The sequence below is a fragment of the Dipteris shenzhenensis genome, chromosome 2, assembly GCF_047967505.1.
Source record: "Dipteris shenzhenensis isolate YYH24624 ecotype China chromosome 2, Dip_SZ_1.0, whole genome shotgun sequence".
In the NCBI taxonomy this organism is placed as follows: Eukaryota; Viridiplantae; Streptophyta; class Polypodiopsida; order Gleicheniales; family Dipteridaceae; genus Dipteris; species Dipteris shenzhenensis.
The window spans coordinates 12097740-12169828 of NC_141597.1; the positions used below are offsets into that span (position 1 = coordinate 12097740).

The window sequence follows — 72089 nt, forward strand, 5'->3', positions numbered from 1 at the left end:
ACAGGATCTCGTACGCAAGAGAAAAAATAGATAGTATGGAGAATCAAAAAATTTGATTACTGTAGAACTGATACAATGGATGGCGTTGCCTCCCAGCCGTGCGCTCCTGTGAAAGAAGCTTCGATGGCATGCTGGAAATAGTAGAAGACAACTAGGGTTGCTATAGCCAGTTATGAAATGGGCTTCACGGGCTTGCTCTTATATAGCCACCACAAGTAGTCGGTTAGAGCCAATTGGGTGATCGACCCAGTCCGCCCAAAATGATCGACTGGGGGTCAGTCCCGAAATAGGCCACCGACCACATGATAGAATTGGCGCACAAAATAGAGCAACTAACCTTAGGTCTCCGTTCAGCCCAGAGCCATCTGGGATCATCATCTCAGGCTCCAAAGGGCCCCGTTACCTGAGAGTGGGCTACTGTAGGAAATGCTCCGTTTACCCTCAGTGCGATCAGTCATGGGATGCCTTCTCACACTTGCATGTAGCCTAGTTGGCGGTGTGCCAACTCTATCTAAAGCCGTCCAGCCATCAGGCAAAAGATGGCCCCCATCTGGTGTCCAAACCAGGACCTACCGGATAATCAAACTACTCAAATGCCTTCTCCTCATATGGGGGGCTTACAAGTAGAGTTAGCTAGTTCCCGCGTAGTTACACGAGAGTGGAGCATTGATATCTAACACCCCCCCTCAATGTCCACCTGCAAGTGAACTTACTTTTTCGGCCCAATGCCAAGTCGATGAAGATGCCTCTCCAACAAGTCTCTTCCAAGAGCCTTCGTGAAGATGTCCGCAGCATTCTCTGTAGTCAAACAGTATACCAAGTCGACCTCTCCATCCATGATGAGCTCGCGTACAAAGTGATATTGAATCTCAATGTGTTTTGTGCGAGCGTGGAACACAGGGTTCTTTGCAATTGCCAAGAAGAAAAGAGTAACCACCATTGACGGGATATTACAAGCAATTCATAAGAAAATGAAGCAAATTCGTTATGTTAGTTCACAATAAGATAAAAATAATCATTAGTTGCACTTCCTGTGCACATACCAAACTAATAGAGCTTCAAATATTATTCTAAAAAGAAGGAAACCAAAAGACATTTATTAGTATATAGCAAGATCTAAATCTCATTGTAGTTCCCACTTCCATGCACAATACCTTATTTTATAGAATAGACAAGTTTAAGACAAAATCAATGCATAAACTGAAAAGTGGTTGTATATTCTTGTAATACTAACCAAGTACTTTATTTCTAAAAAGAAAATATTAAACCACCACTGGCACACAATTCTCTTGCATCCAATTGTCACATGAATACTGCATAGGCTTGTTCTGCACTGCACCCATGTCCCCTAAAATCCTCCTCAACCACACTGCCTCACAAGAAGCAAAGCATGCTGATTTGTACTCGGCCTCGGTAGAAGAAAGAGCAACTATGGGTTGCTTCTTACTGACCCATGACATAGCTCCAGATCTAAGTGAGAAACAATAACCTGTCATTGATCTCTTGCTGTCCACATCTCTAGCCTAATCCAAGTCACAGAATCCGGTCAAGATGTTGCCCTTGGTATAGGTGATGCCATAATCAAGTGTGCCTTTGATGTATTTCAGTACCCACATCCCTGCCCTCCAATGGTTCTCCTGGGGCTTATTGGAAAACCTGCTTAGTACACCAATCACAAAGCTGATGTCCAACCGCGTGTTGCACAAGTAAATCAAGCTGCCCACAAGCCTTCTGTACTTCGCTTCGTGCACTAGTGGTGATGAATCCTCGTTTGAGAGCTTCACGTTAACCTCCATAGGGGTACCAATTGTCTTGCACTCAGCCATGTTAAATGCCTTCAGTATCTCTCCAGCATACTTCAGTTGTGAAATGAAGATCTATTTCGGCTCTTGCCAAACTTCAATCCCCAAACAGAAATGCATCAGTTGTCATTTCAAACTCTCTTCCTAGCAAATGCTTTGTCTACAAGATCTTCTCTTCATGGTTCCCTGTTATGACAAGGTCGTCCACATAAAGGACCACGATCATACACTTGCCTCCTTCTCTGAAGATATACAAATTCGCATCAGATGGTTGTTTTGCAAAAAGTAGGCATCAAATCACTGGTACCACGCTCGTGGAGCCTGTTTCAACCCGTAAAGTGCCTTCTTCAGTTTACAGACTTTACCTTTTGAACCGGGGATCTCAAAACCTGGTGGTTGTTCCACGTATACCTCCTCCTTGAGATCTCCATTCAGAAAGGCGGATTTTACATCCATTTGAAACACGAGCCAACTTCCCTGGGCAGCTAAAGCCAAAACACTGCGAATTGTGGTTAGTCGAGCTGTGGGAGCAAAAGTATCCCGATAATCAAAACCATGTACCTGTGTGAATCCTTTTGCCACGAGCCGAGCCTTCTACTTATCCAATGTGCCGTCGGACTTGTGCTTGGTCTTGTACACCCATTTGGTTCCGATTACCTTGCGTTTTGGTGGTCGATCTACAAGGTCCCAAGTGTTGTTCTTCATTATGGAGCCATACTCTGACTGCATAGCCTCCATCCACCTATCATCACCCTGTGCCTCTTCAAGACACGTGGGTTCTTCAACACGGATCACCTTTGTCATTAACGCGTAGTTGACCAAGTGTTCTTGTGCCCTACTTTGCTCCTCTAATCTCTTGGACCAGCGGTGTTCGGATGGTTCCTCCTCAATTGCTGGAGGTTCTCAGCCATCCAAAAGCTACTTTACCCACTTCGGGAATGGCCGTTGCCGTTGTGGTTCTGCAGGCTCTTCTTCCTCTTCTTTATCTTGAATCCTCCCAAGCACCGTTGGGAGAGTTCGGTCTGCTGTTGGTGGTTGTACTAGATGAATATCCTAGTCCTGGTTGTCTGGGAAGGAAGCATCCTCCTCCAATTGATGCGGCTGTTCTGAGAAGACCACATCGCGACTTACAATTACCTGCTTGGTAACAGGGTTATAGAGATGGTAACCCTTCGCCTCTTCACCGTAGCCCAAGAAGATACACTTCCGACTCTTCGGTTTCCATTTGGTCCTATTAGGATCAGGGACATGCACAAAACAGTCCTATCCAAAAACTCTGAAATGTGCAGCTGAAGGTTTCTTACCTGAAAAGGCCTGCAGTGGAGTCATCCCATTCACAGCCTTCGTGTAGCTACGATTCAGAATGTAAACTGCAGTGTTACATGCTTCAGCCCAGAAAGTCTTTGGCAAATCTTTCCCTTTCATCATACTCCTGCCCATTTCGCAGATGATGCGCATCTTGTGCTATGCTACTCCATTTTGCTGTGATGTATGTGGCGAGGGTTTCTGCCTCTTGATTCTGTGACTTTTGTAGTAACTTTCGAATTCGGTTGATGTGAACTCTCCACCTCTGTCTGATCTCAACTTCTTCACCTTCCTCCCCGATTCTTTCTCGACCATTACATGCCATTCCTTGAACTTACTAAAAGCCTCATCTTTAGTCTTCAGGAAGTATATCCATATCCTTCTACTGTAGTGATTGATCACCATCATGAAGTAGTAGGAACCACCCAAAGCTTCCGTCTCCATCTTTCTGTAGAGGTCTGTGTGAACGAGCTCTAGAGGAGCCTTTGCCCTGCTGGCTTCTTTAGGAAAGGGCTGCCGATGCTGCTTGTCTATCATGCAAGCTTCACATACATCGGGTAGATCTGCAATTTTTGGTAGTTCTGCAATCATTCCACTTTTATGCATCTCCTTTAAAGAACCAAGGTTTAGATGACCAAACCTCTCATGCCATAGCTTAGTGTTCTTCACATCCGCTTGAGCACTGAAAGCTGAGAGTTCGTAGATGTTGTTGCGCCGTGTACCTTTACCAATGACCTTCCCTTAAAGATCCAAAATCTGTGCGCCATTCTTATCGAAGTGAACTTTGAGGGCCCGATTCGTGATCGCAAAAACAGACAACAAGTTCCTCTTGATATCTGGCACATAAAGAACATCGGACAACTGTTTTACAACTCCATCTGACTTGAGAGCAATCGTACCTTTTCCTTTTGCTGGACATTTTGCATCATTGCTGTGGCGCAATGCACCACTGTCAATAATCCACGATCATCCGCAGGTACATGAACTACCTCCATGCAAATCTCCTTAATTGCTACGAACAGCTCTACTGGTACTGCCTGCGCGCTATTGCTGGACTCTTTCTTTACTTCGTTCTTCTCATCTGCAATCTTCTTCCGGTACTCATTCTGATTGTGCCCTGCCTTGTTGCAATAGAAGCACTTGATCTTCTTCTTTCTCTTTTTATCATCAGAAGAAAATGGTTTACCAGAGTCCTTACCCTTACCTTTCTTTGATCCAACGTAGAAAGCCGAATCTTCTCTAGTCCTCGTCTTTTGACGCATCTCCTCCTCCAAAAGCATTGCACTGAAATCCTCAAAGTTGAGGGGCGAATTTCTGTTTTGCATATTCAGTGCTGTAACAAGACCATCGTACTTTGGTGGGAGAATTCGTATGCACCTTCGTGCTAGATTCTTGCTAGTGATGGTGATGCCAATCGCAGTCATCTGATCGCGCAGATTCTTCACCCTGGTGATGAACTTCTCTGCCGCTTTAGACTCAAACAGTTTCTTGTTCGCGAGTTGAGTCTCCAAATTCTGAATCCGCATCTGATTCGTGGTCTCGTACTGATTTTTCAAGACCGTCCATGCCTCCTCTGCTGTGGTGACATGTTGAATTAACGCCATGACAGAATCACTTACACTGCAGACAATAGAACACCGCGCATCTGCATTTCTTCTTGTCCACGCGAGAATCTCATCCGCAGTTGGTACTATCTGTTGTGTTGCATTGGCCGGATTCGGTCTCGGGATCGGCTTCATGTCCACCCCAGTAGTAGTATCCCAAAGCTCGTATGCGCTTAGGATGGTCTTCATCTTGAATTTCCAGAGTGGATAGCTAGTGCCGTCCAACTTTCCGCTTTTGCTGAACGGTGGGATTCGCAGTCTTGCGAGCTGGGCCATCTCTCAGAATCTGCTCGCAAACAGAAACACACTACCAAATCTTCTTGCTAGAGTCCAAGCTCTGATACCATGTAAGAAAACAATACAACGTCTATGCTCAACAGATAATAGGATCTCGTACGCAAGAGAGAAAAACATATAGTATGGAGAATCAAAAAATTTGAATACTGTAGAACTGATACAATAGATGGCGTTGCCTCCCAGCTGTGCGCTCCTGTGAAAGAAGCTTCGATGGCGTGATGGAAATAGTAGAAGACAGAGGCTAGATGCTAAGGAACTAGGGTTGCTGTAGCCAGTGATGAAATGGGCTTCACAGGCTTGTCTTATATAGCCACCACAAGTAGTCGGTTAGAGCTAATTAGGTGATCGACCCAGTCCGCCCAAAACGGTCGACTGGGGGTCGGTCCCGAAATAGGCCACCGACCACATGATAGAACCGGTGCGTAAAATAGAGCAACTAACCTACGGTCTCCGTTCGGCCCAGAGCCATTCGGGATCATCATCTGTGGCTCCAAACGGGCCCCGCAACCCGAGAGTGGGCTACCTCGGGAAATGCTCCGTCTACCCTCAGATGTGATCAATCATGGGATGCCTTCCCGCACTTGCATGTAGCCTAGTTGGCGGTGTGCCAACTCTATCTGAAGCCGTCCAGCCATCAAGCCACACATGGTCCCCATTTGGTGTCCAAACCAGGACCTACCGAATAACTCAGCTACTCAAATGCCTTCTCCTCATATTGGGGGCTTGCAAGTAGAGTTAGCTGGTTCCCGCGTGGTTACACGAGAGTGGAGCATTGATATCTAACAGAACTCCCACAAACAAATTCCATGTTATTTCATACCTTCTAGATTGCTTTCGCAACCTTGAAGGGCCTTTCTTCTTTCTTTTCCTTGTTTGATCTCTTATGCTAAGCTAGGGAACCAAGCGTGAGATAAGAGAAACTGGCAAACTGTGAGCTTAAGTACAGGAAAAGAGCCACATAATTGTCCTAATCCCTTCATATTCGTACGAATACATATTTGTATGAATAAAAGTTATTCGTACGAATATGAATGGATGATGTGTTGATTTATGAAAAAAACGTGACGTGTCATCGCTTTTTTGCATGATTTTTTCCTCCCTTTGAAACATTCGTCTAAATTTTCCGCATTTTTCGAATCACGAATTCAAATTTTTATACTTAGTTGTCATGTTACTCTGTTTCATGATGTTGTCAAGGCTTTGAGCTCAACTTCGAGCTATTTTGCTAAGAAGAACCTACTTGTCCAACAACATGTTTACGCAGTTATTGTGAAGATTAGCCCTTTTGGGCTATGTCATGTTCTTGTGTAGAGCTTTTCTTGCTCTTGCCTACCTAACCCAAGAAGAGGCTGCTATCTTCTCTTAAGATTTTCATATTAATATAAATTTTGATTTCGCACAAAAAAAAAAGAGGCAACAAGATAATAAGGCCGGGGGCTCACACCACCTGCCTGCCCAAGCTCCAAAATTGGTGGGTAGGTGTGTTAATCTACTTGGCCCAATAAGAAAGATGGGCCTGGACTCTTACAATATAAAATCATGTCCGCTATATGAAGGTTGCCTACCGAGTGGGTGGCTGGAAAAGTTTACCCGTGCGTCGGGCTAAGCGGTGGTTGAACCTGTGCAGACTACTCTCACCCACCTTGGGCACATGGAGGCCTTTTGGCAAGGTTGAGGCATAAAAGGCAATCAGAGACCTATTTTGTACCTGACTGATGCAAACGGATTGCAGGGTCAGGTAAGGTCTGGCATGGGGGGGTAATGGAGAACGAGGCAATCGGATTTCAGTTTGAACATGTGCCCCAACTGCGGCGGCAGCATGCATGTGCCCGAGATGGAGATAAGTGGAGCCTTGAGGGATTGAAATCGGAAACCTCTCATGTGGGCGATGTACGTACAATCAAGCGTTGATGTTTGACCTTTGATGGCCACAAAAGAAGCAAGTAAACAGCAAAGTCATTCTCCCCATTCCCAACTTACTATTATTTCAGCTCCGAACCCGCATCCAAGATGATGACGATGGGCGTTGTTCACCGTCCATTCCTCCACCAATCCAATTGGCTTGCCGTCTCTCCACCTCCTTCCTTGACTTTGTCTCGCCCTCCAAAGCCTTTCCAGTTGCACCCTCATTTCAGCACCCCTCCAGTTTCCGCTTCCCTCACTCCATTGCCTTGTCATTTGCCCAAAGCATTAGTGAGTGCGTCTCTCGCCTCTAGAACCCTGTCTTGAAAATATTTCCTTTCTGAAATGAGCGCCCTCGTAAGTTTAATTCTAGACTCGTAACAGTTTACGCAATTAATGCGTCTATTGAGGAACAAATTCGTATGTGTTGTTACATTCATCTGGTTTCCTCCCGGTCGTCTTGTTAAGGCTCCTCTCATCAAGCATTGAGACAATTACAAAATAATAAATTCGTATTTGCGACTTTCAAACGCTTTCCTCTGCTGAGATAACGAACGAACTCAGTGTTTACGAATCTTTTGGAATGAAATCGTTGAGGACGGTTGTGGAATGGAGATAGTAATGGACACTGAGACTGAGATAGAGTATGTTTCAGGGTTAATAACAGTGTTATCAAAGAAAAAGTCTTTCTTGGATGTCCATATAGGCCAAATTACATGAGCTCTGACTTCTGCCTAGTAGCCTTTGCATGGATCACCCAAAAGTATGGCATTGGCATTCCATTTTGGAGGCTCCCTTGTGAGAACGTGAACAAATTTCCACAAATGGCCGGGGAACAGACAACAAATAAACGAAAGACATTTTCAACATTTGCATGACATATTCTTTTGATGACAAGCTCTTTGTCCCTTGTGATCTCAAGCTAGGGATGTGAATAATGACCAAGCATGGGAGAGTTCTTTCTTAGATAGAAAGTCCATATTGATCCCCACAAGTCACTGCACTTCTAAGTACAAGGTTTAGGATGACATAAGAGTAGAGGGCTGAGGGTAGGATTTCCACCTTGGTTCTTTATAGGTCTTACTTGGCTCCTATTAGTTGATGATAGCCTTTAAGATCTAAAGGCGGTGAGCATTTGAGTAGAAGCTTGGATATTTATGACTCCAGGACCATTTATCAAAGAGATTTTGCTACTGCAAAAACTAGTTCGCCCTGGAGGACTATTTCAACCCTATAAAGTATACACACCATTTCACCTGAACTTATCCATCCTATTGCTCTTGAGTCCACGTAGACCTCTTCCTCAGATCCCCATTCAGAAATCTAGACTTGACTACTGAAAAATGGACCATCCATGATGAGCAGCCAAAGCGATGGTTGTCCTTATGGTTGCCATGTGTGCTGTTGTGGCAAAGTTCTCATCGATAGGAGACCTTCTGCTTGAGTGTATCCCTTGTACTTATCCAAACTGCCATCAAATTTGTAGTTTGCCTTATACACCCGCTTGGTACCTGATACCTTCTGCTTGAGAGGTCTTTCCACAAAGTCCTAGTTGTGGTTCTTCAGAATAACTTGAATCTCTACCTCCATAGCAGCCCGCCATTTCGGTACATCTTTTATATCCTTATAAGACTCGCGCTTCTCAATCTAAGCCGCTATAGCAAAGTTTACAGTGGGGTCCTGCTGCACTCCACGGGATCTTCTCACCTCCGAACTTGTCTTTGGAAACTGTCACTTGGGTATCCTGCAAGGTCTTTAGATACGAGCGTGGAAGTCTTTTCTCATTTGCTGGAGTCTTCTGTTAGAAAACAAAGGTGGAGGCTAGAAAACAAAGGTGGAGGTTGCTTGCTAGAGCTTCAGTTTGCTGCGTAGTGATGCCTCACAAATATGCTTCGTGCTGCTCTAGTGGACAGCCAAGGGTAGCTTGATTCTTGATTCCTTTGATTCTGCAGTGTATTTCTCTACCCTTTAGATGATCTGCAGGTTGGACTGCTGCCTTTTACGTGGCCTTCTTTGTTTCTCCACACTGATGCGCAATCTCTGGCTCACCAATTGTAGATGGTGGCCTATGGCCAATTGTGAGGCACAGATGATGGATATAGATGACCATGGCTTGGGCCCTTTATATAGGGCTGGAGGGCCCTCAAAACCAACTGGCTAGTCTACAGACTAACTTGACCCTGTACTGCCACCGAATTGTTGTGCCTTGCTGCCACGTGGCACTGCTGCATGCTCCTGACCTGCCCCGACCTGTTTATCAGCTCCAACCTGCACCTGTTTGCTGCACAGGTCAGATCTGCTTGCAGCCCCCTCACTTGGCCCTGACAGCCCTTGTTGGTTGTCGTAGCAAGGTCTCCTCTGCTCCAAGCTGGTGCTGCCTCTGTCGCAGTGCCCTAACAGCTTTTCTTGCTGCCTGCCTCTGTCCACATGGCATTGCTCCTAGGCTTATGGTCTACCTGTTGGAGGTTGGCATCTCATAGTGCGAGAGGGCTGTATTGTGGTTGTGCCCGCCCGGAAAGCATAGGAATAACTTGGTCATGTAGAGGCCTGGGTAGGCTGGCTTTGCAGACTGGTAGGGCTGAGTTGGGAGCCCAAATGTACAAAAGGGGTAGGGGGCAGCTTAGATAAAGGGGGATTGAGGAGAGGAAGGGAGACAGAGGAAGGGAGAGAAGAAAGGAGAAGGGGTAGGAGAGAGAGAGAGAGAGAGAGAGAGATTGCCAAGAGAGAGGGTTGGCTGCAAGCAAAAGGAAGGAGGAGGGATAGTAAATAGATTAGATGTCACATCAAAAGTACACAATGAGTGGTGGATGGGGACTTATATAGTCCCTCCACATTGCCCACCTAAAGGGCCACTAAAGTAGCCCTTTCCTCCATTACAGCCATCCCTTTCCATAGAATTTCGCCCTCAAAATTACATGTACCGCTGCTACACAAGGGTGCCGGGACATCCAAGTGATGCTGATCAGCCTGGTAAAAGATAGGGGTACCCTTGGACAATTTTCTTTGGTTGTCATGACTGATCATCCTCTTACATGTACCGGCTGCTACGCAAGGCTGCTGGGACATCCAAGTGATGCTCATCAGCCGGGTAAAAGATAGGGGTACTCTTGGACAATACTCTCTGGCTGCCATGACTGTTCATCCCCTGGAAGCCCTTTCATCTCATGAGGTACTCAATGTATACCCTGTTGCGGAGTACTCGATCTCTGAAACCCACAATGCGCTCAGGAACATAGAGGATATGACCCTCCTTATCCATTGGTGGCAGCTCTGGAAGTATGTGCACATGTGGTTTCAGCAAAGACACATGAAACACATTGTGAATCTTGGAGGTGCTTGGTAGCTCCAATTGATATGCTACCTCCCCAATTTTGCGGATGATCTTGTAAGAGCCATAATACCGATAAGCAAGCTTTGTGTTGGTATTACCCCTCAATGAAGCATAACGATTTTTATGGAGACGTAGATGCACATAATCTCCTTCTTTGAAGACCACATATCTCCTGCATTCATCGGCATATTTCTTCTGCTTGGCTTGGGCATCCTACATTTGTTGTTAGCCAATTGCAGAAGGGCCTCCATCATTTCCAAGTCATCTCGTACTTGCTGATTTTTCAGATTTTTCATAGCAGTGTTGGCGATTGGGGAAGGCATCCCCACTTTACACCCATACATTGCCTCAAATGGGATCATGCCAATGGAGAGATGCTTGATATTGTTGTTGCAAAAAGTGCCGACCACTTATTTATTAAGTATTCCTACACCCATTTGTTCACCCTTTCTGACTGTCCATTAGTCTCAGGATGGTATGCAGTGCTAGGTATGAGTAAAGTACCCAATGCTGTAAATAATTCTTGCCAAAAGTGACCCATAATTTTTGCATTCCTGTCACTGACAATTTCTTGGGGAAAGCCATGGTGCTTAAACACATGATCAATGAACTGCCAAGCAACCTATGATGCTGAATGTCGGGTTTTAATGGGCATGAGATGGGCTTGTTTTGTCAATCTATCCACCATGACATAAATGCTGTCCCATCTCTTCTTTGTAGTAGAAGGCAAGCCTATGATGAAATCCATTGCTTTATGTTTCCATTTGCCCTCTGGAATGGTTAAGGGTTGCAATACACCAGCTGGTAGTTTGCCGTCCACTTTATTCTCTTGGCAAGGCAAGCATTCTGCACATACATGACCACATCTCGCCACATGCCTTACAAGAGGAAGCTCTGTCTAACCCTCTCATAATTGGTGACACCTATTTTTCCAGCCATAGGAGAGGAATGCATTTCTTGCAAGACCAGCTGATAACCACAACAACCCATTATGCAATTTAAAGTCAGGGTGACCTTTTTTTTCTAAAGAAGATTACTTCATTAAGTATGAATGAAAACCGCAAGAGCAAGCTCTAATGCAGGAGTACATCATGCCATAAAAAACCAGCTAAAAAAGAGCTAACAAAAATCCAAGGTGGAGGCTGAAAATGCCACCTCAACTCTGAAGGAGACTCAGAGAAGAAAGGAGATCCTCTCCAAACTCTGAAAAAGGTATCTCTCCTGGTTGTAGCTGCTCTGGAGGATCCTTGCATGCTCGCCCAGATGGCCATCAGTGTGTGTATAGTATTAGTCCATATACTGGCCATAGACTGGGAAGGGTGAACCTGGGAACCCTCCATCGCCTCCGTACATCTGGCCCTTCAAATATGCCAAGCTGCAATGCTAGCTAGAATCTCCCATGATGTGTCTATAGAGGCATGAGTAACTTTGAAAGGAGTGAAGGGAACATCCTGGAGAGAACATGACTCCACAGAGTGTTGTCGTATAATGAAGGCTGAATCTGAGTCATGTCCCTCGAAAAACACCTGAGGGCTAGTAAGAGATAACCATGCCATTGATCCCCAAGTCATGAAGAAGGGTGCTCTATGAAATACGCTAAATATCCTAGCAACACCCTTGCAGATCATCCTTGCCTGTCTGCACTCCCAAAGGCAATACTAAACTGACTCAACTGCTGCGTGGCATTGAGGACAAGTAGGGTCGGCCTCGAACTTGGATCTCCACAGGTTCACTACAATCCCTCCATGAATAGAAAGCCAACAGAAGAGAGTGATCTTTCTATTCCTAAGGGATTTCCAGAGCCTCCTCCAAAAGTTTTTATGCACCTCTGCAGAATTATGAAAACTATCCCAATGAGGAGCTTTGGAGGGCCTCCAACCCTCTACTGCTAAGCTGAAATCTCCTGGCATTTCTGACTGTGTAACGATAGAAGGGAATGCTCTTCTCTTGGTGTCCTCCATCAATCCATTCCCACTTCCCTGGGTCCCACTGCAAGAACCTAATGGGGAACCACCATATAACCAGAGTCTCCAAGACCCAAGTGCCAGGAGAATAGGGTAAGGATCAAGATACCACTGTGAGTCCGTGACCCACTCCATGTAACTTGCAATCCTAACAGGCTGGAAGGCAACCTCAAAAAGATGTCATTTGAAGATTTGAGAAGTCTGCCTCCCGACTGAACATCAAAGACAAGGGTCTCCTCATGTGCATCCCGCAAGGCAATAACCTGTAAAGGAATACCCATCCCCTTGAAAGATTCCAACCAAGTGGACTCTGTGATCGGCATATCATCTGTATCTATCCACTCTGCTGGTATGGCTGCCTCTATTTGCTGCATATCCTGACTGCACTCCCTCCGAGGTGGCCAACTGATAAGAGTCTCTGATCCTTTGGAAACTTCCTAAAAGCTTTCCAGGCACCAACTATGGAAGCAGGTCCCCTCTCCCATCTAGACCATTGCATACAATGTGACACTCCTAGTGATTTGCCATGCTCATCTAATATAGAGTCATTCCACATGACTGGCTGCCTGTCTACTTCTTCACTAGAGGAGGGTGGAACTCTCCGAAGATTACCTCTGAAGCTGCCCCAAGCTATCAGAATGGCAACCATGAGAGGGGAACATGGAGATCTAATATGGGCTGAAGTAAAGATCCATATCGAGCTGCCCATCCGATCTCCCCCCTAAGATGGTGTACAAAACTGAATGCCGTGTAAGAAAAAATCTTTCCAAGGCTCCTGTCCAGGCATCAATCCTCTCACTACAAACTTGCAGAGCAAGGCCATACACTGCAAGTTCGTATCAATAATATTGAGACCTTCTTCCCCTGTGGGGAGAATGAGGGTCTCCCAAGCCACCCAAGCTACAACATCTGAGGTGCCTCTAACCCACTCCACAGGAAGTGATAGGTCTCATGAGCTGATATATACAACCTCTAGATCTGCACCAACATGAGCAAACGAACCAGGTAGGAGCCAATAATACATGGTTCACAACCACTACTTGGATGCAAGGTCAAGTCTGGCAGAACTCCAAAAAATGAGTTCCTCTTGATGCTCTCCAACACGGGAGCAAACTGCTGTGCTGGAGAGATGCCCACAACAACCTGGCATCCTAGGTACCTGATGGAAACACCCCTTTGAATTCAAGTGAATCCTATGTCATTCCCCCAGTTTGGAGTGTTCTCATCACTAATCCAAAAGCCATTGGATTTGTTCCAATTAATATGAGCCTTTGTTGCAGTGCAAAACAAATCCAAGGCTGTCTTGAACGAGGTGAGTGTCTATGTTGTGGCATCCAAAAAAATAGCTGTGCCATCTACCAACTCACTATCCAAGAGCTCATCCTCCTACCTCAATGGAAGCCTCAGCCCTATAATATTAGCTTGAGCTCTGAGGTAATAGCTCATAGCTTCGGCCACAAATAAAAAGAGAGAGGGGGCTAAAGGGCATCCCTGACGGACTGATTTGGTAATCTGAAACTTGTCTCCCCCGACTCCACCAATAAGAACCTGGCTATGGGCTGATTTGTAGAGAGCTGACACCCCTTGATCCATGCATCTGTGAATTCAAAGCGAACGAATGTACCCTCTAGAAAGATCAGTCTACTCTGTAATAGGCTTTCTCAAAGTCCAGGAGTAGAATGACAAGCCTATGGCCATTATGCACGGCCTAGTCAGAAGCTTCCAGAATGAGAAGATGTTATTGAAGATGCTCCGGTCATGCACAAAGCCCGTCTGTGTATCATGTATAAGATCTGAAAGAAAGGGTTGCAACCGTAGGCTGATTGCTTTTGCTAAGATTTTGTACAAAGCACCCGACAAAGTGATCGGTCTCCATTGAGACACTAAATTCCTGCAACCCCCTTTTGGGATAAGATGAATAAGGCCCTCCGTAAGTGAGTTTTGCATTTCACTCGAGTCCCAAACACCTTGCAGGGTTGAGGTAATATGATCCCCAATCTGATCTTAAAATGAAATAAAAAAAGGGGAGGTAAGTCCATCTGAGCCAGAGCACTTGTTCTTGTGAAGGCCAGAGAGAGCAGTCCTGAACTCTATGTTGGTGAAGGGTGCATCAAGTGAGACTATCATATCTCCAGTCACCAACATAGATAAGTGCTGCCAAATAACAACTCGAGCATCTGTGTGTCAGGCTCTGTTGTAAGAAGGGAGGCATAGAAATCTGTGGCTACCTGCAAGACGGCATCTGGATGTGTCTGTAAAACTCCGTCTGAGTAAACAAGCTGTGAAATGCTCTTCGTACTATGTCTGGGGCCAAGACAGGTATGTGTATTCTCCTGTTCGACCAAGAGTACAGGAGTGACTGTGGCATAACATGAAAGGCATCATCCAACCAAGTGTCCCTGCCACTGTACTGAAAGAGAAAGGCATCCCAGGCTGCCCTCTCCAAAGAATGAATTCCACCCTGTCTGCCTCCCTTTTTGTCTGAAGGCAACTCAACCATGTTGAAGTCACGACCAATGATCCAAGAATCTGCAATGGGGGCCCAACAGAGTAACTCCTTCCAAAAGGAGATCCGCTCCCCTATGTTGTTGGGAGCATAAAGATTGAGAAGACCAATCTTACGCCCTCCAATCAAAATAATGATCCATTGAGCTCTAGAGGGGGAGATAATACCATGACCAGCAACCAAGGGGAGAATAGAAGGAGAGACCGAAATGCAAGTAAGAGGGGACAGGTTTCAGATTTCCAGATCAGTCCGCCAAGGATGTCCTCTTGCCCCTTTTCTTTTTCTGTTTGTGGCAGAAGCTATGAGTATCTACATTAGATCTCAAGCTGATATTAATGGGCTGAGGCTTCCTATCCGCCGGGAAGAAGAGCTCCTGGATAGTGAGTTGGCAGATGACACGACTGTTTTTTTGGATGCCCGGATTGGGGTATTGATTTTGGCTTCACTTGGGTGCAGAGAGGCGTATCCGTTAGATATTTGGGCTGCCAGGTTGGGGTGGGCATCTCTCCTTCACAACAGTTTGCTCCGGTGTTGGAGAGCATCAGAAGAAAGCTCCTTTTCTGGAGCTCAGCCAAACTTGACTTGGCTTCCAGGGTGGTGGTGGCTAACCAGGTTCTTCTAGCCATAGCTTGGTTTGTTTGCTCTTGTTGGTGCCACTCTAGGGATTGTATCACTCAGCTTAAAAGGCTTGTACAAAACTTTTTATGGAGTGGTCTAGATGGCACATCTGATGTTACAGCCAGGGTGGCTTGGGAGACCTTGATTCTTCCTACAAGAGAAGGGGGTTTGAATATCATCGACCCGGATCTATAGTGCAAAGCTTTACTCTGCAAGGTCGTTGTGAGAGGACTTATGCCAGGGCAAGAGCCTTGGAAGGATTTCTTTATCAGATGCATATAGTCTCGCACGCCCACTTCAAGAGAGGATTGGACGCACAGTACCGGATGGGTTTTCACCACAGCCCACCTCAGATCTCCCTCTTCCCCTCTTATGGTTGCTATCCTGAAAGCATGGGCCAGCTTCAGGATTACTCTTCGTAGGATTTTCCCATCCACCCGTGAAGAGATTGAAAGGCAGCCTATCATGTGGAATGACAGGATTTTGGATGAGCATGGTAGACCACTTAGAGCTTCTCCTTACATGCAGTGGCCAAGATGGGAGAGGGGCCCTGCATCTACTGTGGGAGCATGGAAAGCCTTCAGGAAGCTTCCTGCATTCAGGAAGCTTCCTGCAGACCGACAGGCCCTGATGGTTCTTAATCTCAGAGGGAGTGCAGGGAGAGTCCGACAGATTGATGCAGCCTTGCCCTTGAATTGGGTGGACACAGATGACATGCCTATTACTTGCTCCACCTGGATGGGGGCATTTTCCAGACTGGGAGTTCCTTTACAGGTGATTGCTTTTCATGACGCACATGTCAGGATAGTGGGCTTCATGGAGCATGGCTCTCTTTCACAGTGGTACTTGGATCCTGACCCGCTTCTCATCGCCTTGGGCTCATGGAGCCTGTGGCTCTATGGAGGTGTCCCAATCAAGTTTTTGCAGTGGGACCCTGGGGAATGGGAATGGATAGATGAAGGGCACCGAGAGAAGGGCATCCCCTTCTTTTGTTACATGGTTAGTAATGCCAGAAAATTCCAGCTCAGCTGTAGGGGTTGGAGGCCTACCAGAGCTCATCATTGGGAGAACTTTCAGATTTGGGCTGACTTGCAGAAAATTTTTTGGCAGAGGCTCTGGAAATCCCACCGGAATAGAAAAATCACTCTCTTCTTTTGGCTTTCTATTCATGGTGGGATAGCAGTAAACCATTGGAGATCCAGGTTCGGAGCTGACCTTCTTGCCCTCATTGCCTTTCTGCTTTGGAGACAATACAGCACTGCCTTTGGGATTGCAGACAGGCGAGAATCATATGGAAAGACTTTTCAGCACTTTTGTTCGCCTACCTTTCTCTATGACCTGGGAATCAGTGGCTTGGCTTACTCTTTCAGGGCCCCAGGTCTTTTTTGAGAGACTTGACTCCTCTTTGGTGTTGGGATATCTCAAGGTGTATGCCTCAGGCACACCTTATGTTTCTATGTGTGAGTGCTAGAGGCACAGTTAGGTGCCCACAAGCACAGTTAGGTGGTGGAAAAGCCACATAGGATGATTGAGTGAATCTAGGAGTAGATTGAGGAGATGATTGTGGAGCTTTGAGGTCATCAGTGATGTCAGTGACCTTGTATGAGGTGCCTACTTAAGGACCTCTTTCTTCTTCATTCTATAAGCAAGTATTCTGAGTTTGTGTCCACTCTACTCTTTCTTTTCAGTATTCCAACATGGTATCAGAGCCCTTTGATCCCCCTTGAGCCCATTTTTGCCACATCATCATCTTCTTCTTCATCTTCTTCTTCCCTATCTTCCTCCTTCTTCCCAAAATCTTAGAGAGCTTGGTTCTCCATCTACAAACAGCCATTGCCCAAACCCTTTGAGCTGGAAACTCCTCTAGTATGGACGAACTTCCACCTGCAAGCAATTGAAGAAAAAACGTCTGTGGTGGCTGCCATTCTCCAAACAGCGAATTTCTTCTGTTGCTCAATACTCCCTGCATACTCCGCCATTGCCTGAGCCCTCTTAGGAGTAGATGGGCGACCTCAAGACGAAGATTTTGAGCCATTTTTCAGGTCATTTGGTTCAGTAACGAGGGAGAAATCGTCAAAACTCAGTTTCAGCCTGTAGCAACTCTCCCGGGCAAAAGTGCGCACCATTTCGTCCAACCTCTGTGCTGGACCTTCTCTGGTATATGAGCTTTCTTTTGCTTCAGAAAGCCCTCTTTTCCTTGCTTTGAAGAGTGAGCTACAAGCCCTCCAAGTTCAGCTTTTCAGTTTTGACAGTTTTGGACAAGTTTTTGAAGATGATGCTACATAAAATGCTACTCTAGCATTTCTGGTTTTTTGAAGCTTTCAATAACTTCAGTACAAGTGTGGATTCAGTTTTGTTTTGACTTGCTAGACCTGGTTTTGATTGGAAAATGTTTATTTCATCCACTTCTATGAAGCATGCAAGAAGAAGCATCATTGTTTGAAATCTAGTCACTACTATTTGCTACATTAAGTGCTCATATTTTGGAAGTCTTTCAGTTATTTTTGCCTTGCAAGAGAGATAGACACTGCCCAATATCTGGGTTAGACCCTCTCATGGCTACCATATATAATCTTGAGAAGTTCAATGGAAAGGGGTTCCATACATGGCAAATGAAGGTAAAATTTGCATTGATGCGGGAGAACTTATGGGGACTTGTCAAATCTACTCCTACCGCTTCTTCTACGGCCTCAAATGCTGGAGAATCTTCAGCTCCGACACGACCGGCAAGGGATCCAGCAAGAGAAGAAAAAGCATATGGTATAATTGCTTTAGCTTTGGGTGATGATTACATACATCATATATCTGACTTGGAGTCTCCATCGGAAGCATGGCAGAAGCTAGATTTGATTTTTGGTGCAAGCTCTCATATTTCTAAACTATCACTTAAAATCTCTTTCTTTGAATTAAAGATGGCAAGTGATACTACTTTAGCTGCCCATGTCAACTATATGCGGAGTCTTATGACTCAGTTAGCTTCTATCAACTCTCCTATCACCTCTGATGATGCTATGGCAGTACTACTTAAGAGTATGCCTGAAAGCTTTGATCACATTGTAAGCACTTTGAAGAATCTTCCCAATCCAAACCTTGAAGGCATTATCTCAGCTCTCCAAGAAGAAGAAAGACACATGGAGTTAAGGAAAGGCAATGACACTGCTTATGTTATGAAATTCCAGAAGGGCAAGTATTCTCCTTGCAATCACTGTGGAAAGACAAATCACCTTTCAAAGGACTGCTTCAAAGTTAATCCATGCAAGCACTGTGGCAAAAACAACCATAGTGAGAAGTTCTGCAGAGCCAAAGCAAAGACAGAAAATGCAAATCTACTTACAGTTAATGAGCCTCCACAAGATGAGGCATCCTTTGAAGATTATGCATTTTAAATTATCTCTATGTATGCTCCAGATCACTCTTTTTATGTCAAGGTACTCAGCCTGGATAGTCCTCCAAAATGAATGCAAATAAACTATTGTGTTTTGTGTGTTTTGTAAACACCTCTGGTCACCTTATGATGTAGGCCATGTGTATGTTTTGTTCCATGGTACCTCTTGCAGACATTGTGTGCATGTACATGCAAGGGAGATAACCATTGGAAGGTCTGTTTGTATCCCTTTCTGTTTACCTTACACCCAAGGGAACCCTTGCTAGCATGAGAACCTAGCCATAGATTTATCCTTGACCACCATGAGATGGCATGAGAAACTATGAGACTAGATGTATCCTTGACATAGCCTGAGGCATTTCCTTGAGGGGGGGTTTGTTGGGATATCTCAAGGTGTATGCCTCAGGCACACCTTATGTTTCTATGTGTGAGTGCTAGAGGCACAGTTAGGTGCCCACAAGCACAGTTAGGTGGTGGAAAAGCCACATAGGATGATTGAGTGAATCTAGGAGTAGATTGAGGAGATGATTGTGGAGCTTTGAGGTCATCAGTGATGTCAGTGACCTTGTATGAGGTGCCTACTTAAGGACCTCTTTCTTCTTCATTCTATAAGCAAGTATTCTGAGTTTGTGTCCACTCTACTCTTTCTTTTCAGTATTCCAACATTTGGCTCTTCACATCCGACGACACCTTGTGAAGTCATGCTCTCTAGAGGATGTTCCGGCCACTCTCTTCAGGGCTGCTCATTTCTCGGTCGACTCTCCATGGGAGGTCTTAGCTAGCATTGCAGCATGGCACATTTGGAGAGCCAGATGCACTGAGGCTTTGGAGGGTTCTCAGGCTCACCCTTCTCAGATCTTGGCCAGTACTTGGACAGATACAGTACACACTCTGATGGCCAGTTGGGCGACCATGCAGGGATCATCTCGAGCAGTCTCCTCCAGGAGAGTTACTTTTCTCAGAGATTGGAGAGACTCTCCCTTCTTTGCGAGACTTCTATAGGGTTGAGTTGGCATTTTCAGCCTCAGCCTTGGTTTCTTTCTACCTCATTCCTCTAAGGTGTTTTTTATTACATGCTTAGCATGTTGATTTTTTGCACAGAGTTTCTTTCTTACTTAATAGAAGTCTCTTTTAGAAAAAAAAAAATGTTTTGACCTTGATTTTGATCCCTTACAAGTAGTGATGCCACTTTTGGAAGGCATGCAGGATGGCCAACATTTCCTGATCATAAACACGGTAGTTGAGCTCTTTGGCTTGAAATTTTATGCTTTCATAAGCTATTACACCATGCTCTTGTCGCAAAACAGCCCCCAAGCCTTTGCCACTAGCATCTGCCTCCACAATGAATGGCCGTGAGAAGTCGTGGCATACCAACACAAGTCTTGAAAACTGAGTTTTGCTTCTTTTGACCATAGAAAGGCATTCTCCTTCAAAAGGTTAGTAAGAGGAGCTGCCCTCTTGGCAAATTTTTGAATAGATCTCCTATAGAAGGAAGCAACAAGCATGGTTGTAAGACACATTAAGACACGATATGCTAGATACGCTTCAAACACGAGTGTCTAAAGTGTCTTAAAAATAAGACACGTAAGACTCGTCATTGTAATAATAAATATTTAATTAATATATGTATAAGTATACAAGTGTACAACTTGCTAGCACAGCTAGCTCTGCTAGATTCTAGAAGTACAATAAGCTACACTTAAACAATGCAAGAAGTAGCAATGCACTTGTACAATGTACTCAAGACTTAAAAGTTAAAGTCAAGACTCACGACTGAAGAGCTTGCAAGTATGACTCACAACTTTAAAGGTTTAAATTGGCAATTGAATCTTGATATTCAAAAATCCAGTTAAACAACTTAACAAGAGCCTAGAGGGCTACATAGATTATATACCAATATAATTGAAAGGAAACTTTCTACTCCCAAGAGTCAAATCTCTTAAGATTCATCCTAATCCGAATCTATGATGTCACTACCATTGCTGGATCCAAAGTCACCATCAATGATAGCATGGTTAAGTCAAACTCAATGTTTGTTGTTACACCCCACCCACATTAAAAAAAAAAAGGAGCATCTAAAGGTGTCTTAAGATAAGACATGTGTCTTTAGTGTGAGGCGGAAGGAGGCGGGAGCTCAGGAGCAGCTATAGTTCAGACTCTGCTTTCCATTTTTCTTGTTCTTAAGAACTGTGTATCATTATGAGATGAACTTATTGTCTTATCATCAATTCTGAGCTCTTTCACATTGTACTTAAATGGAATCAATTATGAGCTGTTGGACCATACTAGATCCCTTTTGAGCAAACATGTATAGACTCTTGTGCTCTCAAGTTTGTACATGAAAAGTCCACAGAGGGTAAAGAAGTGTTCTCTCTCTCTCTCTCTCTCTCTCTCTCTCTCTCTCTCTTTGTAAAACAACCTTTCATTAAGAAGAAAGTACATTCATAGCTGTTCCAAAGTGAGATAGCTACTACTCATAAACTAGAGGAAGATGAGAAAAAACTAAGGAAAATGTACATTCAAAGCTGCGCCAAAGAGGAGCAACTTCTACTTCGAACTAAAAACTGTGAAAGAAAGCTTCTAATTGGGGTGGAGAAAGATCTCCTTGTGCATGTGCATCTTGAAGGGATCGGTGTAGGAAGGATCGGAAAAAACCATAAAGATCCACAGAGAAAAACACGCATGCACGCACACACGCACGCACACGCACACGCACATGCACGCGCACGCACACGCACACACCCGCACGCAAACGCATGCGCGCACGCGCACACACACGTGTGCATCATCCTTACCTCCCAAGAGGCCAAATTTTGGTCATGCACGCACACAAAGAGAGAGAGAGAGAGAGAGAGAGAGAGAGAGAGAGAGAGAGAGGTCTAATGGGGTCTTGTTCTAGGTTAATTGCCGAGATTATCTTTCCAAGGAGCTGTTTAATGGGAACTACCAAAGCTACCTTGTTTCTTTGGCACCCATTGCCATAGCTATTGGGGTATCACATAAACTTTGCATTGGTTTGGAAGGAGAAATTCAAGTGGCTGTGTTTCGCTCACTCTCTCAAATGATAGTCTTGGGATTCGTGCTCGAGTTCATATTTGAAGAGCACCTGCTATGGACTGCCCTTGGGATCATTGTTATGGTACGTAAAGAACCAATTGGATTTTTTGTTATGGTATGTAATGAACCAATTGCATTTTTTGGCAATCTTTATTGAGATGCTATTGCTATTGGAACAAGAGAATGAAATTATTATTGGAATGATGGAAATATATTTAGTATACATAGTTTCAAAAGTACATTGCAAGTTTCTTTAGCTCTTCTGTATGCCAAAAGTAGTCTATTTTTGTTTTCAAAGGCCCATACATTTATGGAAATTCTAATGAGTGGTCTATGTAAACCTTTATTGCATAGTCTAGAGTTGAATGGAATGCTATTATCATAAGACTTAGACTGACAATTTCTACAAAGAATGCTAGCCAGCAATCAGGAGAGCAATTTGAAACCAAGGTGGCTTATTGTAGTGCTTTTTCGAACATACCACTCGATGAAGGACACTAAGTTGGATGATGTAATTTCAATGAAATATATGTCCAGTGGTGGGGACTTGGATGCTTCCCTAAGTGTTACAAGTGGTCATGGGCGAATTGTGCCAAGATATATTGTTCAACAGGCGAGACAAGCAAGACAGTGCAAGACAAGAGGAGACAAATCTATGGCTAGAGTGCTATGCATAGAACCAAGAAACATCAATGGTTTGCTCATGGCGAGGGAGTATGCCCAAAACACTTATACATGTAGAGCTCTAGGGGATACTTGTTGAGCTCTTGTTTTCTAGTCTCACCTCCTTTAGAGTTATGAAGTCTCCTTCCTAGCTTCCTTTCTCTCCCTCCGGTTTATTGTTGCTTTGTGGATTTTCGCAAGGAATTTGACACGGTTCCGAGAGCCCGCCTCATACGACGCCTACTGGACTTGGGTTATGACCAGGAGATCATTTGGGCTGTCATGGCACTTTACGAGAGAGTTTCAGGCAGAGTTCGTGCAGGATCTGGATGGACAGATGAGATCATGAGCATCATCGGGGTCAAACAAGGGTGTCCTTTGTCGCCTACCTTGTTTGGCCTCTACATTGACAAGCTTGAGACAGTGATGCAGACACAAGGGGGTGTAGGTTGCCCTCTTGCGAGCATGCTGATCCAGATATTGCTCTACGCAGATGACATGGCTCTCTTGTCTTCCTCGACAGAGGGGCTCTAGAGACACCTAGATGCACTACAGTCCTTTTGTGAGTCTCATGATTTGAAGGTCAACCTGGGTAAAACCAAGGTCATGATCTTCAATACATCTCGAGCCATCATGCATCAGGAGCAGTTCACATTTGAGGGATCACCTGTTGAGATAGTTTCATCATACACTTATCTTGGGGTTATCCTTTTCGGACCCAGCTTCATTATGAGACCCGCGATGTAGGCACGCTTGAGCAAAGGGTATGCTTCATTGGCCAAACTAGAGAGGCAGTGCTTCCGCTCGCACTTTCAGGATCCACGCACCAAGGGTTTGCTTTTTGACTCCTTGGTTCGCCTAGCGGGGATGTACAACAGCCCTTGTTGGGGGCCGGACTTGTCGGATACAGAGTGGGCCTGTGTGGAGCGGCTACAGGTTCTCATGTTATCACGGATGATTCGTGGTAAGCCATCCGTTCCTCATCAGATCATTCAGGCTGAGTTTGGGTCACCCCCTTTATAGCTAGATGCTGCATCTCAGGTCATCACGTACCTGTACCGAGTTAGGGAATATGGGGATTACACCTCGAGGCGTAGCAGGCTACCATGGATAGCTCTATCCTCTTCTATGGCACTTGCAACAGGAGGAGACCAGAGGTGCTGGTATGCACGTATAGAGAGATGGTTTGAGCGACTGGGGCTTCACATGGATAGACTACATGATACAGTCACTAACTAGTCTCTCGTTCTTTCTATCGATTCACAGACGAAATTCACAGGCGTAGGCATCGTATTTTTCCTCCCAGCCTCTCTTGTGGATTCCATGCACACCAAAGATACGTAATTTTTCATTCCTTCATGTATATCCACAAGCCCACAACTCCCTAGATGGTTCCCTCCTACCACATGTCATCATTTTAGACCTTTAGCTTGGTATACCATTTACCCCTCTCTTGGGGCACAATTAAACCATTTGCCCCTTGGCATTCTTACACATTTAGGTGCACCTAGGCCTGAGCACTCAGAACCACCTAGTCGATGCCAATACACCCTCACCTAGGACCTTGGCAGTTACTTCCCTTGACCATTTAATTTACGCACATGAAATATTACAAAAGTCGGTCATCTAAGAGAAAATGCCCACCGATCTTTCCGAGGTCATGCTATCTCGGCTAGAGCATAACATTCCTTCCCTCTTCAAGCATCAACGTCCTCAATGATGAAATCTGGGAACACTCTCCGTAATTGGTATACGGATTCCCAGGTAGCTTCTGATAGAGGTAGACCATGCCATGCAACCAACACCGTGGGTATCTTCCGATTGCGCACTTGCATTGTTCCTCGGTCCAGGATTCTTGTTGGTTTGCGTCTTACATTCTCATCTATCTCTTGAAACAAAACAACACTTTTGATTAGTGAGTCACCAGTATGCAAAAATTTCTTTAAACGAGAGACATGAAACACTGGGTGCACCTTACACCCTTGTGGTAATTCTAATTTATAGGCTACCTTGCCTTTTCTTTTTAGAATTAACCATGGCCCACAATATTGAGGTGATAACTTAGTACACTCTCCTGCAGTCAAAGACTTAGAGTGCGAAGGAACTCTGAGAAAAACCTTTTCTCCTTTCTTAAATTCTCTAGCGGATCAGTTTTCATCCGCATACGCCTTAGCTCTATCCATAGCTTGGCGGATGTTAGCTCTCGCAAGTGCTAGCATCTCCCGCATCTGAACCACAAAGTTCGCGGCACTAGGCACTTTCTGAGGTATTCCAACTATAGTTGGATTTGCTGGCCTATAACCATAGTTCAACGCAAACGGACTGAACCCTGTAGAGGAATGTTTTCTATCATTGTAGGCAAACTCTAACAATGGCAACCACTTGTCCCATGTATGTTGCCTCAATGACACATATGCTCTCAGCATATCTTCTAAAGTCTGGTTGACTTTCTCCGTTTGACCATCCGTTTTTGGATGATCCCCACTACTCATTCCCAACTCAGTCCTTAGTGTCTCAAATACCACAGTCCAAAATGACCGGTAAATTTGACATCTCTGTCTGACACTATGGATTTGGATAATCCATGCAGACAAAATATATGTCTAATAAACAAATCCGCCACTTGCGGGGCACTAACAGATTCTCTAGTTGGAATGAAGTGAGCCATCTTGGTAAGACGATCAACCACCACAAGGATAGAATCATATCCACCTTGTGTCGTAGGGAGACCTACAATAAAGTCCATGGAAATGCTCTCCCACTTACTTAGTGGTATCTCCAAGGGCTGTAAAAGTCCGGGTGGCTTCACCCGCTCTGCCTTACTTACCTGACACGAAAAACAACGTGTCACATATTCATGAATATGCTTTTTCATCTTTGGCCAAAAGAAATCTTGCTTCACGAGATCATATGTCTTCTCGACTCCTGGATGTCCCGCACATGGGCTATCATGGCATTGTCGAATGACTCTCTGCCTGAGATCATTCTGATTAGGTACTACTACCATCCCTTATGGCATATCTTGCATAAGTTTGGCCTTTTCTGGATGCCACATCCTTTTCCCCAGGTTTTAACACATGAGCCTTAGGCTTTCCGTGTCACATTCAGATATTATCATATTGGCCATGCGACGGTCTTTGTTTAGTAGACAATCTTTCCACTGATGTCGCTGAAGGTAGCCGAAGCACAATCCTTCTTTTCTAGCTTTTTCTTTTTGCTCAGGGGTCAACGAGGACTTTGACCAAGTCTGGGCTGCCATTGGAGTTACTTTTCTTTTCACTCCAACGGTGGTACTTGTCTTTGCTTGTCCCTCAACCGGCTTCACTTGCTTGGTTTGGCCACTTGGCTGCGAGACACTTGTCTTTGAAGTCCATTTTCTGTTAAATCCCCCTTTTCTCGGGTACTCATGCTGAGTCCCTGCTTGCACAAACCCACTAGGTCTGCCTCTGGCATCCTCATAGTTCAGGGCTACTGCAATAGATTCATCTAATGTAGTCACATATTTAGCCCGAACTTCCATTTTAATCTTGTCGTTCAGTCCATAGATATAGTCTTTCAACTGAACCAACATAGGGAGAGGGTCTGTTATTTTCATAACACATTCCCTGAACTTGTCAGTGTACTCTGCCACCGACAAATTCCTCTGGCGAAGGTTTTCTGTAAGCATCCCAAGCTCGGGACTCTTCGTCAGGTGGAAGAAAGTGTTTCGTAAATTCAGCCTTAAACCCTTCCCAGGTGGTAGGGGCAACCTGATCTTTCTGTTGCTTTATCCACCACCTATCCGCTGCCTCAATAAACAGGTGAGTGGTCTCGCGGATTTTCTTTAGATCAGATCTGATTTCACAAATGGCGAAGGCTTCTTCCCACTCGTGTAACCAAACCTCGATCACATCAGAACTGCGTTCGGTCATCCGACCAGCGTACTTTTTCGGTCTATAATTAGCAATATTAGGTACCTTGACCTTCGCACGTTCTGGTGAATGTATACTGGGCTCTGGCTCTGCTGGAGCTTTGCCCTTTTCATTCGTAGATGGTCTAGCCGACAAGGCTTGCACCATTTCTCTAATTTCATTTTGACCAGCGTTCACTTGAAGCTGCTGGTTCATGATCTGCTGTAAGGCATCTTCTAGTACAGAAATCCTACCCACCAGAGTAGGTGTTGTGTGATGGGACACTTGTTGCGTAGATCGTGCTCTAGATTCACCAGGATTTACGCTGGAATCTTGTCCCTCTGCCTCCATTGTTTCAAAAGGGAAAATAGATTTATTATTTTTTCACTTTAAATTCCCCTTTGCTGTACAGGAATAATAAACTGCAAATTGAAAATTTGAATAGAAGGAAAAAGAACTGCTCCCTGGAAGCTCCACGTAATTCGAGTTTGGACGCCCTTCTTTCTCAGACGTAGTCCCACTCAGATTTGAATTGCAAAGAACACTTAAAGTAACAGCTCAGAAGTATGGATATCGCAATCAGCGCACGGAACCTTGGAGAGAATTGGCTTCATATCTGTTCTGCAAGTAATCGTATCCCAAGAACCTCATCAGATATATGTTTCTCCAGCTAGAGCTGTGCACGTAACCGTACCCACGCTCACGGGCTATTTGCGTGACCACAACTGCTAGATAGCCCGTCGACCGAACCAAATCCGCTCAATTTCATGGAGTCAATGAGCCATCCATATAGTCATGACGCTGCAATCAACACCGAGCGGTGGCTCTTCAAACGCAAGCCCGCATGATAGATCCACCTAAAACAGCCAAGAGGTTGTCGTCGCCAAGAGCTCGTCAGAGCCCGTCAATGTCCATCGCCAGCCTGCTGATTGCACAGGTGTTTCACCCAGCACCGCTTATCGCGTCGAAGGGCCTGCCCGTAACTTCAGTCTCACGCACCACCGTTCTTTGGCTCTAAGCTAACCGTAAACCAACGGGTTCACGTAGACAGCTCGTCATCCACGCTACCTCTGTGCTCTCTTCATACACAATCCCCTCGTTCAGCCTGCATGCTCTGATACCAAATGATACAGTCACTAACTAATCTCTCGTTCTTTCTGTCGATTCACAGACGAAATTCACAGGCGTAGGCATCGTATTTTTCCTCCCAGTCTCTCTTGTGGATTCCATGCACACCAAAGATACGTAATTTTTCATTCCTTCATGTATATCCACAAGCCCACAACTCCCTAGATGGTTCTCTCCTGCCACATGTCATCATTTTGGACCTTTAGCTTGGTACACCATTTACCCCTCTCTTGGGGCACAATTAAACCATTTGCCCCTTGGCATTCTTATACATTTAGGTGCACCTAGGCCTGAGCACTCAGAACCAATCAGATCTGGTCTAAAGAAAATCCGCGAGACCACTCACCTGTTTATTGAGGCAGTGGATAGGTGGTGGATAAAACAACAGAAAGATCAGGTTGCCCCTACCACCTAGGAAGGGTTTAAGGCTGAATTTAAGAAACACTTTCTTCCACCTGACGAAGATTCCTGAGCTTGGGATGCTTACAGAAGCCTTCGCCAGAGGAATTTGTCGGTGGCAAAGTACACTGACAAGTTCAGGGAATCTGTTATGAAAATAACAGACCCTCTCCCTATGTCAGTTCAGTTGAAAGACTATATCTATGGACTGAACGACATGATTAAAATGGAAGTTCGGGCTAAATATGTGACTACATTAGATGAATCTATTGTAGTAGCCCTAAACTATGAGGATGCCAGAGGCAGACCTAGTGGGTTTGTGTAGGCAGGGACTCAGCATGAGTACCCGAGAAAAGGGAGATTTCAGAGGAAATGGACTTCAAAGGCAAGTGTCTCGCAGCCAAGTGGCCAAACCAAGCAGGTGAAGCCGGTTGAGGGACAAGCAAAGACAATTACCACCGTTGGGGTGAAAAGAAAAGTAACTCCAATGGCAGCCCGGGCTTGGTTAAAGTCCTCGTTGACCCCTGAGCAAAAAGAAAAAGCTAGAAAAGAAGGATTGTGCTTCGGCTGCCTTCAGCAACATCAGTGGAAAGATTGTCCACTAAACAAAGACTGTCGCACGGCCAACATGATAATATCTGAATGCAACGCGGAAATGCAGGAGAGTCCCAATGCGGAACATATGCAGATGCAACTGGCGGGACCTTCTCAGAGGTTAGTACCTGTGTTGTTAAGTGTGTGTGTTACTAAGTTAGTAAGCGATGCACTCGATAACATCCTTTCAAAGCCCGCAGCAATGGGGTATATGGTTTTCGATGAGCCCGAGTTGATTAAAATGAAAGGGCAAGTAGCCAATCATGATGTGATTGTATTGTTTGACTCAGCGTCAACGCCCAATGTAATTAACTCGAAGCTTATTAAGAGGCTCAAGTTGAAAACTAGTCCGTCTAATTATGCTTATACGGTCAGGATGGCAGACGGAAGTTCAATTGAAGTATGGGACCAGAGGGTTACCCAGTTGGAACTTCGAATTCAGGACTATGTTGAGAAGCTTGCTCACGCAGATATAGCCCTAGGCATGGCTTGGCATTTTTGGAAAAATCCAGCCATTGATTGGAAAAAGCATATTTACCAGCTCAAGATGAACGGGATAGAATATGTTTTGCAAGGTGAAAAGGATTTACCTCGAGGACCATTGATTTCAGCCATGGAAATTCAGAAGACTCCGAAAGAGTTTCTGTGTTTGTGTATAGCATCGGTAGAGTTGATTGATGATGCATCGGCTAGCACTGAGGCTACCCAAGATGGGGAAATGGCCGAGTTGGCTAAAGAGATATCGGAGAAGTTTTCTGATTGTTTTAGGGATGAGTTACCTTATGGGTTACCTCCAGAGCGGAATGTTCAGCATAAAATTGAGCTTATCCCGGGGGCAGAACTTGTAAATAGACCTCCCTATAGATTAAGCTTTACAGAAGAAGCTGAGGTGCGAAGACAACTGGAAGAATACCTCAAGCTGGGGCAGATTCAACCCAGTTTTTCACCTTTTGCTTCGCCGGTGATATTAAAGAAAAAGAAAGATAATACATTCCGTCTCTGTATAGATTACAGGGGACTGAATAATATAAGTGTTAAGCACCGGTATCCGATGGCTCGGATCGATGATTTGCTAGATGCATTACATGGGGCTGTAATTTTCAGTAAGATAGATCTTAAGTGTGGCTACCATCAGATCCGTATTAGAGCCGAGGATGTGCATAAAACCGCTTTTAGAAGCAAGTTTGGACATTATGAGTTTTTGGTAATGCCCTTTGGACTTACTAATGCTCCAGCTACATTCGTCATGCTTATGAACGATTTACTAGGCCCATTTATTGGGAAGTTTGTAGTACATTTTATTGACGATATTTTGGTATACAGCAAAAGTATTGCTGAGCATCATGAACATTTAAAAGAAGTGTTTACAGTTTTAAGAGAAACCATTCTGTTTGCGAATAAAAAGAAAACTGAATTATGTTTAAGAAAATTGGTATATCTTGGATTCGTTATTACCCCTAATGGTGTTGAGATGGATCCGAAGAAAGTTACCACTATTTTGGAATGGCTAGCTCCTTTGAATGTGACTGCGTTGCGAACATTCTTAGGATTTGTACAGTTCTATCGAAGACATATCAAAGGATATTCTGAGATAGTATCGCCTTTGGCTGAGTTGACCTCGGACAAGGTACCTTTTATTTGGGGAAAGAATCAGCAGGAAAGTTTCAGTGCTATAAAGAAAGCAGTGGTCACGGGTTCAATGCTAAAAATTGTTGATCCCCAGAAACCATTTTTCCTTGAGACCGATGCAAGTGGCATTGCAGTAGGAGCGGTTCTTCTCCAAGAGGGAAGGCCAATCGCCTTTGAAAGCAAGAAGCTTTCTCCCTCTTAGCGTAATTGGCCAACTCATGAGAAAGAGTTGTACGCTGTTGTGCATGCTCTAAAGGCATGGAGGCACTATTTGTATGGTGCAGAATTTTACATGGATGTTGACCACGATACTTTAAAGTATTTTTGCAAACAGCCCGATTTGAGTGGCCGCCAAGCTAGGTGGGCAGAACTCATGCAAGAGTTTGATACGAAGATTCGGTACCGAAGAGGGAAGGAAAATAAGGTGGTTGATGCGTTGTCGCGCATAGTCCATAATATGAGTTTCACAGTATTAGAGAGTGCTCTGATGACTGAGATAAAGGAAGCTCAGAAAAGGGACAAGTTTGTCCAGAGCCTTTGGCCTAAGGCTAGTGTGATTGTTCTCGGGAAAACGAAAACAGATGACCTGGCATCTAGAAAAGGCCAAGTATATGCAAGATATACAGTGGAAGATGGTATGCTAAAGAGAAATGGCAAGGTAGTTGTACCTAACCAGAATGACCTCCGGCAGAGGGTTATTCGCTAGTGCCATGATAGCCCATGTGCGGGACATCCAGGTGTCGAGAAGACATATGATCTCGTGAAGCGAGATTTCTTTTAGCCAAGAATGAAAAATCATATTCATGAATATGTGACACGGTGTTTTGCGTGTCAGGTAAGCAAAGCAGAGCGGTTGAAGCCACCTGGCTTTTTGCAGCCATTGGAGATACCATCAGGCAGATGGGAGAGCATTTCCATGCACTTTATTGTGGATCTGCCTATGACACAAGGTGGTTATGATGCCATACTTGTGGTGGTTGATCGTCTTACCAAGATGGCTCACTTCATTCCAACTAGAGAGTCTGTTAGTGCCCCGCAAGTGGCGGATTTGTTTATTTATCATATTTTTCATCTACATGGATTACCCAGGTCCATAGTGTCAGACAGAGATACTCGTTTTACCAGTCAGTTTTGGACTGCGGTATTTGATGCACTAAAGATTGAGTTGGGAATGAGTAGTGAGGATCATCCTGAGACGGATGGTCAGACGGAGAAAGTGAACCAGACTTTAGAAGATATGCTGAGAGCGTATGTGTCATTGAGGCAACATACATGGAACAAGTGGTTGCCATTGTTGGAGTTTGCCTACAATGATAGAAAACATTCCTCTACGGGGTTCAGTCCGTTTGAACTGAACTATGGTTATAGGCCAGCGAATCCACTATAGTTGGAATACCTCAGAAAGTGCCTAGTGCCGCGAACTTTGTGGTTCAGATGCGGGAGATGCTAGCACTTGCGAGAGCTAACATCCGCCAAGCTATGGATAGAGCTAAGGCGTATGCGGATGAAAACCGATCCGCTAGAGAATTTAAGGAAGGAGAAAAAGTTTTTCTCAGAGTTCCTTCGCACTCTAAGTCTTTGAATGCAGGAGAGTGTGCTAAGTTATCACCTCGATATTGTGGGCCATGGTTAATTCTAAAAAGAAAAGGCAAGGTAGCCTATAAATTAGAATTGCCACAGGGTTGTAAAGTGCACCCAGTGTTTCATGTTTCTCGTTTAAAGAAATTTTTGCATACAGGTGACTCACTAATCGAAGGTGTTGTTTTGTTTCAGAAGATAGAGGATAATGCAAGACGCAAACCAACAGGAATCCTGGACCGAGGAACAATGCAAGTGCGCAATCACAAGATACCCACGGTGTTGGTTGCATGGCATGGTCTACCTCTATCAGAAGCTACCTAGGAATCCGTATACCAGTTACGGAGAGTGTTCCCAAATTTCATCATCGAGGACACTGATGCTTGAAGAGGGAAGGAATGTTATGCTCTAGCCAAGATAGCATGACCTCGGAAAGATCGGTGGGCATTTTCCCTTAGAGGACCGACTTTTGTAATATTTTATGTGCGTAAATTAAATGGTCAAGGGAAGTAACTGCCAAGGTCCTAGGTGAGGGTGTATTGGCATCGACTAGGTAGTTCTGAGTGCTCAGGCCTAGGTGCACCTAAATATGTAAGAATGCCAAGGGGCAAATGTTTTAATTGTGCCCCAAGAGAGGGGTAAATGGTGTACCAAGCTAAGGTCTAAAATGATGACATGTGGTAGGAGGGAACCATCTAGGGATTTGTGGACTTGTGGATAGGCATGAAGAAAATGAATTACGTATCTTATGTGCATGCAATTCATGAGATAGGCTGGGAGGATAATCTGGATGCCATCGCCTGTGATTGTGAGCTTGAATCGACGTGAAGAAGTTTCCTAAGTTTTTTGGGTCGTTACACCCGAGATCTGACCCGACCTGCCGCCCGGATCCTTCCTCAATGAGCTAAATACATACTTCATCCTTCACTTTTCCAACAGCATTGAAGTGGATCCTATAAAGTGAGACAATCTGTATCATATATTAGATCGAATTTGCATTGCATTCCAACTCGTCCCTTCTCAGGACTATCAATGGACTGTTTCTCGCATGGATCCATATTTGTTGCTGGCTGCTTTAGTGGAGTAGCAGATCGCCCCTATGCTAGAGACCGTGTGGCACAAGCTCTTAAATTGGAGCTTGGCCCAACTCTTCCTAGTTGGATGGGGCTTTGTGGCCAACGAGATCCTATTGGTGATGGGCTGGTATATAGCCATGTGTTGGTGTTTTCATAGAGGATGCAGGCACTTGGTGTGCGACTTCTTGTGGGTATGATCAGATGGCATGAAGAAGAATAGAGCTAGGGTCACCTCGCAGATGGTAATCTTGCCCCAGGCAGAGGGTTGACTTGGCATCATAGACCCAGAGATGTAGAATAGAGCCCTTTTGGGCAAGCTAGTAGTATTGGACTCACCTCAGGCTCAGAGCCCTGGTAGCTCTTGCTTGAATGAGGGATTATTAGGAACACCCCCCACATAGGTTAGCCAATGGCAATAGTTTCATCAGTTGATTTGTCAGAGGTCCGCCTCACAAGGAAGGGCTCACCCTTGATAAGGAGTCTAGATAGAGTGTAGCAACCTTTGTCAGGAGGACTCATTCGGGCCAGTACTCAAATTCGAGAGGAGTTTGAGTAGGAGCCCCTTGTATGGAATACAGAGGTTCAGGATCAGGGGAGCCTCATGCTAGGGCAGTAGACTTGGGGGTGCAGTGGGGCAGTGACCAATTCTTTTGGAGCTTAGAGTTGTCTTTCCATGGAGACAAAGGCACACGCGAGAGCCCTCTCTAGATGGAGAGGGGCAAGCAGCGGATGCTATAGATAGACTCCTCTAACTTGAGTCTTGGAGGGATAGACTTCACAGAGCCTCAGCTCCCTTGCATTGGTATGGATGGTTCTCCAAGACAGGGTGCCCCTAAGGATGCAATATTTGCACTAAGCCCTTGAATCCATCTGCTCTAGGCATTACAGAGTGGAGTCAGGGGAGGCTTCTCTAGCAAGAGTTAGATGGAGACGTGCTAATGGCAAGTGAACAACAAACTAGTGAACAAATTGTAAAATAGCTGAGTGGTCGCACTCGTCGTCATATTTCGTGAAGTTCGTGTGGACCAGGTAAGTGGAGTAACCTTGGCTGATGTTGAAGCTGGTGACGATGCGGGAAGAGTTGTGCTCATGCTAGCCTGCATAGTGGCCAACATCTATTTGTGCTGGAGTAACATGGCTTCTCGGTTGAGTTTGTGCTGCTTCTTGGCTTGGGCCATCTCGTCATGTCTAAGTGCCTGCTCATGGTTGCACTCCTCACGCATCCATACGAGCAGCTTTTTGAAATCCGAGATTCCCTTGCCTTCTTTCGGTCTTGCTCCCTTTGTTTCCTTTTTTTCTTTTGAGCTCCTCCAGTGTCCTATATAAGGATATGCATGATAGTCTGTTGCATACGACGTGGCTTTATCTTCCTTCACTATTTCGATTGTTTGGTTGCATTTGACGATGAGCACTGTGGATGTAGATATGTCGGAGATGGGAGGTGCTTTCCTTCTCTCTCTTTTTTTATGATCAAGATAAGTTTTAGGGTGGCACAGCAAAGCCGGCTCTCAAAACAAAATAGTGAGTGGGTTGCTAGGGAAGTAATCCTCCAACTGTCTTCTTTTTTCTTCTAGCTGGGACAGGAGTCGTCGATTTTCTTCCATAAGCTTCTCCAACATTTCTTGAGTTTTTAACGGAAGCGTACTCTTCTAACTATCTTTGTCTTCTTGGAAGTCAAGCTCCTATTCCTCTTCTCTCCTCTGTTGCCCCATGATGCTGGTATGTGTGGCCTTTCCGGACCTCAACACAACCATGCACTTGCGGTAGTCAAGCTGGATTACAAACCAAAGCTTTGATACCAATGTAACATGCAACGGTTAATGATCGTGTAATTGCAGCGAGACCACCTTTAACCTTATTGCAAGACATATGCGTATGCACCACAAAGAGGAAGATAGAGAGAGTTTAGGTTTAGAAAAATGCAGACGACAAATGATTGGGTCCCTGTATCCATTGAGGGCCCTCTCCTCCAATATACAGGGGAATTTGCTTTATACTTGGAGAACTTGTAAATACAGAAGACACTCCTGAAGAGTGCACGGAGATGCGACTCTAAGGATGACACCTTGAACACGGAGAGCTAAGCACGGATGCCTGAGAAACAGCCACAACCAAGGCCCCAAGGCTGCCCACACTGACAATGTAGACCACTATGCAAGGCTATCGAAGAGGCTTGTGCTGTCCATGGGCATGCAGTATAACTGAACAGAAAGAGCTGAGAGAGCTGAGAAATGAACTGAGTGAAATCTGAGAGATGAGAGCTGAAAGGTGAGCTAAGAAAGAGCTATAAAACTGAAAGGGAAAAGCTGCTGAAACAGAACTCAAACTTCCCTGCTTTGTGTTGGCTTGAACTCCGGACTGTTGTGCTGTGATTCCACCCTCTCCTTTGTCCTGATCTGTACGGCGGGTTGGGGCTGCTGTCTGGAGGCCTTTTGGAGGAGAGGAGCTGCACAAGGGGCTGACGCAGGCTGAGGAGGCTGAGAATTGAATGCCTGAAATGAGGGGAAAGGGGCCCCTTAAATAGGGGCTGAAACAGCCGACCCAGCCAGCCCTAATTGGCCGGCCAGCTAGTTGGCTGGTTGGGGCTCCATTTAGCAGCCCAATGGGCCGACTTGGAGGGGCAAAGGAAGCCTATAAAAAGGCACCTTTTCCCTTTCTTGGAGCTGCCATTAGGGGCCCTTCTAGGGCTGCTCCTTCCCACTTCCATTGGGGGCCCCTTTGGAGGTCCTACCCTAGGCTATGACCTAAACCCTAAGATGGAAACACTATGCCGTAAGGCTTGAGAGATCGACCTACGTAGCTCGTGCCTTGTCCCTGGACTAGGGCTCACAAAGGGGTCATAGCATACGACAAAATCACCTATTTTAGGAATCCTTGTTGATGTAGTCAGGTGTCACCTTGCACCCACGTGCAGGGGTGCATGTGATAGGCACATTGCCTGGGTTAGAAGCTCAGTCAGTGGGCTTGGTATACGCTCGTTCAAGGCCTAGTAAAGGCTGTAATTTGGACCAATACCCAGGCTAATCAAAGGCCAGTTTGAGGCTAGTTTGAGGCCAGTTTGGGACCCTGACCAAGGTCGGGTCGGCCGACCTGACCAGATTTGGTTGGGTCAGTCGGCCACCTAATCGGTTAGTTCACTGCTAGATTCCCCCTACATATAGCACAATTATCCCTCTTGTATTCTACACACTGTAGGCACAATTCCAACTTGCTGTTTGGTGTCCCTGGACAGCCTCAGTTACCAGTCCACCAGAGGTGCAGGTTGTGATGATTCATAGACGTTTTCTTAACAGGTATATGCAGGGTTTTTCCTGTATTCTCTTGTGCTGTCTATTCTCTCTCTAATCGCGGTTCACTGTCCCTCTCTATTCATAGATCTGCTCTCTATTTGTTCATATATTCCACTGCACTTTGACAATAGAATCTAGGGATAGAGAGTCTTCCAAATTGAGGTACAGGAGGCAACTCCCCCTTCCCGACAATGTCCTGTTTTTTTCCCAGAGGATAGTATTTGGGAGACGGTGTCCAGCATCATTGCTTGGAACATCTGGGTCACCCGTTTTGCAGCTTGGTGATGGAAGGCCACCTGGTCCCCTTGCCAGCCACCCTTGTTTCCATTTGGCAGGACATTATCAACCACCTGTGTGCCGTATGAGCAGGAGGGTTTCTATAAGGATTGGTCTGGAGGTGTCTTCTATGTATCCATAGATTGAGGGATGTGCTGGATGTATAGCCCCCCACCTTAGTTATTGGCCCTTGTTTTAGAGATTCCCTACATAATGATTGGGTTCTCTAAAAACAGGCTGGTTGACAGCAAGTTTTTTCTCCTTTTGGTGTCTTCCACGATTAGTGCCACACGGATTGCTGATTTATGGATGATTTTTTCAAGCATAAATAGAAAGTTCTTTTCTTTGCGAAAAAAAAAGTGCAAGACGGCAAGGATTCAGTAGAAGAGGTAGCTTGGAGCATCCTTCATCAGGCCAAGCTTCTCCGCTTTCCCCTTAGAGGCGAGGCCCACAGTATCCACTAGGGCAAAGAGCTCGGTACTTGTTGATGTAATGGCTACTCGTCCTTAGGTTGTGCACACACCAGGATGGCTTCCTAGAGTCAGAATATGTAGTGTAATGCTTTCACTCCCTTAGCAGATTTTGTTGACTTTATGGAGGTACATCTGCTGTCCATACTCATGTGCCGTACTGTCACAACTACTGCAGCACCGTATGTCGTACAACAGCTAGTCATCCCGCCGTACTGACCATACATACTGCAACCGCACCAGCCGTTGCATCTGCCCGTACTGCCAACAATCTGCTCGTACGATCTGTCCTACGATTGGTCGTACAATCTGCCGTACGTATGGGCTGTCCTGCCGTACATCTGTCCGTACTAGCCTACATCTACCTCGGGACTGCTACTCACGCTCCTGCCATCACCATCAGCCTTGGATCTGCTGCCCACGCTGCACTTGCTGTCCACGCTATCTCCCTCTTCTTTGTCCGTCACTTGCTCCACATCGTGTCAACAACAAATGAAGCCGCTCCAAGCTTGATGTGAGCTCCAAAACCTTCCCGACCTCTCCGATTACCGCCCCGATTGTCCTTGGTGCCCAAGCTTCACTTTTGACCGACTCTTTGAGTGCTCGTGACACTTCCGACATTGGTGACTCTCCCTTAGCCATTTTGACAGTCACCATGTGAGTGCTCCATGTAGCTACTCCATGGACTTCACCGACACATATTTTGGGGCATCCATGCCTAGTGCTTCATTGACATCATCATCTACTTGCAAGGATGTGCACACATGTGCATTAGCTACTTGGAGGACATCTCTTACTCAGAGATCTATTTTTATTATTCCTACAGCGTGATGTATTTTGGGGTCCTCTGCCTTGGGTAGTCCCCCTAAAATGATATGTATTGAGTGTTTGGTTTTCATTGAGTCTAAAGGTCCTCTGCCTTGGATAGTCCTCCTAAAAAGATGTATTGGTTTTTCTTTTTTTTTTGGTGTGTGGCTTCCTAACATGTCCTGTTATGAAGCCAAGGGGGGATGTACTATGGGAGCCATATGTATTGGCGTTGATAGGTCTATTTGTTTATCAGGCCTGGCTTGAGAAGTTCGAGGATGTTGGTGCATTGATCTCCTACACCTCTGAGTTGGTCATGCATCCATGCATGATGAGTCTCTGAGCCATGCTAGATGAGATTTCTATGTTATGCTCACTAGCCTCTGAGCCATGCTCACTTGCCTCTGAGATTGTGTGGGAACCATGTCTAGTTCTAGACCGGCATGCACAGTTTTGATGACCGTCATTGTCATGTTCTATTCTTGGTTCCATTCCAGTAGTCTCTCACCTTGCCTTCATGGGAGGGTGTTGGAATATGAAGCCAAAGTGAGCAAAAAATGAGTGTACTAGGTGTCTAGGGGGTGTTTTATAGTCTAGTGAGTCCTAGACATGCCACGTGTCATATTGGGAGTTATCCCATATACACTATGGCTTTCTAGAGTCTAGTGTCACACTATATAGTGTTGTACTTGTCTTGAGTCTTTTCACATCAGTCAACATCAAGCTTTATATCATGTGAGTATTTTGGTCATCATTGCCTAGCACTTGTTCTTCATTTGCTTTCCATTTTGCCTTTTCATTATGCTTTCCATATTTCCATTCCATTCCTAGTTAGCTTGGCATTCTCCTACCTCCATGTCTTCAATATTGTCGTTGTGCATGTCTCACCCACTCTTACTACATCACACATGGATGAAACCATTGCCCGTGTCTTGGTCTTACAATGGTGTAGTGACCACCCATGTAACATCAGAGTACAAGATCGTGCAAAGTCTAACCCAGAAGAGCGTGAGCGGCAGCCGAAAGTTGCTGCTGATTTTTGAAGGCATGGAGAGCAATGACGAAGGTGTTCCGAAGGTGTGGCTTAGTGTGAGAGGTGATGTGTTGTAGAAGGTGTGTTGTAGGTGTGGACATCAATGGAGTCGAAGATGGCAAAGGAGGCGACGCCATAGCAGCTCCTTCTCTCTTTCTTCTTTCCCAACCACCCTCCCTTCTCTTCTTTCTCATCCATCCTCCTTTCTCTTCTTCCCCACCGAAAGGTAAGTGGAACTTTTCTCCATCCCCATTCTCATAGAAGGAGTTTAATGTAGAGAGAAAGGCCTTGAAGGAGGAATGCATGTGCAATCACTGTGGACATAAGTTTCACTGAGGAAATGTCCTCAGAGGAGTCAAGGCAATGGTATCGGTTCTAGGCTGAGGTGGCTGGACAGATTGAGAAGGCATCGTGCTTATACATGTGGCTACGTAATAGAAGAGGGAAGCTTCTGGTTGATGAGTGAGCATGGTGCGTGGAGTCTGGGAGCTTGCAGAAAAAGGAGAAAAGGAGGAGTCGGTGAAGGACGACGGGCTGTACGAAAAGCTGTGTGCATAGATGAAGGGCTGAGTGCCTATGAAAATATGGGCTACTACGTGATGAGAAGGGAGCTTTGAGAACGAGGGCCAGCCTTGCATCGGGTGACGTGCGTGGGTTGAAGGCTGGAAAGAACCGTACATGTGGTACGGACTGAAGTGCAGGTTTTGTACAGGCTGCAGTACGAGATTGTACGGAGGTGTTTTCGTCGATCAGTACGGACTGGTAGTACGGTGCCTTGATCGCAGGCTGAACAGGCACGTACGGGTCATTGAAGGTGGCTTCTACGAGCTGTACGGAAGATGGTCGTCATAAAATGTAGACTGTACGGATTACTGAATGGTTGTACGGACCTGCTGTCGTACGTACAGTTGTACAGCTGTTTGCACGGTGAATAAACTTGCAGTTTTTCAGATGATGGTATCGGCCAGTTCTTCTTTTGGAATAGCTTGTGGCCTTGGGAGTCGTGTTGGCCATTGAGCACTGGGCTGTGGGTTCATAGTGTTTGAGGTTGACTGCTTTCTGAGATTTTTTTTGGGAAAAAGTGCAGTTCTAAGTTCAGTTTGTTTCGGGCTGTGTAGTCTCTTCCCTCTTTCAAAGACTCTGGGTGTGTTCTAGTCAGGTTGTGTGGGAGGTTGACTTGTTACTTGTGTGCTCTGGATACCCGCTCTGAAAGTCGGTGCACAGGCTCTACCTCTAGAGTTGGATTCTGAAGAAGTGGATATGATTGTATGGGGGTCAGCGATGAAGTATTGAGTCATTTTGAGTTTGTTTGAGGATAGTCTTGTGTTTTTTTTTTTTTCACATCATTGTGTTGGCAATCCTGCTGGGGACGGTCTTTGTTTTGGTGAGTGATAGTCCACCCAAGTCAAAGAGTGCTCAGAGAAAGTGAAGATGGCTCAAGATTTTGCAAGATTTTATGGTCTGCCCAATGAAGATCCTGAGAAGTTCATTGAGAGCATGGAATTTACTGCTCTTATTAAAGACAGGAATGCACCTGAAGTGTTGTTGCAAATCTTGACTTATTGCTTGGTAGGGGAAGCTCGTACATGGTTGCAGGAATTTCAGGTCAGTTTTCAAAATGAGCAAGGAGAACACAGGAATCTCACTTATGGAGAGGTAAGAAGAGGTTTTTTAACACGGTTTGCATGTACCAGGGATGCAAATGGAGTATGGAGGGAGTTATGTGCTTTGTATCAAAGGAAAGACCAAACTGTGGATGATTATGTGAGTAGATTTATGATCATGTGGAATAAATGGCAGGCAATTCTTTTGCCAGAAGCACCACCTCGTGTCATAAAGAAGGATAGATTTATTGCAGGATTAAAGCCTGAGATACGGGTGAAGGTTGAGGTGAAGGACCTGCCAACTTTTGAGGAAGCCCTGAGAGTGGCTAAGGAGAAAGAGAGGAAGCAAAGAAGGATGATTCAGTTGGAGTATGGCGTGCCCGTTGTTCCTTCTGTTACAGAGATGCCTGTGCAGAATGTAATTGAGCCAGTGAGGCCAGAAGAAAAGAAAGAGGGATCAATGAAGGATGAAATTCATGAAATGGCTGAATTAATGAAGAATCTCAGCTTAAACCTTATGGCAGGAAGAGGACGAGGTCGGACTCCAGGTGGTAGAGGAGCAGGTAATGCATCCAATTCAAGTGTTCAAGCACCTTTGCAAGGCGGGAGAGGACGAGGAGTGTACGCTCCGTACGTGCAATGCTTCAATTGTCTAGATTGGGGACATTATAGTACTCAATGTGATAAGCCTCCCAGAGTTGGCGGTGATGTGTACCCACTTCCTTCAAATTTAAATGATAGGTCAACTGATCATGGAGTGGAGATAAAAGAGCCTGGACTTTCAAGTAGTAATGGAGTAAAGAAGGTTCCCTTTGAAGATAAGGGGAAAGGCCAGTTTGTCAGCGTGCTTGGATTGGAAGAGAGTGATTTGGATGTTTTGCCTCTTGGGAAGAGGGACAGGGATGAAGAAGGAGAGCCAAGTGTTAAAAGGAGTAAGTAGGTTGAAGATGCTGTTACTTACCAGAGGAAAAGGGTGAGGAAGCCCAGACAGAAATACAAAACAGCTGATTATCCCTTGGGGAAGGAGCAGGCTGAATATGACTTGATTGCTGATCTGTCTAATAGAAAGGTGGATATTACTTTTGCACAGATGGTTGGGCTTTGTCCAAGGCTGAAGAGAGAATGGAGGAAAGCTGTAAATCCAGGTAAGAAGAGAGTTGTGCATAAAGCAGCAAAAAATATTATGTCTATTTCGGAGCTTCCTGATATTTGCCCTTCGGTGGAGGCATGGCATAAAGGATATGAGCTTGGAGAGGCATACATTGATGGAGGTGCCCAGATATGTGTGATGACTCAATCTTGTGTTGAGAGGTTGGGTTTGGAGGTTACTGATCCTTCTCACTTCCGAATAAGAATGGCCAACCACGCTAGAGTGAAGAGTTTGGGGGTAGTGATGGATTTGGATGTGGAAGTCTTCAATGTGCATTGCAGAATAGATTGTCATGTTATGCCGGCAGGTATGGGCGCTTACCCTCTCATTTTAGGCAGACCTTGGTTGAGGAAAGTGGGAGCTATTCAAAATTGGGGGAAGGGAATAATCTCAATATATACATCTAATGGTAAAAAGTTCAGTTTTGATATGGTGAGTCATGCTGAGATATCAAGCCCAATCGAAGAAGAAGAAAAGCAGAGTGAGACCACGAGTGAAGAAGAAAGTAGTATTACTTCTGACAGTGATGAAGCCCAGGTTGCTTTTATTGAGGGAGTGAACTTTCTGGATACAAGTGAGCAGGCTGAAACTGTACATCAGTTAGAAGAGGACAGATTTGAAACAATGGAGGAGTTTTTGCAATCTAAAGAGGCACCTGTCCCAACACAGGAATTAGTACAGCAAATGATTAATCCAGATCTTACTCTGAAAGAAAAGGAAGAGTATTCAGCCATGTTGCGCAGGTATCCCCATTTATTTATCACATCGTATGAAGAGATTAGAGGGTTTAAAGGGAAGCCTTTGAAGATTGAATTAAAAGAAGATGCAAGGCCGGTATTTCAGAAAATGAAAAGATTGAGTCCTGAGCAAGTGAGAGTACTTCGAGAGGAGGTGGTCAAGTTGCTTAAGGCTGATATAATTTTTCCCATTGTACACTCTGACTGGGCCAGCCCGGTGGTTATCGTACCCAAGAAAGATGGACGATGGAGAGTATTTGTTAATTACAAACCGTTGAATGCTATGACGAAGAGTAATCACTATCCTCTCCCACATGTGGATGACATACTGGATAAGATAGCCGGTCATGAGATGTATAGTTTATGTGATGGGTATTCGGGCTATTTTCAGATTGCAATTGCTCCTGAAGACCAGACAAAGACAACTTTTATTACTCCCTGGGGCTGCTTTTCTTATAAGAAGATGCCTTTTGGTTTGAAGAATGCTCCCTCGCATTATCAGGAGAACACAAATGAGGTACTTGCCCCTTTTCTTGATAAATTTTGCAAGGCTTTTATTGATGATATTTGTATTTTTAGTGATCGGAAGGATCATTGTTCCAAACTGGATCAAGTACTTGGGAGAATTGATGATAGTGGAGGACAGCTTAATCCCAAAAAATGTAAGCTGGCACGGTCAAATATTAAAGTATTGGGTCATGTTGTTTCTGAAAATGGAATAGAGCCAGACCCTGAGAAGATCAAAGCACTGGTTACTCTAGCACCTCCAACAGAAACAAGGCAGTTGCATACTTTCTTGCAAAAGGTGAAGTATCTTTCCAAATTCATTTCTATGCTTTCTCAAGTTTTGTATCCATTACAACAAGCAGTGAAGAACGTGCCTTTGCAATGGACAAGTGAATGTGGAGAGGTTTTTGAAGCAGTCAAAGAGATTGTCAAGTGTTAAAGCTCCTGATTTCGATAAGACTTTCTATGTCAATCCTTCAGTGGGGCCGGATGCATTGGGAGCCATTTTATTGCAGCAGGGGGAGCAATCAAGGTATATGAGGCCTGTGTTTTTTGCTAGCAGGGTAAAAAGTGAAGCAGAGAAGAAGTATTCAGCTGCTGAATTGGTATTAGCCAGCTTTGTATTTGCATGTAGAAGATTTCGGAATTATTTACTGCCTCATTCTTTTGTGGTACTTACCAGTTGTACTCTGTTGCCACAACTTGTGAATGGTATTAATTTTTTACGAAGTATGGTGAGATGGGTAACAGAATTGCAGGAATATACTTTTACTTTCTTGGTAGAGAACTCAACCAGAGCAACCCTGGCAGATTTGCTTACTTACAAAGATACTCCTATTTTAGTCAAGGAAGTGGAAGATCACACTGAAAGAGTGCAGGAAAAAAGTTTAGAAAACAGCTATACCTTGTTCTTTGATGGTTCTTACAGGAAGAGTATTGACAAAGCAACCGGTGGAATGGTTGTCTATGATCTTGATGGTAAGGTAATTCGGAAATCAGGTTTTCCCTTGAAGGTAAGCAGTAATAATGAAGCTGAATATGCTGCTTTAGCTGAGGTTTGCAATCATGTTTGAAGATGGGAATAAAAAGACTGATCATAAAAGGTGATTCAATGGTGGTTGTAAAACAGATTCTGGGGGTATGGAAGATAAAGCATGAACATTTAAAGAATTGGGTTAGTATTGTTAAAAAGTTACTCAGACACTTTGATGCATGGTTGTTACAGCATGTGGACAGAAACTTGAATCATGAGGCACATGATGCTGCTAGTAGAGAGGAAAATGTTCAGGTGTGTGTAGTAAAAGTTCAAGAACCTTTGTACAGAGGGAGAGAGTATCTTTCGAATGTGGAGGCTTTCTTGCTCACAGGAAAAGTGCCAGAAGAGGTTCCGAAAGAAAAGAGGTATAGATTTGTTAAAACTTGTGAGCCTTATTGTCTTATTGACGATGTTTTGTATATGAAGGGTGCAGATTTAGTCTTGAGAAGAATCCCTTGGCAAGCTGAGATCATGCATGTGCTTGAGGCAAATCATGAGGGGATTTGTGGCGGACATTTCGCATTCAAGACAATGCTAAGAAAGATACTAATGGAAGGGTATATCTGGCCCTCTCTACAGAGAGATATAAAGCATTGGTGCAGATCCTGTTTACAATGCCAACAGATGGGAAGAAGAGTATTACATCCAGAGCTGAGAAATCTCATCATAGCATACAACATATTCGAGAAGTGGGGAATTGATGCAATCGGTCCACTTCCCATGACTTCAGGAGGTAAGTGTTACATTCTCACTGCGGTAGAGTATCTTTCGAGATGGGCAGAAGCACGGGCAGTTGCTTCAGTCAATGCTAAACAAGTGAGCAAGTTCATATATGAAGATATATGTTGTAGATTTGGAATGCCTCTGGAATTGGTAAGTGATAAAGGGCCTGGATTTAGGAGTGAGCTGGTTGACTTGTGTGATAAGCTCAGAATTAAGCATAGATATGCTACTCCCTATTATCCTCAATGTAACAGTAAGAATGAATATTTCAACGGAGAATTGATTAATATGATGAGTAAGATCATGAAGATGTATGGGAAAAGCTGGGATCAAATTGTGCCACAAGCACTGTGGGCTTACCGAATAGCAGTCAAGGAAGGTACACAGTTTTCTCCTTTTCACCTTGTATATGGAAAAGAAGCTTTGTTGCCATTGGAAGTAGAAATTCCAGCTCTGAAGTTGCTCATGAAAATGGATGAAGAACCTAACACCGAGTATGAAAGAAGGTTGGTTGAACTACAGGAAGCTCAGCTTGATAGAATGAAAGCAGTTGAACACTATGCTCAGACTCAAGAAAAGAATCAAATGAAAGCTAATTTGAAGTACAAGGATAAGAACATCAAAGAAGGAGACTTGGTACTAAGATATGACAGCAAACTGGATAGTACTTTCAAGACTAAATTTGTGACAAAGTGGGTGGGTCCTTTCAGTGTGTTTAAGAAGAATTCAAATGGATCATATCAGTTGAGTTATTTGGATGGAAGTTTGCACACCAATCGAGTGAATGGGTACCGGTTGAAGAAGTATGTGATAAGAATAATGCAAGTTTCGACATGTGGGCCGATTGTGATGGAAGAAGATACAATCTGTGAACCTATGACTGAAGATATACTTGCTGCAGTACAGCTTATGTTGGCTTCAAGCTGTCAAACATGAATGTTTGCAGCTTTTTGGTTGGGCTAATATGATAGGATAAAATTTGTATATGTTTTTCTCCACATAGATTGTGCATGAGGGTAGACACTGAACACATGATAGTGTTAAAAAAATTGCGGGTTGTGTGTGAATAAGCCAATGTAACTGGCTGCACATGTAAAAAGACGCTTTTATTTTGAACTTGAAAGACTAAAAGTTTTTTGCAGGGACTTATCAGGGAGATGATGAAATGTAATGTGGTTGTATCAGACTTCCAGAGCAAGGGTATTCAGTGTGTGGTCAAGTGAAATGTTTTTGGGGTCATGTAAAGTCAAGTCATGACGGGTTTTTTTTTTTTTTTTTAATTTCCTAAGTCACTGTGGTTTTGCATGTTACGGGAATTTGATGTGTTTTGGTGCCCATGTCAAGGGGCTTTTCATATGTGTATATGGGGAAGCATGCAAGCTTTAATGTGCATGCTAATGTGTGTGGGAATTGTGTGACTAAAGGTCCAAAATGTGCATTAAATGTGATTTGGGGGAAATGTCTTGAGAGTGGTGAAATGTCACTAGTGAGGTGGCAGATTAGGCTGAGGTGGCTGGACAGATTGAGAAGGCATCGTGCTCATACATGTGGCTACGTAATAGAAGAGTGAAGCTTCTGGTTGATGAGTGAGCATGGTACGTGGAGTCTGGGAGCTTGTAGAAAAAGGAGAAAAGGTGGAGTCGGTGAAGGACGACGGGCTGTACGAAAAGCTGTGTGCATAGATGAAGGGCTGAGCGCCTATGAAAATATGGGCTACTACGTGATGAGAAGGGAGCTTTGAGAACGAGGGCCAGCCTTGCATCGGGTGACGTGCGTGGGTTGAGGGCTGGAAAGAACCGTACGGGTGGTACGGACTGAAGTGCAGGTTTTGTACGGGCTGCAATATGAGATTGTACGGAGGTGTTTTCGTCGATCAGTACGGACTGGTAGTACGGTGCCTTGATCGCAGGCTGAACAGGCACGTACGGGTCATTGAAGATGGCTTCTACGAGCTGTATGGAAGATGGTCGTCATAAAATGCAGACTGTACGGATTACTGAATGGTTGTACGGACCTGCTGTCGTACGTACAGTTGTACGGCTGTTTGCACGGTGAATAAACTTGCAGTTTTTCAGATGATGGTATCGGCCAGCTTGTGGCCTTGGGAGTCGTGTTGGCCATTGAGCACTGGGCTGTGGGTTCGTAGTGTTTGAGGTTGACTGCTTTCTGATATTTTTTTTGGGGAAAAGTGCAGTTCTAAGTTCAGTTTGTTTCGGGCTGTGTAGTCTCTCCCCTCTTTCAAAGAGTCTGGGTGTGTTCTAGTCAGGTTGTGTGGGAGGTTGACTTGTTACTTGTGTGCTCTGGATACCCGCTCTGAAAGTCGGTGCACAGGCTCTACCTTAAGAGCTACCATATTACAGTACTGATCCCGAAGAAGTCCTGAAAATACGACTTTACCTCTAGAGTTGGATTCTGAAGAAGTGGATATGATTGTATGGGGGTCAGCGATGAAGTATTGAGTCATTTTGAGTTTGTTTGAGGATAGTCTTGTGTTTTTTTTTTTTTCACATCAACGTGTACCAAGTTCATACACCTTGCTGACAGCAAATGAAAGCCGAGCAACGGTACCTATAATAACTGGGAGAAATGCTTCTCCCCTCTACCATCTTGAAAGCGTGAAGCTTGAGCCCCATAGGCCTGTGAGGCCATGGGCAGTCCGGAAAAAGCCACAGCCTAGGTAGAGGGGGCTTACTGAAGATGGAGGAGGGGAAACCAACAAGAGCAAGGGAAAGGCGGACAAAAGGGGGCTCAGAGGAAGTCCCGCAGGCCTTAAGCCCAAAACTCAGGCGGAGACTACCTGAAGGCAGCTAGGCAGCCCATGAGCTGGGCTCACTAGCAAAGAAGGGTCCTCAGGGGGATTGCGAGGAGGAGAGCTTGGGAAAGAGACCTCAAACTGCTATGAACAGCCCTGAAGAGATGAAGATGGAATGGAGTGCAGAACGAGGCTTTAGAAGTGCTGCAAGGGCCGAGACACATGGAGAAGAAAAAGAGCCCTTAGATTGGCCTCAAAGCCAGCACATGGCAAGAAAAGAAAGGGCGTAGCGAGCAAGACCAAGACCAGGATGAATGGGAGGGGAGTAGAAGGTAGACGGGCAAGGCAGGAGCAAAGTCCCTTGGGCAAGCGAGAAGATCAGAGCTGAGGTGAAAGGAGTGGCAAGAGGCAGGTGAAAGTGGAAGTGGGACTGGCTGTTGGAATGGTCACCTCCCCATCTGTGAGCCCCCAAATGAGGAGTGCATTGGGACGGTGGACCAGAGATGGAATGGCCTGCCACATGGACAGCATCTTGGCTGTCATGTGGGCAGGAGACTCATGGTGGAGACGGGGCTGCCACATGGTCAGCACCTCACAGAAAAAAAGGCAGAAGGGCTGCCATGTGGGCGGCACACAGTAGCCTGGCAGAGGCGTAGCATGTCGTGGATGTGCGAGCTGGGAACAGGCCCCTGATAAAGGCGCACAGGTGGCGGGAAAAAGGGCTGGCACATGGCGCAGCATGGCAGGGCAAAGGTGCCTGCAAAGAGGACCACAAAGGCCCTTATATAGGGCAGGAGAGACAGCCAACCAGGCCAACCAGAAGGTTGGCTGGTTAGGGCTGGTCAGACTGGCCAAGTTGGCCTGCATAAGGGGCTGGACCCCTACATAGAAATAAGGACAAAAAGCCCTGGTTTTAAGGGCCCCAAGGGGGCGTTTTTGACAGACCAAGTTGGCCAGAGAGGGGCTGACTGAGTTGGCTATTTGCCCCTCCCCTGGTCAGTTATTTTGGGCAGGTCAGCGCTTATAAAAGGAGAGGCCTCAGGCCTCATTTGATCATCCAGCAACTCAGCAAAAGGGCAGCAGACAGGAGCAGCCAGAAGATACTTCCTTGGGCCTCATTCTGGAGGAGGTGGAGAGTGGAAGGTGTGCTGCAGACTGAGCTCTCAAGGGCTGAACCTTGGCTGTCATCTTGGGCAGCAAGGGTGCAAGGATGAAGGACGGAGAGCCTACATACGCTCGAGGTGGAGCACGTGGGCTCGAGTCTAGAGATAGCCGGCAGATAGGAGAAGTACCTTGTGGTAAGATCAGAGGACCACACCATTGGTGGGATTCTGGATCTTATCTGTTTTGTATTGTGCCCATAGCTTTGGACGGAAATATATTATTTTGGTGTCTTCTATATCTGGTTGGTTCATTGTCTATTGATAAGTCTGCACATCTATCTGATGCACATTAAATTAAGAAGTCTGTGATTCCACTCCCCACACCACACTGTTTGAGGTCCTGGGCTATTCTATCAGTCTTCCGCTGTTACCCTGATTCCATTTTGTGGTACCAACAGAGGATCTGGATCTATCCAGAAAAGAAAACGGCATGCAAAGGTGCAGTCCGCAAGCTCACAAGTGTGATTTGTATTAGTTGAAAACAAGGGCTTTAAAGATACGCGTTTTAAATCTCAAAGCGTTTTTAATGAGAAAATTTAAGTATACACATAAACCCTTTCAAACCTAATGAGTCTCAATTCTGAACTCTGTGAAGATTCTTCTGTCTCTGAATGTGATCTTCTGTCACAGCCAAATTGAATGCTTTGTAGGCTCAGCAAAGATGGGTTTCTCAACTCTGAGGTTATTCTTGTGTTACTTAGGCTGGATCCTTTTTTAAAATTTTCAGACGGCGCGTTCTGTTCCTTCCATCCTTTGATGTCTGTGCCACTAGTTACCTGTATGAGGAAAATTCAAGCTTATTCTTGGGACTAAAATAAAATACTTTCATTTGATGCAATGATTCGCTTTGGCATTTTGTTCAGGTGCTCTTGGCTGGCAGCACAGCAGGAGAGCAAGCAAAACAGCTTCCATACAGCCAAGTTGTAGCCACTGCTTCTTTGGCATTTGGGACCTTAGGAAGTGCAGGCTTATTAGTATTTCTGGGTGTATTTTCTGCAGAACCAGGTTTTCTCGTTGTGATAGGCCATATGCTTGGCAATGCTATGATCATGGTTGGGAGAACGTTGAAGACACTTCAATATGAGATTTCACAACATACTGGACAGGTTTGCTGTCTATTTTAATGTATGATCTGTGTCTGTTATATCTCAGGCACCATTGCCTCTCTTTCAACTTATGAATGCCCCTGAAACTTAACAGTACTGTGTATATTGTGGATAAAAGTTAGATATAGCATTCAAAATTTTATTGATCAGAGACGAGCTTGTGTTTTCTCATGTTATAAATATTTATTATTATTATATGTGTTATGCATTCCAAGAGGTAATATGGTAGATATGAGATTGACGTCAAAGCCTTTTCTCTCTGACCTTTGGCTTTCTTGTGGACTGTGCAGTGGGAAAATACTCTCTTGTTTTTAAAAGTCTATTAAAAAAATGTAGAGAAAAAAGACTCCAAATTTTGGCACGCAAATAGCCACACTAAAGCTAATGTGAAAATTCCAAACCACTTTTGTTAAGATCCTGACTAGTGACTGAAATAGTGCACATCCCGAGTTGGATCTAGAGTCCTTAGGTATCATCTCATGGAAGATTCAATTTTCCTCTGTATATTCTAACATGGTACTAGAAGCTAAGACTTAAGCTAAAGTAAATGTTTAGATTTTTTCCAACACCTTTGGCATCAGATTTTCCAATGCGAAACAACCTGAGGACACTCCATGCCTCTGGTTAAAAATCTTACGGAGTTAACGGGAAACAGAAGAAAGGAGGGGAGAGGAGGCGGCAGTATGGAGGGCAGGCAGTAACTAAGCATGATCTTAGAATAAACCACGGACCTGATAGCTTAACACATTGCTCTATGGTCCAGAAATTTGTGTGAGGAGAAATTTTGAGAGATACTGTTAAGTGGGCATGTAGTGGGAGCAATCAAATCAAGAGTGAAGGCCGGTAGCTTTTGAAAGCATGAATCTTTCTCCTTCTTTAGAGAAATTGGCCAACTCACAAACATAGATGTATGGTGCTATTTTATGCTTTATAAACATGGAGGCATTACTTACACAGTATAGAGTTTTATGTGGATGCAGACCATGAAACTCTGAAATATGTTTGTGAACAACCAAATTTACTACAAATTCTGGTATTTTTGTCCTTTCGTTTTTCTTGCAGAAGTAATGAGATGTGGCAAATTTAAAGGGTGTCTTGGCTATTTCTGCTGATAATTTCATAGTTGAACTTCTATGTCGCTCTTTACTTTTTGCCCAATGTTACTCGAGTAATGGAAATGGAATTCCCGGCCATTAATGGTTGCTCTTGGACATTGAAACTGTGTCTCTCGACAGATTGAGGCAGCGCTTGCCCTTGGTGCTGCTCCTTATTGTGCTGTGAAAATCCACATTCAACGGGCCTTCAATATTGGAATGGCACCTATGGTTGATGCTATGAAAGTCATGGGATTAGTTTCTCTTCCTGGCAATATGACGGGTCTTCTCATGGGAGGTTCGGTGCCACTTGAGGCAGTTAAAATACAGATAAAAGTGATGAATGCTGTCCTGGCTGCTGCTGTAATAAGTTGTTTGATTGCGACTTTTATAGGCTGGCACATGTTGTTCACATCTAAAGCTCAACTTCAAGACAGCTGATAAATTTTCCGTGGGTCCGTTTCTTCATGCAATTATTTTTACCGTTTTTAATTTTGTTATTTAAAGATCTCCTGCCTTTATGCCTGTAGCAAGATTGAGAGTTTGTATCCTATGGTTGTAACAGTGAAGGGGCGTGGTCTTCTAGGATTTTGAAGGATACTTGCAGTCACGAACTTGCATGGTGGTTATCATGGCCAGGTATAAGGGCTGGACAGGTATATGAAAGAATAATGGAATCTGTGGTCATATTGCAGTGTATGCAGGAATGCTATCATCCGTACTGCATTTCTGAAGGAGAGAGGATACTATGATGTAAAGAGAGGGACCAACCCTGGTGGGCCACTATGCCTGCACTGGTATCTAATGGATGTTTTTCAGGATAGGAATGCTGCAATCTGAGCTTATGTGAATATGTATGGCTGATTGAACAACAATGGATAGATGGACTTTATTGTATTATTGCACATAATGAGTTTATAGTCTCCTCACAAGTTGCTAAGGAATATTTATTAGCTTGAGGAATGCCAAATTGTAATCATCTAAAACATGGGCAAGGACAGTGGGCCTTCATCTCTGTACATAAATTACATGATCCTGGGGATCCCAGTACCCACTACCCTGTCTCTTATTGGAATTTCTGTAAAGTAACAACTGTGTAATCTGGTCTTATGAACATGCAGTTAAATAATTGAATCTTATTTGTTTATTGTTTGAGTTTACATGAAGGACTACATGCAACACATAGAATTGCAGACATCTATAAGAAGCTTGAAACAAACAGAAAATCAGCAATCAGTGAGGCACTGAAAAGAGGGCTGGCTGTCTTACAGTCTCCGCCTCCCAGTGTCCCAACTCAATGCCTAGGGTACCACGTAAGTAGGCACCAACTGTTATTGGAGGGGGGGGATTATACAACCAGCAGGTACCTCTACATGTGAAGATGTAGAAGATATGTGCAGGCCATCCCTTGCAGAAATGCTCTCACATGTTGGCGGTCTGTCTAGAACTATGTGCCCTCCTCCCAAATAGCTCGCTGCCATGGGTCGAATCTGCTGCCTCTCCATCACAAGACTGCATTGTGCAACCCACATATTCTAGGCTGTGATGCTTGCAATAGTCTCCCCAAACACTGTTCTTCAGCTCGGCTCCAGGTGTCAAAGAGTCGGGGAAAAGGCGTCGTTAATATTCTGGTCAAGAGCTGCTGTGTGCCATAATAGCTAGTCCCTCCTATGCGTGATGGAGTTTATGGTTTTCAACCTTATGAGTGATGGTCAATGATCTGCTCTGTGTCAATCACATTGGCAGACAAGGCTATCCATGTGTAGAGAGCATGCCTCCCCTTCGTCAACCAAGCCACTGTACCCCAAATGAATCCGGACAGATCCCTCATACCCTAGCTAGCATTCTGAGAGAGCGCCACCAAATCTTCTAGGTTGATGGGCAGCTCTACAGGCAATGTAATACATTGGAGCTCCAAGCATTAGTATGTCGTTGGCTACAATCAAATGCTTTTGTTTCTAAAATTATGGTAAAGCTGTGAATTCTCCAGAAGACAAGATTGGTCAGAGGGAGGGAGGATTGACAAATAGAGAGACACAGAGTGGGACTGCTTTGTGCTCCATGCTGGACTTCACAATTCATCTCGGCTGGACGATTTCACTCACTTGGCTCTCTTAGACCATGACAAATGAGATAGCTAGAGTGAGAATAAGGTATGGGATCGTGTTTCGCAGGTCGTCGTCTTAGACAAGATGAGTCAGCTGTTGGATAGACCACACTGTCTTTAGGAGATAATAAATCCACTACAAGAGCTACCCTTGGATGCTCAGGAGAGGATGGCTTGTCGTCACTATTTTTTGGGACCATGTGGGAGATCATTTGACCTCACCTTTTGTCTACTTTCTTAGAGGCTCTTCAGCATGGATCTTTAGGAGAGCCTTGTGTACAGGTCTCATGAGTACCATCTTCAAAGGGGAGACCCATTACACTTCTTGGGAATACCTGCAAGATCTTGGCTAAGACTTTGTCATTGTGTCTTAGAACCTTGTTTCTTGACATCATCCAAGCCACTTAGACAGGTCTCGTCTAGGATCGCTACATCTTGGACAATGTGTTCACTTTTTGGAAGGCTACACACTAGGTATAGGTGAGCTAGCAGGACATGCTTTCTACTTCTCAATTTTGAGAAGGCATATGATAGAGTTGGCCAAAGTTGACTAGAGGGCACCATGAGGAGACTCGGCTTTAGTGACATGTGGATTTCATTGGTATCCTTATTATACTCACAGTCAGCTAGCAAGATTGTGATTTGTGGACGATTAAGCCTAGGATTCCAGTTATCTAGATCACTTAGTCAAGCTCTGGCCAACTCTATCATATATGATCTGCTCTGTGTCAATCACATTGGCGGACAGAGCATGCCTCCCCTTCGTCAACCAAGCCACCGTACCCCAAATGAATCCGGACAGATCCTTCATACCCTAGCTAGCACCATATATGTTTCTTTTTGTGGGGGGACGATGGGCTACTTCTTATAGGCGTTCTCTCTCTTAATCAATGTAAACTACTCGGTGCTTTCTATCAATTCAAACAACGGATTTTACAGAGGCGTTTGAATGAAATGATTGCGAGTTGCCAAACACATATACTTGAACTTAAGAGATTGCAATTAAGTTGGAATCAAGACTTATACAACTTAAACACAAAGTGACATCATTGGAAATTGCAATATGATTGAGGGGCCAAGACGCCCCCCCCTCCCTTATCCAGGCTCACTTTATTCTTGAAAGAGATACAAGACCAAGGTGCAATGCACCTTCCAAACTGATGAATTCAATGAAAGCCTAGGACCTAGATACAAGACTCAAGAGCATATGTACAAGGTAGACAACAAAAAGGAGGACTCCAAGCTGAGGTTTCAACTCTTGGCTTGCCCAATCCACAAGGAAGAAGCCTACAACAATCACCACTTACATCCAACATTAGAGGCAAGCGCTAGTTTCTAGAAAGATAGCAGAAACAACATGAAATAGTGCTGTAAATGAGATAAACTTGACAATACAGACTCCCTTCGTGACTTGACCCTTTTGTAGATGAAGTCCTTGATGCCTCTGAAGCTCCCTTGGGTGAGGAGAGAGTGGAAATGGGGCTGGAATGAGAACAGCTTAGAAAAACAACCTGTAGGCTAGAGAGAGAGCTTTTATGGAGTGATAGCTGTGGAGAGAGAGTGCCAATGCTGACCTCAAGGGAGGGGATGTAAGAGAGGAGATTCTGCTGTTCCAGAGGTGCAGAGAAAGGCAGATTTCTGCAAGGGGAAAGGGATTGGAACAGTAGAGAGAGAAAGAATGCATCAGGAGAGAGAAAGGGGCTGTGGCTGCTCCAGGCTAGGAGAAGGAGAGAGGATGCTGCTGCTGTTCCATAAGAGCTGAGAGGGGGCAATTTTTTGGAGAGGAGGGGCTGGAACTAAAGAGAGAGTGTGTGCTGTTGTAGAGAGAGAAGGTGCTGCTGAGGTGAGAGAATGGCTTGGGGAGAAGCTGGCTGCACCCAAGGAGCTGGAGATTTTGGAGGAAGAAGAAAAGTGACGAATTTTCATGTAGGGAATGAAGGGGAGAGGCCTTATTTTATAGGCTCAAACCCCCCCAGGCCCAGAGTGGAAGGTGGACACTTGTCCCAGATTTTTGGTGGGCTGCAGTCCCAAAGAGGATAGCCCACAACCTGCCCCAAATCTACCAGATTTGGGGCCAGACACTTGGCATGCATGCCCTGCCACCTGCCATGCATGCTGCCACATGTGTGGGACAGGTGGACTGACCTGCCAGCTCAGATTCCATGTGGCAGTCTGCCATGTGTCAGCTGCCACATGTCACTCCCAAAAACCCTAAAATTTCAAAGTTGTGAGAATTCAATTATGATCGCACCCACGGGTTCCTAACAGCTTGGACTATCTACTGACGTACTCTAAGGTTATAATTGAACCATACTGAGCTCATTTGTTTGTCGTCTTATCTTGTATCTCCATTACTCTTGGCATGCTTCCAGGCCCACATCCAAAGCTCAGGGAGCATTCTCTTAAATGGTTTCTAGGTCAGTATGGCAATCTGTGCATTTGATTGGTCCCATGTTTGGGTACTCAGGTGGGGTGTGGTTTCCAGATGCCCCTCTCAAAGAGAGGCCATCAATCTTGTGGGTTACTAATGCTAGACCTAGTCCCCATTGACCGTAACTGAACAGTAGGAAAACATTGTATTTTTTAATAAGCATACTATTGAAAAACAAAAAGAAGTATTGCCAAGCAAGTGGATACATGTTGTTGAAGCAGGATGACATTCCCTCCGTCTTTCATTCGGTTGTCCTTAACTGAAATGCTTGCTCATAAGCATCCAGGATTTCATGACACTCCTGAAATGTAGCTCTGTCCACCCATTGGGCATCGGTGGATGGGAGCCCTTTGAACTTCAAAAGGTACATCTTGCGAGTCGTGCCTCGACGTCCTATAGTGAAGTTATGCAGATTAATTTGCTCTGGAATTAACATGATCTCAGTGTCCTCTACTTCAGGTGCATCGTCCAGTGTGGACTCTTGAGGTGGTTCCCCAATGAAGGGTTTCACCAAGCTTACGTGGAAGACATTATGGTCTCCCAATGCTCTGGAAGTCTCAATCGGACTGAGACATCATTTATTACCTGCAACACCTGAAAAGGACCATAATATCGAAAGGATAGCTTGGAGTAGATGCGCTTTTTGCCCACTTTGGTTTTTAACCGGGCTTTCTTAAATTTTAATAAGACCCATTGGCCTTCTTTCACTGCAAACGCCCTCCGTCTTTTATTTGCAGCTGCTCTTGTTTCTCTTGTGCCTTTTGAATGGATGCTCGAACTGTGGCATAAGCAGAGTCATAATCCTCTATGAATTGATCAGTGGCAAAGATTTTCTCTTTTGTTTGCATGAGTGGAGTTGGTAAAGATCTACCATATACGATTTCGAAAGGAGCTTTTCCAGTGGAAACTCCACAAGAGGAAGGAATTTCTCCCAAAAGGTTTGCTGGTCATGCACATAAAATTTCAGCAAATCCAAGAGTGTACTATTCGTAACTTCAGTCTGGCCAGCCATTTGAGGATGAAAAGCTGAGGAGAAACTCAAAAGAGCTCCAAGGTTCTCAAACAAAGCCTGCTAGAAGTTACTAGTGAACTTTGAGTCTATATCTGATACTATAGACTTGGGCATGCCGTGGTGCCTAAAGATGTGTCTAATAAATAAATGGGTAGCTTCAGGTGCCTTGAGATTCTTTTAGCAAGGAATGAAGTGGGCTTGCTTGCTGAATCGATCTACTATCACCCAAATCATGTCATGATTTCGATTGGTCGTGGGAATTCCTGTACTGAAGTCCATGGTGATGTGTTCCCATGGTCTCTCAGGAATGGGTAGGGGCTGAAGTAAACCCTTGGGTTTTTCTCTCTCATACTTACCTTTTTGACACGCGAAACAAGCTGAAATGTAGGCAACAGTGCCCTTTTTCATGTCAGGCCAGTAGAAAAATTTATCCATGGCTGAAAAAGTGGCCACAATACCCCTGTGACCAGCATAGGGTGGGTTATGGCTTTCCCTTATCACTTTAGATCTAAGCTGCTTTGTGATACATAGTTTGTTCTCCATGAATAAATAGCCATCCCTGATGTGGTAGGCATGATGGTGCCTCCATCTTTCAGATGTGCCCATGGCTGAGCAAAATAAGCATCTCCCTCATAGAATTCTTTGAGGTTTGTGAGCTCATCATGATACGGAACTGAAATATTGTGAAGCCATGGTCTATGAGAAAGGGTATCAGCCACTACATTCTCTTTTCCAGGAGTATATTGTATTTGAAAATGAAATGATTGCAGAAAGGTAGACCATTTCATATGTCTCTCTCTGATCAGAGGTTGAGTTAGAAAATATTTAAGACTTTCATGATCAGTTTTTACAAGAAAATCTATCCCTAAAAGAAAGTGTTTCCAAAGTTTGAGAGCATGAATTACATATTGAAGTTCAGCATCTCTTAGCCGTCGGCTTTCAAAGGCCACAGCATGACCATCCTGGGTAAGAGAAGCCCCAAGGCAATCGCCACTGGCATCAACTGTTACTAGGAATGGCTTCTTTAAGTCAGGGATGATAAGTACAGGAGTTGTAGTCAAGGCATGCTTTAGAGCATTAAAAGAGTCCTTTTCTTTTTGGGTCCATCTGAACTTCAAATTTTTCTTAGTGAGATCATGTAGAGGAGCTGCAAGTTCAGCAAAATGCCACAAATAAACCTTCGGTAATTACCTCATGGGCATTCTTCAGGTCAAGCCACTCTACAATTGTCCGTATCTTGGTTGGGTCCATACGGACACCTTCTCATGAGATAATGTGACCAAGATAGTAAATCTCAAGAAGAAAGAACTCACTTCTCTTCTCATTGATGTGAAGAGCATTTTCAGCTAAGATTTGAAATACAATCTTTAGATGCTCCTTATGCTCTTCCTCATTCTTGCTAAAAATGAGGATGTCATCAAAGAAGACAGCAGTGAACTGTCTATAGTTCCTAAACAACCATTCCATCAGCCGATTGAACGTGGCTGGGGCATAGGTAAGGCCAAATGGCAATACCATATATTCATACAGCCCAAATGTGGTTTGGAAGGCTGTTTTATGAATGTCCTCAGGTACAACTCGTACCTGATGGTAGCCACTCTTAAGATCTATGCGGCTGAAAATTTCAAATCCTCCTAAATGATCAAAGATATCATCTATACGAGGAATCTAGAAATGGTTCTTAACCGTCAGTTTGTTTAAGGCTCTATAGTCTATGCACATCCTGATGGTTTGATCCTTCTTTTGGACTAGTAAGACAGGAGTGCAGAAGGAAGAACTACTGGGTTGGATCAATCCCTTGTCCAAGAGTTCTTGGACTTGCTTGAAGATTTCATCCTGCTGGGATTGACTAACTCTATATGGGGGTCTATTTGGAGGTGAAGACCTTGGAACTATGTCAATTTTGTAATCTTCTGGTCTCTCAGGAGGGAGGTGACTAGGAAGTTCTTGAGAGAAGCAACTAGAGAATTCCTGAAGGAAGTCTAATCTTTCTTTTGTGAGAGGATCTGACTTTTCTTCACTTGGTTGCTTATGGCGTACAAGTACTAGAAAAGAACATACTCCTTTCTTAAGCAAATTGGGAGATCGTGCATGACTTACCATAGGAATGGTGTTTCTTGAAACTGCCACTGTAATGCTCACATCTCTACCCTTATGTTGGAGGGTTAGAATATTCTTCACATAATCGATTCGGGGGTTGACTTGCTTATGCCAGGGTATGCCGAGAATTACATCCGATCCTTAAAGTGGTGTTGCTCCAGGCTCGGAGAAGGAGAGAGGATGCTGCTGCTATTCCAGAAGAGCTGAGAGGGGGCAGATTTTTGGAGAGGAGGGGCTGGAACTGTAGAGAGAGTGTGTGTGCTGTTGTAGAGAGAGAAAGTGTTGTTGAGGTGAGAGAATGGCCTGGGGAGCTGGAGAGGTTCTGTTGCATCAACCAAAAGGAGGGAGAAGAAAAGTGACGAATTTTCATATAGGGAATGAAGGGGAGAGGCCGCCTTTTATAGGCTCAAACCCCCCCCCCCCCCCCCCCCCGGCCCAGAGTGGAAGGTGGACACTTGTCCTAGATTTTTGGTGGGCTGCAGTCCCAAAGAGGATAGCCCACAACCTGTCCCAAATCTACTAGATTTGGGGCCAGACACTTGGCCTGCATGCCCTGCCACCTGCCATGCATGCTGGCACATGTGTGGAACAGGTGGACTGACCTGCCAGCTCAGATTCCATGTGGCAGTCTGCCACGTGTCAGTTGCCACATGTCACTCCCAAAAACCGTAAAATTTCAAAGTTATCAGAATTCAATTATGATCGCACCCATGGGTTCCTAACAGCTTGGACTATCTACTAACATACTCTAAGGTCATAATTGAGCCATACTGAGCTCATTTGTTTGTCGTCTTATCTTGTATCTCCATTACTCTTGGCATGCTGCCAGGCCCACACCCAAAGCTCAGGGAACATTCTCTTGAATGGTTCCTAGGTCAGTATGCAATCTGTGCATTTGAGTGGCCCCATGTTTGGGTACTCAGGTGGGGTGTGGTTTCCAGATGTCCCTCTCAAAGAGAGGCCATCACTCTTGTGGGTCACTGATGCCCATAACCCGAAGCAAGGGGGTCCACCCTCAAATGCTAGACCTAGTCGCCATTGACCGTAACTGAACAGTAGGAAAACATTTTATTTCTTAATAAGCATAGTATTGAAAAACAAAAAGAAGTATTACCAAGCAAGTGGATACTTGTTGTTGAAGCAGAATGACAATTAAACATGAGCAAGACCTCTAGATATAGAGTTTCTAAATGATAGGTTAGTGACAGTTAGAGGAGGTGAGCACAACTTTACTATTGCCACATCCATTGATTTGTCAATCGGGACGAATTTAGATTGGTGCTTAGCAAAATACCTTGGATTACTGGAGGTGACAGAGGTTTCATTTGGATTCCCAAAGGTACTTCTACTAGGTACTTAGGCTTTTAGGTATGTGTGTGTCCCCATGCCAATAATTGGAGAGTATCTGAGGGAAGCTAGCATATTGGAGCATCGCTAGACTTTCCTTGGTAGAGCACTAATGCTCAATCAGGTACTTTTTGGCAACCATGCGATATGTGGCCTCGTCTTTGTATTTCCATGTTGATTGTATTAAACAAGTGAGGAGCTTGCTTAGGAACTTTCTGTGGAGTGGAGGAGATGATTTAGTGGACACGAGAGCTGGATTACCATGGGACACTATCACTCTTCCGACATTAGAATGAGAACGTGGATTGTTGATCCAGAGCTTTAGAGCAGGGCACTCCTAGCCAAGCTTCTTGTTAGAGGCTTGGCTTGAGGAGATCAATCATGTTCATAAGCGAGGAGGAGCTGCAATAGTAAACCTTATCTAAGTCCAAGAAGCAATTTCGTTTAGAGTGATAGGTCCATTTGTGTACTTTTGGGTTCAATCTTGATTGGCAGAAATATATCGACTAGTTCCAAAGGACAAAATAGAAACCCAAAAATCCATTGGATCTACGACAATTGTTATCCAAAATATTTACATTCGTGGGAGAAGAATGTTTGGAATCTTGCTGAGTGATCGTGTCAGCTTGATCCTCCGCTAATAAGGGTACCCACTGATGCTGCAAGTATGGCATCTAAACACAACTATACAGTACTGTCAAATCATAATCAAAGCCTCAGACATGGAATCGTACGGAGACAAAACGAAAGAGAACGGGTCGCTGTCACTGAACCTCAGATCTTAGTAGGCATGTGATCAAGGTTCAGATCTTAGTAGGCATGTGATCAAAGGCCAGAAGACAGCGATTCTCAGTAGAGTAGTCACCACAAGTTATAACTCTATGTAGAGGTTACATCTCAATAGAGCACGATACTCTGTGTGCGAGTGTGAGATCTCGAAGAGAGAGAGAGAGAGAGAGAGAGAGAGAAGCATCTAGTCAGAAGTAAAAATTGCAGCTACAGAGAGATTAATATGTAAGCTTCTTCACAAGGAAGAAACTGCTTATTTAAAAAGAAATCCATCCAAAAATAATAAAGCACAATGGTGATCATCAGATCTTTGAAGATCAAGGTTTAAGGTTTTGACACGTGGCTTAATGAGGGCTAAGAAAGGGAAAAGTTCCCTCTAGGCTGTCTGCCATAAAGAAGATAATAGCATAAATTTTTTTGACAAAAATATTTCCGTTGTCAGCTGAAGTGTTGAAACAATCAGCACCTCAAATAGAACGACCCTCCGTTGCCGATTTACGAAGTATTTTAATGTTCATGGGTTTGGATTACCAATAACTTTGTAAACCAAAAGTAGACTGTCTTTATTCCTCAACCCTTCCAAGACAGCTTCCACATTTGCCATCCCTTTATCATTTGTAGGTTATCCAAGCTTTTGCCCTTTTTCTTTCCTAAAAGAAAAATCCAAAAATCTCTTAATATAACTGAATTTGATAAGAGTAATCAACATGATAATGCCCATCCACCACTTCTTGAAAACTATCAAATACTCATCAAGTTTCTTTAGCACCTTTAGGCTGTCCGGTTTATGCTCTTTTCCTTTTCTAAAGGACAATTGAAAAAGTTGTGAGCCCCATCACATCGGGCACTCAACCCTTCTTTATTGTACTTAGTGCTAAGATGGTCCAGATGATTTCTGTCTGATGCAACATCTTGTGGCTGATTTGAATCCAACTTCAAATTTCTTTTATTTTAGACAAATCTTAGTCCATTCCAACAATACCTGTGTCTTTTCTTCTTTAAATCGGTTCACATCTTTCACCGTTTTTCCTCTTTTCTCTCAATCCTTTTCACTAGGGGAATAATTTCTTTCATGGTCTTTGAATTAAAACACTTGATTTCATCACGAAGAGTTCCATTTAGGCCATTGAGATACTTAACATGCTTGCTTTTTTGGCATCTTCTTCTCAAGAATTTGAGGATATCGGTGACTCCTTAGCTTGATGTTTCCTTTTTTTGCTCTTCTTTATCACCATTATCCTATAACATAATTAAAAAGGTAAAGTGCTCTATCTGCTTACCTCTTTCTAGGGATTGATTCTTGGAAGCATGATCCTCATTACACTCCTTCATCCCATGCCTTTTGTGGTCTAAAGCTACCCTCGAAGCTTCCAAAATATTCAACTTGGAAAACTTGCCTCCATATCTGCCTTAAAGTAATTGTTGAAGTTTTTGTTGATTATACACCAATTTGTGACTTATTACTTAAGTGGCATTTACTGATGATATTTATATAATTATTTCATCCACACAATTTTATGATATGAATGTGTGATGATGTGATTATTTGGAAATAAATCCTTGTGTGATGAGAATTTTGATATGAATATGTGATGATGTAATATTTGTAATATATTTCACTTGCAAGTATCAATTCCCAATGCTCCACTCACTTAAAGTACAGCATTCCCAATGCTCTGCAAAATTTTATTCAGTTGGACGGTCTCCACTCACTTAAAGTAGAGCATTCCCAATGCTTCTCTCACTTTATTCCAACCCTTATCCTTATCATAGCGAACACATCATGCCTTAGTGCACTTGTATTCTTCCATCCTAGTCCTTCCACAAATGCTCTCTTATTTCTTACATCCTAGTCCTTCTGATTAACTTATATTCGTCTTTCACTTTACATCTTCCCTCACTTTCTATCCCTTCAAGACACTCTCTTATTTCTTACATCCTAGTCCTTCTAATTAACTTGTATTCGTCTTTCACTTTACGTCTTTCCTCACTTTCTATTGCTCTCTCTCTCTCTCACTTGTAATATATTTCACTCGCAAGTATCAATTCCCAATGCTCCACTCACTTAAAGTACAGCATTCCCAATGCTCTGCAAAATTTTATTTAGTTGGACAATCTCCACTCACTTAAAGTAGAGCATTACCAATGCTTCTCTCACTTTATTCCAACCCTTATCCTTATCATAGTGAACACATCGTGCCTTAGTGCACTTGTATTCTTCCATCCTAGTCCTTCCACAAACACTCTCTTATTTCTTACATCCTAGTCCTTCTCAGTAACTTTTATTCTTCTATCCTAGTCCTTCCACAAACACTCTCTTCTTTCATCCATCCTAGTAACTTGTATTCTCCTACCCTAGTTCTTCCACAAACACTCTTGTCTTTCATCCATCCTAAGGCTTCTCATTAACTTGTATTCTTCCATCCTAGTCCTTCCACAAATACTCTCTTCTTTCTTCCATTGTAGTCCATCTCCCTTTCTTTATCATCTCCCCACCCATGGATGTCCTTGGCATTGTCGAAGATGTGGATTTCGGAATTAACAGTCTCAAAGAATGGATTGCTGACCAAGGAGCACAGAGAGAGGCCAAAATTTGACAAGGTACGCAAAGAGGGAGGAGACTCTCAAGATAGCAGAGAGTGAAAGACTTTTAAGATGTATGATAAAAGCACGACAAGATCTCTTAGACTTCTTAAGTAACCTTTGTTATCGCAGCTCTCATCATGGGCGATTTGATGTGGATGCTGAGAGAACAATAAGAGCCTCACAGAGAAATTATAAAGAAACAATTTGTGATTGCTTAAATTTCTTCTTTGCATGTAATAATGTTGAGGATACAGCTATGGAGGTAGTGAAAGATTGGGTTATTGAGAAGATAAGAGAGACCAATGATGAGATCTTCTAGACTTTGGGTGATGAAGAAGATAAGAGAGACTGTATTAAGGTGTTTTTTGACACCATATGGCTTTGAGTTATATGATCTACTTCTTGTACAAATGTGATGTGCTCTTTTTGAAATGTACTCTAGTTTTAATAACATGTCATGCCATTTTTTCTAATTTGATTTTTTAAAATCTTACTTTTTGTCTATTTTAACAATGTGATGTCCTCTATTTTTAATGTACTCTAGTTTTAATAACATCTCACGTCATTTTTTCTAATTTGATTTTTTAAAATCTTCCTTTTTGACTCAATGTTTTGTTTTATAAGAGCCTCTTTTTTTAAAATGTTTTATCCAAAATTATCTCACAGAACGAATTTGGACAGTGCACGAGTCCAAAATTAATGAAATAGGTGTTATACTAAAGGTCAATTTGAAGATTACTCTCACACATCTTTGTGGATGATCACTCACCCACCCCACACACAGATACATTTTAAGACACACCCACATACATTGCAAATCGATCTTGGGTTGATTTAAAACAAACACAGACACATAAACTTATTCTATGACACATCCACACGAACTACAAATCAACCTTGGGTCAATTTGAGAAGTGAGAGCATAGCGTGCTTCACTCAATGGAGCTTTGCAAATCAACCTTAGGTCGGTTTGCATCTCATAGATATTGATGATCACACACACACACACAAATAGATTTCATGACATTATGCACATACATACAAAAATATTTGAAGACACACCCATACACACTACAAATTGGGTTGATTTGAGAAGGGATAGTATAGGGTGATAAATGCAATGGCCATGCTTTGCAAATCGAACTTAGGTCGATTTAATGATCAGTCACACACACCTAGATGGATGGTCACTTGCACACACACATAAACACATTCTAAGACATACCTACACACTATAAATCGACCTTGGGTCAATTTGAGAAACATATGGATCGATTTAAGAAACATATCCTAAGGTGCACACACACACACACACACTCAAATAAAAACATTCTAAGACACACCCAGAAATAGTGCATATCAACCTTGTGTTGATTTCAGAATTGAACGCATAGGATGTTTGACACAATAGCCAAGCTTTGCAAATCGACCTTAGTTCGATTTCATAATCTCTCTCTGTCTCTCTCTCTCTCTCTCATGCATGCACACATGCACACATGCGTGCACACACACACACATGCACACACACACACACACACACACACACACAATGAGCACATTCTAGGACACCAACCCTCATAGCAAATTAAGCTTGTGTTAATTTGAGAAAGAGATTTTAACACACACACACACACATTCTAACATACCCCACAAACACTACAAATCAACATTGGATTGATTTGAGAAGTGACGGCATAGTGCATTGAACCCAATGGCCATGCTTGCAAATCAACTTTCGTCAATTTCACTCGCATATACCTACGTGGATGGTCAATTATACACACATAAACACATTCTAAAGATACACCCATACACAAAAACACATTCTAAGACACCCATACACATTGAAAATTAACCTTGGATCTCGAGCTAAGAAGTGATAGCATAGGGTGTTGAAATATTGGCCAAATTTTTACAAATCAACCTTGTCAAAGTGCGGATCGTACTAGCCTAATCTATCACTTAATGAGCATAAAGATCACGGAGGATCAAACCAAATATGGTATGCCATGGAGAGAGAGACACAGGAAGTATGAAACACTCAATCTATTGTAATGTGTATTCTCAACAATACATGATAGGCTTCTTATATAGAGAGAGCCTTTAGAATAGTCAAACCATGTGGGATCCTCTCATCCACATCTCTCCTTGTGGATATCCTCAATCCACATCTCCACATCTTGTAGTCCACATCCTAGGGTGGCTACTTTAATTCTTTCCTATACCATACCTTAGCCCTTTAATCTATGTGCTCATGGCACCATATCTCTCAACACCTCCCCTTGGTGCCATGATCCTTTTGGCTACTGCAAGGTGGTCAGATGTGAGTTACATTCCATCACCTCCCCTTAGTGCATGCATTGCTACTTAAGGTGGTCAAGTGTGGCTTTTACATGTCAATACCTCCCCTGGGTGCTTTCATAGCTACTCTCAGGTGGTCAGGTTTGATTTACAAAACATAGGCAAGGTTGGCAAGGTTTTTGCTTTTCAATACATGTTATTTCTGTCATTCTGCTCATGGCTTGATGATGACTCCACGTAGTTGAATTGTTGATTCTTCAATCTACAAACTTCTTCCTTGTGTAGCTTCCTGCATGATGCTTTGTTCTTCCATGTGCCTTGATGCTTTATGTGTGGATGCCATGCTTTCTGCTATGGTCATCTCATGCACTTGTGCTTTCGGCATGCTTATGATAGCGATGTGTGCATTCATGCTTTGATTTTTCCAGTTCTTGCAAAGGTCTTACCAATTGATTTCTTTCAATATTGGCAGTGTCTAATTGCATACAATGATTCTGATTTAACAGGCGCGTAGAGCTCGAAAAGACGATCACTTTTCCTTTTTGGAGCGCATGCAAATTCTTCCTGGATTGCAAGTTACGGCTCGTCGAAGGTTTTGTGAAGAAGAGGGTCTTTGATGATGTGGCACAGGGATTCACATGCTGAATTTCATACTATGCTTAACAAGAGACTCTATGCTTAGGTGGCACTGTGGTGATGTGGCAATTAACCTTAACATAACTATGGTTTAAAAACTCTTATTTGCCACGTGTCCTTATCCTCTCCACACCCAGGGTCAGATGAACTTAACCAACATTAACCTATCCTGGGTCAAATTCTATCTGCCACGTGTCAACACCTTGACCATTGGACAAACTCAAGATTAGCTTGATCTAACCTTGGTGGAAGCTTATCTGCCATGTGTCATTCTTTTTTTGAGGAGAACTGAAGCTTTGAAGCTTGCAGAGAAATTGAAGCGACGACGTACAACAACGTATGCACGGACAACTGCAGTGGCAAAAGAGTCGAGCCGGGAGTCCATTGTCTCACTGTGAAAACCCAGTGTCACCGATCTGCTTCCATGTAAGGCTCAACCCCTTCAATTGGCAATCAGGAGAACTGAGAGCTTGGGCAAGGCTTGCAACCCTTGATGCATTGACCGACACCTTGAGCCTTTCCAATAGACAGGATTGGGTTGCGATGGCATGAGCAATGCTAGAGGTGTCGCTATTGGAGCGGACTGGCGACGTTGAAGGTGTGAGGCTAGCTACTAACAGAGCTATTGAAGGCTAGCTAGAGCACAGTAGATGTGAGCCATTTGGAGGTGATTGCAATCATGCTATGGAGCCAAAGTGATTGTAGGAGCTAGGAGGCTGCGCTGGTGTTCATCATCAGGGGGTCGGCTTGCTTGCCTTGTGTGCTGAAGGTGCATGCGTTGGAGGAGCCTGAGAAGGGCCTAGTGCATTGCTCATTTGCACTAGCATTGGATGAGGCTGGTCGGCTGGTAGAGCTTTAGAGGTTGGGTCACTGGGAGCACGAGTCTCGAAAGGGGGCGGAGGCCTGAAAACATGCTCCCGTCTTCACGCGACACAGTCAACTCTGCGGCTCGATGGAGTCAGAGGCGGCATCCAGGTCCCATTGAGCACATTGCACTGCTGTTTAGAGGAGCTTAACTGTGGGAGAGCTGGCAGCAGTAGCTTCTGTGGACAGCTTCAGGCCGTAGGTGTCGAGGGAGCGTAGAAACTACTGGCACAAAACTGCTGGACAACGATACTGTTGGTGGTTGTAGAAGGAGCACTACTGTGGCAGTTATGGGCTATGGAGCTGCGAGAGATCAAGCTATGGGAAGTCCATTGTGGATGAAGCTGCGATCAAGCTATGGGAAATCCATCGTGGATGAAGCTTGTTGATGGAGAACCTTTCTTCCAACTGCCTCACAGATTAGAGACTTTTCCTTAAGACAAACACACTCTCTTGAATGAGACTTATCAAAGGATGAAATGGAATCCTAACAATGAAATCTCAATGCTAATCAAAGAATTTCCTAACTAAGAAAAAACATCTCTCTCTCAAAGAACGGAAATCTCTATCTACCTAAGGATTCTTAGATCTATCTCTCAATGACCTTAATCTAATCTAGGCTTAGCTAAACCTGCTCTGATACCATGTCAAAGTGCAGATCGTACTAGCCTAATCTATCACTTAATGAGCATAAAGATCACGGAGGATCAAACCAAATATGGTATGCCATGGAGAGAGAGAGACAGGAAGTATGAAACACTCAATCTATTGTAATGTGTATTCTCAACAATACATGATAGGCTTCTTATATAGAGAGAGCCTTTAGAATAGTCAAACCATGTGGGATCCTCTCATCCACATCTCTCCTTTTGGATATCCTCAATCCACATCTCCACATCTTGTAGTCCACATCCTAGGGTGGCTACTTTAATTCTTTCCTATACCATACCTTAGCCCTTTAATCTATGTGCTCATGGCACCATATCTCTCAACAAACCTTAGACTGATTTATGATCACGCACACACACAAACATATTCAAGACTTGTTTTGAGTTTTCATTACAGATGTTACAAACACATTCTAAGACATCCAAAAATATTACAAGTCGACCTTTGGTCGATTTGAGAAGTGATATGTGTAGGGTGATCAATACAATGGCTAGGCTTTGCAAATTGACATTAGGTCACTTTCATGTCATTGACACTCACCTATGTGGATTATCACTCACATAAATACAGAAACACACAAACACATTCTAAGACACAGACACACACAAAAAATTGACAGGTCAATTTGAGAAACAGATTTGAAAACACACACACACAAACACATTATAAGACACACCCATAAACATGGAAATGGACTTTATTTGTAAAGGGATAGCATAGGGATTTACAAACTCCTTTTGTTGGACACATGTGCTATGCTTATATATTTATGAGTAACCCGCCTGTGAGCATAACTCATTAAACTATGATGTGAATGATGCAAATCTCTACAAGTAGAAGAGGAGTTTGAGAAGATTTAGATTACTACTTTAAAACAAATTATTCAATGTAATAATCTATATAGGGTTCATCACATACAATGGAAACTCTTAGGATTTACAAATGAGCCATCATTTGAGGCTTGAATAAAATACTGCTATGCAACATTGATAATAACATCTCTGAAAATAGATGTTATAACAGTGTTAGAGAATTTTTTTTGCCACGCAATGGCTAGATAGAGTTTCTACACATTCTTCTTTGACACTTTACTACACGGGCATATAGTCACATACTTTGAGTTGAAATGTAAAGTGTAGAATTTCATTTCTAGAAGAGGTAGCAAATAAGAAGTTTCCCATCTTCATGGTTTGGGGACAGTAAAATTCTTAGCCCATATAAGTGTTATGTAAATCCTCTTAAGTTGTTTCTTCCTAGAGCTATTTACTCTTCAGAGTCAAGAAAACATTGAACTTATAGAAAAATTATTGCCTTATCTTCTTGAATAGAGACAAGTTTAAGATATCCAATCAATGATCATAGTAGATCCTTTTGGTAAAGCACCAGTGGTACAAGGTCATGTCTTGTATGGATACTTTGAGAATGTTATCAAGCATTTTCAGAATTTATGGAGCTCTATTCCTTCTCTAATTATATTTTGGGGAGAGAATTGCTCTTCCTTAGACAAGGAGAAGAAACCATCGAATTTTTCAAAGCATTATGAAGGACAACACTTGAAGGAGATAATAAGGAAACTTGCATCACTAAGGAAATTGTTTGCAAAACAACATGATACATTACGATCAATGTGCAATGTGAATTCAATGAGTGATATGCAGGCAATCTTAAGGAGTCAATAACTTAGATTCTTTGATTGATCTATATTATGGGAAGAACTTCAAGAGTTTACCTTTGACCTTTGGAAGATTGGAAAAAACAACATGGCAATAAGAGAATAAGTAAGAAATGATACCATTTGTCCAACTAAATTATACATGTCTAATTTCTCTATTAGGGATGCTACTTTAAAATTTTTTCTAATTTGCAATGACTTGGCATCAAGTTTTATATTAGCATAGCAATGAAAATAATAAAATGTTTATAAGCTTCAAAAGACTGCTAAATATAATTCTTTAATCAAATTTTTGGGTTGTTTGTTTACTAACCAAACATTCATATTTTCATGCCATTCAAAGTTAATGCTCAAAGAAATGAGGAAAATGCTCGAAGGAGTCAACAAAATGAGACTCTGGGAAAATGCCAAGAATACCTTCAATACATTTGGATCCAAGCAAGTCCCAAATCTCGCTAGTGAATTGTGCAATACCCATTGGAACAATTTAAATTCAAGAGGCATATATAATCATTACAACTCTACATTTATAGGTATGGAAACAGGACTATTTGTCCATTTTGAGGTGCAATACGGTGTTGATTTATTCCATACTATGGAATACGATGTGACTTCTATGCATGGAAAGATTTGGTACAAAAAATTCCACGGCTAAATAAGTACTCGCATTGTGAGGATCACTGAGTACAACTAGAGGACAACTAGAGGTAGAGAGGGTAATGATTTTAGGAGATGTTGAAAATTTTAATGTGGTTTTTTGTATTAATAGCTCCAAAAAATTTATAGAAAAGACAAATTCATGTTGGCAATATATTCCATGCTTGCCACCACGGAAGCATTATATGTGTGCAACCTTGAATGACATTGGATACACTATAACAATGACAACAAAAAAGGTAGCTTCAAGAAAGGAGCTTTTCATTGAATATGATTTCTAGTCATGTTCATGACACTTTTATATTATTGTATCATTGGTTCATTATTGTTTTTTTAATTTGTTTTGTTTTCTACTTTTGTATCCCATCATATTCTTGATAGCTTTCTAAATGACCTTATTGAATAATAAATAATGGAAATACAGAATCTATATGCATGTGAGATCATTTTGTGAGTACAAATGTAATCTATGACCTTTCATAATTTAATCTCTTTGAAATGCAAAGAGATAAGATTTAATGCAATATCTACAAAAAGAGCAAGTAGAAGTGAAATCTGGCATATTTAAATTAAAAATGTGGGAAATGTGAAAGAATGTGAAGCCAATGCTTTCGGAGTTAAGGCAATAATGAGAAGGATCTCTTGTATGTCTGAAATTTTTAGAGCCTAAATATCAATCTTTAAGGGAGAAAAAAAGGAATCAATATCATTTGCAAAGCGAGATAGACTTGAAAAGGCAAGTTCTTATGGCAACATTGAAAACATCCAAGCAATATCTACAATCCAATATGTACAAAATTGAAAACAAGAAAATACAAGTGAATTTTGGTGTAATCAAATTGAAAATGGAGGCAATGACAAAGGATGTGAATCTGAATCTTCCATAGATGTTGGCAATATGTTGTACCTATTAGCCATAATAACTTCAATATGTACTCATCAATGCAGCGCTTTCCACAAATTCATGCCATGTATTTTGCAAAATTGAGTTTCAAAGTTCCTCTCTTTTGGACCGAAATTGTGAGTGTTGAAAAAACTGGGACTTGGGATAGTCCCACTTCTCCTAATATGGTCTTAATATGCACCATTTCCACCAATATATAGCCTCGAGCCATGCGGAAAACTGAGAATCTACAACCCATAGCACCGTCAGTGCACAAGACACTACCGACGGTAGTACTCACATTACTGGCAATAATATTAATTATCCTGATGGTGTATATTACCGTCACCACTGGGATAATTAATATTACTGTCGGTAATGTGAGTACTACCATTGGTAGTGTCTTGTGTACCGGTGGTACTTTTATCCAATTTTTTGTTGTTTTTTTTCGGTAAACTACGTGATCATGTTTTTTTCACACTACTTGGAAGAGTAATCAACAAACGCTAATAACCCATTAATGCAAATGTGAAAACGTGAACGTAATCCTTGGTCTTGATGTGCAAAAATGGATCCATTGCTTTCGAGAGTACATAGTTGGGGATGGAGGTTTTCCATTACTTCCTTGGTTGAAGATCCCCTTCAGATGTGATCAGCTTGGAGGAGCCCCAGACGTACGCGATTACAACTATAATTTGTCATCCACTCACTTTGTTATGGAGAGAACATTTGGATGATTGAAGGGTGCATGCGGTATCCTTGCTCAGCCCATAGAGAATCCAAATTTGCACCATCTTCCATGACTCATCCATGCATGTTGTATCTTACACAACATGGCCCTTGACTATGATGACAACAAGGATGATGAAGTGGAAATTAACATGAATGATGGCTTGATTGAGAACCCTGTGGCTGGGTATGGTGGGGAGGAGGACATGCCAGAGGCAACAGACCTAAGAGACACAATGGTGCAGTACTTGAGGACATTGGATCCAAATCGTTGATTTCTCCTATTTTACCTTTTAGCAAGGCGGCATGCAGCGACGTCCATGCACAGATTGAGGAACGCGGCTGACTGAGTGGCCTCCCTAGCATCAGCCACGACGCGGGGAAGTGCTCCCTAGTCTTTGCATTACAAAAAACGAAACATGGTAGGTGAGGCCAAAGGTTTTAGTCTTTATGTCTCTTAGAACTCCTACCATCTGGGATGTAGCTCCATCGACGAGCTTGAAAACCAGATTGGTTCTTTCAAATTTCAAGCCTTCCCCACTTGGCCTAGCATTATTTGGTCAAAATCGAACAATATATGTAGGCCGACACTCTTGCCCTTCCTTCTCCTCTTTCCCTTTTGCCCTCTGAATTATCGTATTGCCCTCTTGTCCTTTAAGAACTACCCTTCATTCCTCTTTCCCTTACCTTTGATTTTTCTATTTGCCTCTTGTCTCGTGCCTTTTGCCTTTGATTTACTTACATTTCAATTATTTAGCAAAAGTTTCCAAAAGCCATAACTTTTGATAGAAATAGAATTTCAATGTACTGTAAAAAGGAGATGTACTTAG

The 72089-nt window shown here is 43.6% G+C and overlaps 1 protein-coding gene across 3 annotated transcripts; it reads left to right on the forward strand.

The window, feature by feature from the left end:
* The first annotated feature begins 6969 nt into the window (after positions 1 to 6969).
* LOC147904338 (UPF0014 membrane protein STAR2-like) lies at positions 6970 to 51558 on the forward strand. 3 transcript variants are annotated; one of them, XM_087395297.1, is made up of 5 exons: positions 6970 to 7267; positions 21614 to 21853; positions 49140 to 49382; positions 50618 to 50935; positions 51047 to 51558. In XM_087395297.1, exons 1-4 carry the CDS (start codon positions 7256 to 7258, stop codon positions 50915 to 50917), a joined length of 795 nt encoding a protein of 264 aa, XP_087251423.1. In that variant the 5' UTR covers positions 6970 to 7255; the 3' UTR covers positions 50918 to 50935; positions 51047 to 51558. The 3 variants fall into 3 exon arrangements, with proteins under 3 accessions (XP_087251423.1, XP_087251418.1, XP_087251427.1); XM_087395292.1 differs by having other exon boundaries at positions 6970 to 7201; positions 51047 to 51557; XM_087395301.1 differs by having other exon boundaries at positions 6970 to 7205; positions 51047 to 51556.
* The last annotated feature ends 20531 nt before the right edge of the window (positions 51559 to 72089 follow it).

Coding starts and splice junctions, on each gene's coding strand:
- LOC147904338 (XM_087395292.1), top strand. CDS start 7,019: ATGATGACGATGGGCGTTGTTCACCGTCCATTCCTCCACCAATCCAAT. Junction 7,202..21,613: donor GTCATTTGCCCAAAGCATTA/GTGAGTGCGTCT, acceptor GTCTTGTTCTAG/GTTAATTGCCGAGATTATCT. Junction 49,383..50,617: donor TTTCACAACATACTGGACAG/GTTTGCTGTCTA, acceptor GTCTCTCGACAG/ATTGAGGCAGCGCTTGCCCT.